The sequence below is a fragment of the Myotis myotis genome, unplaced genomic scaffold (genome assembly GCF_014108235.1).
Source record: "Myotis myotis isolate mMyoMyo1 unplaced genomic scaffold, mMyoMyo1.p scaffold_m19_p_20, whole genome shotgun sequence".
Taxonomy (NCBI): Eukaryota; Metazoa; Chordata; class Mammalia; order Chiroptera; family Vespertilionidae; genus Myotis; species Myotis myotis.
Window position 1 is genome coordinate 4719310 of NW_023416325.1, and position 50967 is coordinate 4770276.

The 50967-nt window shown below is 45.4% G+C and overlaps 4 protein-coding genes across 5 annotated transcripts; all 4 read right to left on the bottom strand.

Annotated features, from left to right (window-relative positions):
* Positions 1-2115: 2115 nt before the first annotated feature.
* On the bottom strand, positions 2116-20265 carry ZNF202 (zinc finger protein 202). 2 transcript variants are annotated; one of them, XM_036354013.1, is made up of 7 exons: positions 20132-20265; positions 8409-8907; positions 7521-7731; positions 7120-7208; positions 6063-6192; positions 5206-5325; positions 2116-4661 (listed from the first exon to the last, which is right to left on the bottom strand). In XM_036354013.1, exons 2-7 carry the CDS (start codon positions 8808-8810, stop codon positions 3568-3570), a joined length of 2046 nt encoding a protein of 681 aa, XP_036209906.1. In that variant the 5' UTR covers positions 8811-8907; positions 20132-20265; the 3' UTR covers positions 2116-3567. The 2 variants fall into 2 exon arrangements, with proteins under 2 accessions (XP_036209906.1, XP_036209907.1); XM_036354014.1 differs by lacking the exon at positions 2116-4661 and adding an exon at positions 4670-4791.
* A 2768-nt stretch (positions 20266-23033) lies between these two features.
* Positions 23034-24000, bottom strand: LOC118678628 (olfactory receptor 6X1-like). Its single transcript, XM_036354448.1, has one exon. The coding sequence runs from the start codon at positions 23986-23988 to the stop codon at positions 23047-23049; it is 942 nt and encodes a 313-aa protein (XP_036210341.1). The 5' UTR covers positions 23989-24000; the 3' UTR covers positions 23034-23046.
* Positions 24001-40328: 16328 nt separating this feature from the next.
* LOC118678509 (olfactory receptor 149-like) lies at positions 40329-41825 on the bottom strand. Its single transcript, XM_036354303.1, has one exon. The coding sequence runs from the start codon at positions 41682-41684 to the stop codon at positions 40749-40751; it is 936 nt and encodes a 311-aa protein (XP_036210196.1). The 5' UTR covers positions 41685-41825; the 3' UTR covers positions 40329-40748.
* Positions 41826-47303: 5478 nt separating this feature from the next.
* On the bottom strand, positions 47304-48239 carry LOC118678528 (olfactory receptor 149-like). Its single transcript, XM_036354334.1, has one exon. The coding sequence runs from the start codon at positions 48237-48239 to the stop codon at positions 47304-47306; it is 936 nt and encodes a 311-aa protein (XP_036210227.1).
* Positions 48240-50967: the final 2728 nt, after the last annotated feature.

Here is a 50967-nt window from a genome sequence, read left to right on the forward strand (position 1 = left end):
ACCACCGGTGGCCCTGTTCCTCTCACCCACTTCCCAGAGGAGCCATCACCCCACATGGCATGTCTTGCACAGTCATGTGTGAGAGAGACACGCTCGTAGAGAAGAACCCGGGCAACTCAAACGTGTGTGAGGTGAAGTTCTGCAGCTGCAGCTAAACATGCTCGGCTCTTCCCCTTAGTGAGCATCAGACTGCAGGACACAGCCTTGCCTCGTTCTGTTCAACAAATGCAGCTTGGCGCTCCGCAGAAAACCCATCTCCAACCCGCCCGTTTTTCCAATTCCACCTCGTGTAGCTCCCCCCGCCCCCCTCCGTGAGTCTTGTTCTAGTGCCAGTACCAGGCTGTTTTGATTACGGTGGCTTTGTAGTATAACTTGATATCTGAGATTGTGATTCCTCCAAGTTACACTACAAAGCCACTGTAATCAAAACAGCCTGGTACTGGCACTAGAACAGACATACAGATCAATGGAACAGAAGAGAACCCAGAAATCGGCCCAAGCCATTAAGCTCAATTAATGTTTGACAAAGGAGGCAAGAGCATGCAATGGAGTCAAGAGAGTTTCTTCAATAAATGGTGTTGGGAAAATTGGACAGATACTTGCAAAAAAATGAAACTAGACCACCAACTTACACCATACATAAGAATAAACTCAAAATGGATAAAAGACTTAAATCTAAGTCATGAAACCATAAAAATCCTAGAAGAAACCATAGGCAGCAAAATCTTAGATATCTCTCGTAGCAATAACTGGATCTGTAAACACAGATCCATCTCCTAAGGCAAAGGAAACTAAGGAGAAAAGAAACAAATGGGACATCAAAATACAAATCTGCTGCACAGCAAGAGAAACCATCAACAAAACGAAGAGAGCCCACTGCATGGGAGAACATATTTGGCAATGATACTTCTGATAAATGGTTAATATCCAAAATATACAAGGAACTCATACAACTTAACAAAAGGAAGACAAACAGTTAATATCCAAAATATACAAAGAACTCATACAACTTAAAAGGAAGACAAACAATCCAATTAAAAAATGGGCAAAGGACACTTCTCCAAAGAGGACATACAGAAGGCCAAGAGACATATGAAGAAATGCTCAAAGTCACTAATCCGGGAGATGCAAATCAAAACGACAATGAGGTACCATCTCACACCTGTCAGAATGGCTACCATCAACAAATCAACAAATGACAAGTGCTGGCGAGGATGTGGAGAAAAGGGAACCCTAGCCCTAGCTGGTCTGGCTCTGGATAGAGCGTTGGCCCACAAACTGGAGAGTCCCAGGTTAGATTCCAGTTAAGGGCACATGCCTGGTTGCAGGCTTGATCCCCAGTAGGGGGCATGTAGGAGGCAGCCAATCAATGATTTTCATCATTGATGTTTTTCTCTCTCCCTCTCTGAAATAAAAAATATATTTTTTAAAAAGCGGGGTGGGGGGTGGGGGGTGCGGGGGGACCCTAGTACACTGCTGGTGGGAATGCAGAATGCAGACTGGTACAACCATTATGGAAAACAGTATGGAGTTTCCTCAAAAAATTAAATATGGAACTGCCATTTGACCCAGTGATCCCACTTCCAGGAATATATCCTAAGAAACCCAAAGCACCAATCAGAAAGAATGTATGCATCCCTATGTTCATAGCAGCACAATTTACAATAGCTAAGATCTGGAAACAGCCCACGTGCCATCAGTAGACAAGTGGATAAAAAAGCCCATTTATACCATGGACTACTATGCAGCAATAAAAAAGAAGACTCGCTTACCTTTTGAGACAGCGTGCAGGGACCTGGAGAGTATTATGCTAAGTGAAATAAGTCAGTCAGAGAAAACAAGTATCACATGATTATACTCATTTGTGGAATCTAAGTAACAAAATAAACCAATGAGTGGAGTGGATCCAAAGACATGGAAGCATGGACGAGTGCAGAATCTCGGAGGGAAGTGGGGGGTGGAGGGGGGAGGTAATAAACCGAAGACCTTGTATGCATATATGCATGTACCCATGGACACAGACAATAAGGTGCTGAAGGCCTGGGGGAGGGGCAGGGAGGGCAGGAGGCAGTCAATGGGGGAAATAAGAGAAGAAAAAAACCCAGGGAACTTGACTGCCAGTGTTACTTTCATTTATTTCCATGTGCGTATTTCCAAAGGACAATGGCAGACTGGTACTAAAACCAAACCAGTCAACTGCAATATCATTACTGACCAAAACGAGAATTTCCTGGTTGAGCTGTTAGGGTTGGGCCTTGTTCTTATGCCCATATTCCGCTGGTGTACACTGCATTGAAAAACAGACCGGAAGAAACCAGGCACAGATGTCTCCCTCTTCTCATGCTTTAATCCCATACCCTGTGCTCCATGTACGGAGGACAGTCTCCCCAGTCCTTGCCATTCCCACAATCAAAGCAGGTGAGGTTCATAGTTATTCAACCTCATTTCCACAGAACCTTTATCAGGCAAGAGAGACCCTTGGGCCATGAGATACTATGACTTAGTTCTTAATTACATGAAAATGAAACCACAGAGAAGCAGACAATGCAAACACATGAAAGCCATTTACTTTTAGTAAATTCTTCCGGGTCCCAGGTGCTGGGGTTCCTTATGTTCCCTGATACCACAGAACCAGGGCAGGGATGATGGGGGCTAGGTGTCAGGAGGATAGTCTTGATAGCCTTGGCCAGCAGCAACAGCTTTTTCTTAATTGTTCCACAATCTGATCTCAGATCTCCAGTTTTATGTAAGTGATGTGACCCAGTGCCTTTGTAAGGTGACACTGTTCCAAAAGGCCCTCCCAAACCCCTGGGAAGTGGGTGGGGTGGGTGGGCAGGCTTGTACCTATGTGGGAATGTAAATGTTTTCATTATGATTTAATTATGCTTTGCAAATCCCGTGGCACCCAAATGCCACATCCCACTGATAGTAGAAAAAGTGCTGGGGACAAAACCAAGAAATTGGTCAAACAGTAGGAAGGCGAACAGCATGAGAACTCTAAAAGGAGGGGAAGAAAAACCCACAAGGAAAGAGGCTTCGGACAAGGTCCTCCTTTTCAGCAGTGTCTGGCACTGGCATCACTTTGTCAATGGGAATGGAGCACCCTGACAAGGTCCACGTGAAGCAGCTTTGAGGTTTTCGCCCATCAGACACTTCTCCAATCTCTCCCCGGTATCACGGACAGTGCCCGGCGAGGAAGTGATCAGTGAGATGTATAGTTATCCTGTGAATGGTTAGCAAAGCAATCTGGATGCAAATATCTGGCCATGAGTTCAGGGCTGTGTGCTTTAAGATCTGAGCCCTTACCAAACCTAAGGAATTGTCCTGGACAACTTTAACTTGAGGCTGCTTGGTCTTTAGGTATCTAACAGCCTATTTCTGGGAAAATATAATAACCACAACTCGTAAGACTTCTAATTCTCCTACCTCATACTGATGGCGCAGAGGCAGGGACACTCCAGTCAAGAAGCCTCAACTCAGGTTGTACTTTGGGCAAAATAGCTCCTTAAGGATAAGTTGAGAGGAGCATTTACCTAATTGTGGGAAGGTTATGTCCATCTAGGCAAGTCAGGGAGACTCCCTGGAAAAGGTCTCCCCAGGATGACCAGAGGGCTTCTCCTCGCCTACCCCGGGGTCAGGGCTGAATGCGGACCTCCTATCATGAGGTCCCAGCTGGGAGGTGGTTCCTGAGTGGGTCCTCTGATGCCTGATTAAGTGATAGCCTCTGCTGAAGCTCTTCCCACAGGCAGGGCACGTGAATGGTTTCTCGCCAGTGTGTGTTCTTTGATGCCTGACGAGGTGGTCCCTTCGACTGAAGCTTTTCCCACATTCATTGCATTGGCAGGACCTCACTGCAGCGTGTCCTCTCAGGTGCTTGGCAAATGCAGCCCTGTGGCTGAAGCTCCGCCCACACTGGCCACAGAGATAGAGCTGCTCAGTATCATGTGCCTTCCGGTGTGTCAGGTACTGCCTGTGGTCGCTGAAGTACTCTCCACACTCTCCACACATGTAGGGCTTGTCTCCATGCTGGATTCTTTGGTGTGTTGTTAGCACGGATTTCTGGCTGAAGTTTTTGCCACAAATAGTACAAAAGAAAGGTTTTTCTCCGGTATGTGTCCTATGATGCCTGACAAGATCTGAAGTCCAGCGGAAGTGCTTTCCACACTCATCACATCGATAGGGCTTCTCAACAGGTGTTTTCTCAGCTGGGACCAGAGGGGAGGTCTCATTCAAATTCTTCTGGTTTAGGGGGAATTTATAAGAAGTGCCGAGTACGTGAACCTTTTGATGCCTGGCAAGATGTGAGCTCCGTGTGTAGCTTTTGCCACACTCCATACATTTATAGGGTTTTTCTCCTGTGTGAGTTCTCAGGTGTCTAACGAGGTGGGAGTTACACGTGAAATTTTTTCCACATATAGGACAGCCATGAGGTTTCCCTAACAGGGCGTGGATAGGTACGGTTTCCTGAAGATTTATTGAACTATTAATTTGAGAAATATTTGTATCAAATCTTTCATCAAGTCTACCTGGGTCATCCTCAAAGACTATTTTCCAATCCGGAGTCTGGTGGATTTCTGGATCTCCTAAAACAGATGTGTGTAGAGTCTCCAAATTCAGATCTTCTTGCTCAAGAAACTCTTCCTCATCTTCACTCCTATCTCCTGAAGAGATGGTGAGAGGAGAAAATTATAGAGGTAATGATGCCTTCTACACAATGGGGGTTGGGGGGGGTATTTTAAAACAGAGTTCTGGAAGGGCCAGACCACACAGTGAGAAGCCCGTATTTCATAACTGTAGAGATAGGGGGAAAAGGAAATCGTCACATGAATGCCTGTACTATGCCAGGCACTTTGTTATCTTAAGCTGTGAATAGCCTTCATTTGGACAAATATTATAATCCTCATTTCACAAATGTGGAGGCTGAGGATCAAGTTTACGTAAACTGCTTAATAAATGGTTTAGCCACAATTCCAAAAGTCCCGATATCCCCCCACCCCCCGCCCCGTTTTGCATTACATATACCTCAAATGAATGATGGGAGGGGTAAGAGGAGGAAAAGGATAGAAGGATTTGGCGTTTAGAGGGAGACAGTAGTAATGCCTGACATACTGGAAGAACCAATGAGGGCGATGCCTCAGAGAGAGAGAGAGAAGCACCGACTAAAGGAACTGCCACTCCTTTGTGAATCCTTTGGTCTTTCCTCACCTGTGTAGGTAAAACTCAGGATGTCTGGCTCTTGAGGTTCTTGAGGCTCTATAGTATCTGGAACCAAAGGCTCTTCTTCTATAATGTGGGTGATCTCATCTAATCTGGGGATTGGAAATGCTGTCAAGAGGGGAAATAGGACATTATGATTGGTTAAACAATTCCCTGTGTAAAAGCAGATCAGCCAAGTCAGTCATTCAAATCTTTGGCCTTTTTAGCTTGAGTACCTCCAACTAAATACTACATACTTTTTGTCTTTTATCTATAACTCAGTAATTACACACTGTAAATGCTACCCTCTTTTCCCATATTTAAATAAGTAGATTATCTCCAACTTTTATTGTTTCAAAACTCATGTTTACCTCAAATATATTAAAGTGATCTCTCTCTAGATATACATATAAAAGCCTAATATGCAAATTGTCCCCTCGGGAGTTCAACTGGGAGTTCAATTGCTCGCTATGATGTGTGCTGACCACCAGGGGGTGGCGTGGAATGAAGGCCCCAGCCAGCAGCCGGGGAAAGAAGACCATGGCCAGCAACTGGAAGGAAGGTCTTGATTGGCCCTCCATTGCCGGCCAGGTCTAGGGACCCTGCCTGTGCACAAATTTCGTGCACCGGGCCTCTAGTAACATAACTTTAATTTCTTATTAGAAGTTTTCAACCATTTTCTAAGCATTTCTCTTCCCTTTAACTTAGAAGGATATCATTTTACTCAGCTAACCCTTCAATCTCATTGGTGGGGAAGGCATAAGAGAAGTCTAGAACATACAGGCTAAGCTCTAAGCCCCCATAATTTCCAACAGGAGAAAGATCTCTGTGTTCACAACACTGTAGAAACACTTGAACTTCCTTACACAAGGAGACCACAATTCCACAGTCTTCTTCCAAGACATATTCTCCATAGAACTCTTTCTGTGTTGGATCCAGATCATTCCACTGCTCCTGGGAGAAGCATACAGCCACATCCTTGAACGTTACCAATCCCTGAAACAACAGCAGGATTCAATTAAAATGCGAAGCCTCATGGAGCTTCCCATCCTGTTCCTGGAAAGAAGGTCTCTGGAATAGGCAGAATGCACCCAGCACACAGAAGGGACTCCAATGGGATACTTGGCTCCCTCAGGAAGCCTGTGTTTCACCATGTCACTGCTTCCCTACTGGCACGTTCACACTGGCCTGCTCCTGCTACCTCGTCTTACTTCCTTTCAGAAGAACTATGTTCTTCCTCTTGAAATATTGTTTAATTACAAAAAAAAGCTCTTAAAAGCCATCATTCAATTCCCTAGTTGATGCTTTAATGCTACTTACATTTGTGTAAAAAGTCACCTTTTCTAGGAAGTTTTCCCTGACTGACCTTCTCTAATCACTCTTATCACTTACAAAGTCTACACAGCATAAACAGGACTTTTTTCTTCAGCTCCATTAGTCTAAAAGCACCGATAAATTCTATTCCTTTGCCCCCCAGCCACATAGCTTCGCTTCTGGGCTCTGCCTAAGATCAGTCTTCATAATGCTGTGGCCTGACTGAATGCAGCCCTTGCAGGAGCACCATGCAAGTTCAGAAGTCACTTCTGCAGCAGTCAGTCATCCTTACCAATGACTGTCAAGTTTATTCCTAAAACCAAAACAAACCCCCATTCAACAACGTCAAAGTTGCAGTGGAGAGTTACAAAATTATCCCATTCTGTTAGTCCCCCTGGTCAGTGGCAAATAAAGGGGTTTTGGAGCCTGCAGATCCAACTGGGACTACTATAATTTATCTCATTAGATGCAACTCCCTTTCCCCAGCCCCGACAAGTGAAGAACAGAATTTAAACTGACAAAAGAAGAGTGGAAACTGGTGTCCTGTCTGACCCATTGAGTATATGGCTCTTCTAATTCTCTATGGAATAGAGGGACATGAGGGTGCACCTGTGACAGAGCAGTAAGAAGGGCGACCATCTCTGAGTTTCCAGTGTTCCTCTCCTCAGGAAGGCCTGGGTCCTGGGGCACTGGAGCCTCTACGAAGAAAAGAGGGCAGAGGTCAGCAATAGGCAATGCACCCCTGAAACTAACAAAGAGCTGGGCAACCCCCATCATCTTCGGGAATCAGGGGCAGCTCCAATAACCCAAACACAATCTACAACACTAACGGATGCTAAGGGAATGACCAAGAGCACTGCTAAGCTCAGCCCTAGTCACGGGGACTCTAGCTAGTACTATCTCTTCTCAACACCCTGTCCTGTGAGTTACTCCTATTCCAATTTCCCCAGCTTCGCTGGTACAGAAGTCCACCCCACCCTCCACCCCCACACTCTGCTGGGGCTTCCCACCGCTCTCGTGCAAGGGCTGCAGCTCCAGTTCATGGCACAGGCTCTGCTCTGCTGGTTCCCCCGGATCTGGGCTCAGTGTGATCTCCGCATGGGGCTCCTCTGGGGTCAGGGTCTGCACAGGATCCTGCAGCTCACTAGGTGACTCAGGCTCTGCTCCTGGGTGCACTGGCTCCTCTGACAGGACTTCCTGGCCATGAACATGGGCAGTCACCTGGGAATAATTCCAACTTCCAGTCACCATGGAATCAGGAGGAAAGTCTTGGTTGTCATCAGGGCTCATTTTAGGAGAAGCTGCCAATAGAAAAAAACTCCCAGAGGGACCCAGATGAAGAGGGGAATCCCCAGTACCATTGGGGCACGCAAGGAAGCTGTTATCCTCGCCAGATCAACGCAGGAACGATCAGACACTGCACTGCTTTCTCGCCTCCCTCAACCGTGTCCCTGCCCACCAGGACCTCAGTCCTGGCCTTCCCATCACTCCCTGTCCCACCCGCAGCAACCCTCAGTGTTTGCTTCCATGTGCTGTTGACCTGGGCAGAAATCTGTGACTGAGGGTTTATGAGAACCTTTGAGGAAGTAACAAAATCTTCCTCCCCAGAAATTGGAGATTCAACATTTAAGAAGGGAAAATGAAAGCCACGTGACCCTGGGGTGATGAAGGCCCTTAAGGTAGTCCCTAGGTGGGTGTTTCAAAAACCAGAAAGTCACACTCACACACACAGACACCGCCTCTGCCCCATGGGGCTTATGGATCTGGGCACAACCCAAGGGCAGAGCCAATTAAATTTAAAGGTGATTTATGGGGCCCCGTCAGCCCTACTCCCAAATCCGTCCTTCCAGCAAATGGTCCCCCTCCACATCACACAGGTCAGGACTCCCCCTCCTCACCCACCGCCTTGGTGTCCTGGGTTGGTTTTGCAAACCCTCCACCAGTGTCACCGCTTCCTCGCCACTCTCTGGCCGCTGGCCCCGCACCCAGCTCTGCAGCTCTCCGGGCAGCACGGTAAGGAACTGTTCCAGCACGAGCAGCTCTAGGATCTGCTCCTTTGTGCGCCTCTCTGGCCTCAGCCACTGACGACAAAGTTCTCGGAGTCGAATGAGAGCTTCCCGAGGGCTTGCTGCCTCCTGGTAGCGAAAGCGCCGGAAGTTCTGGTGTGAGGTCTCAAGCACGGGGTCATCCCTCTGCAAGACAGATTCTGGCCTACAGGTGAAATCATCTTCCAATTTCACCAGTAGAATCCCCTCTTCTTCCCAAAGATCCTGGTCCTCTGGTTCCAAGGCTGTAGCCATTTTCTGGCTCTGGGCTGGTCTCACACCATCTAGAGCTCACACTGCCATTACCCCCCAGTCTCAGCCTGGGCACCTCGAGGAGTTTCTCCCAAGGGACCTGGGGTAGAGAAGTAGAGACAAACAGTGTAAGCACAGAATTATGCACAGCGATAGCAGTTCTGAGTTTAATCATAATCTTGCACATATAACACTTCCTCAAGCTATTCAGTCCCCTTTCCCCGAATCTGCATAGCCCATAAACAAATCTAGTTGGACCAGATGACGTAGGTTGAACACGGAAGTTCCCCACCTCTTTTCCTGGGCAGGGTTCACACCCCATAGAAAAACACTGCATTTCTACTTCACGAGACTTGTGAACCTAAACGCTAAGTGGCTAGCAGCAAGGACGCTCAGAATTACCCGCTAAAAACCGTGGTACTGACCAAGGTGTGTCCTGTACAAAGACATTTATATATATACTAGAATGTATATTCTCAGAAGAGACACATCGACAGGACTGAAATAGAGAGAGAAGGTCTTATCAAAGTTCAACCTGAACTGAATCATATCCATTATTCATTTCTTCTGTAAAATGGAAACTCTCAGAGATTTGAGGGGAGGATCCCCTTCACAGTTAACAGTGAAGAAAGCCACGCATAGTGGCTGGCACACAGGCACCCCCAAAAGCAACTTTTCTCTTGTAAGACATCTTTAGTTGGAAGACCTACAGGCACTCACACCCAAGCGTTCAAAATGAAGTTCACGCATCTTGGTCTTACTCCCAACCCTCCCTCCTCCTGGAATCCTGTCTAGGCTGGATCATTCTAGTTAAGATTAAACTTTGTGATCCCTGGGTTTAATGCTGATTCTTCCCATTGCTTACAGCTCATTAAACTGATTCTGCCTCCTACCCTCTGAACCTGTTTCCTCCTCTTCTTTCCCAGACAGCTATAGTTCGGGCCCTCACCTCTTGCCTGCTCCACTGCCGTAACCTAACTGGGTGCCGGCCGCACTCAACTGGGAGCAAAGGGCAACAGAATGATCCACGAAGCTTTTGCAAAACAGTATCAAACGTCATTTTTCTGGATATTCTGATTCAGTCAATCTAAGCAACTGTATCTTTTTTTTTTTTTTAAATATATATTTTATTGATTTTTTACAGAGAGGAAGGGAGAGAGATAGAGAGTCAGAAACATCGATGAGAGAGAAACATCGATTAGCTGCCTCCTGCACATCTCCTACTGGGGATGTGCCCGCAACCCAGGTACATGCCCTCGACCGGAATCGAACCTGGGACCCTTCAGTCCGCAGGCCGACGCTCTATCCGCTGAGCCAAACCGGTTTCGGCTAAGCAACTGTATCTTTAAAGAGCTAGGTTTGGATGTGCATCTTGGTTGAAACACCAAGGGTGCGAGGGTGCGTAAGGTTAAGAATGGGAGCCTTGGAGTAGGCTGCCAGGGTGTGAATCCTGGCTCTACTGTTCCCTCGTTATGAGGCCACGGGCAAGTCTTTATCCTCCTATTGCCTGGCCCCCCATTCGTAGCACAGAGGTCACAATGGTATTCATCCAATATGAGGATCAAATGTATTAGTACCTGCGAAGTACTTAGAAGAGTGATGACATGCCAAAGTTAACTTTCTAAAAAATATTTCTAAATTTTAGTTCAAACTGCATCACTCAACATTTAAAAATAATTTCTTCCCTGGCCAGGTGGCTCAGTTGGTTGGAATGTCATCCTGTACAGTTGCAGGTTCGATTCCTGGTCAGGGTGCGTGTGGGAGGGAACCCATCGATGTTTCTCTTACGATGATGATGTTTCTCTCTCTCTCAAATCAATAAAAACCCCACATATCCTCAGATGAGGATAAATAATGATGATGATGATAATGATAATTTCTTACTAAGATCAGTTCCAAAATCCTTAGCGTATGAAGCTCGTCACAATCAGCCCTCAATTTATTTTTACGCTTCACATCCTACCCTTCGCTCTGCCTTAGCTGGTTATAACAAATGCATTGCTCATCTCCCTACAACAGGGTGTCTTTCCAGGCCTCCGTGAAGGCAGTTCCTTCTGCATGGAATACCCATACCTCCCTCATCCCCACCCCCATGCTGCATGGTGTTCCCACTCCTTCTTGACAGGTCCCTCTTCTCCATCGCCATGACCTGCAGGGTAGGTCCTTGTCAGTTCTCATCTGGATTATTGAAACTACCTCCAGATGTGAGCTACCTGCCTCCAGGCCTACCTTCAAGTTACCAGGCACAAGAATGAGTACTCTTGGCAAATCTGGTCCCTACTTAAGACCCTCAATCAATCCTGGCGTGTAAGTGAAATACAGACTTACTTCCAAGTATCATATTTTAGGATGGACCTTCATTTTATTTCCTTTGCCCTCCTCTCCAATCCTTTCAAACACATACACACGTGTGTGCATGCAAAGCACACTAAAGTCCTAAGTTCTTTGGCTTTTGAACATGCTGTTCCTTCTGAGTCTTTGTCCTTCATTAGGGTAGACTTTATCTTTCAAGACACAGCTCAGGCTTCATGTCCTCTGAGATGACTGCTTTGATCCCACTCCCCCATCCTTAGACATGGTTAGAAATCACTGTGCCTCCATAGCAACCTGCGCACATCTCTATCGCAGTACCGGTCAGATCAAATAGCCATTTTTAAAATATATTTTATTGACTTTTTACAGAGAGGAAGGGAGAGGGGTAGAGTTAGAAACAGCAATGAGAGAGAAACATCGACCAGCTGCCTCCTGCACACCCCCACTGAGGATGTGCCCGCAACCAAGGTACATGCCCTTGACCGGAATCGAACCTGGGACCCTTCAGTCAGCAGGCTGATGCTTTATCCACTGAGCCAAACCGATTAGGGCTCAAATAGCCATTTTTTTTATCTTTTCTGTGAACCGCCTTAAAGTTAGGGGCTAAGCTTTTCATCAATGTCCAATACCTATAATAAAGTGCACAATAAAAATGCATTTAAATGAATACACTTCCATTTTGAAGTTTTCTTCCCACTTTAACAGGAAGAATCAGTCTTTTTTTCTCCATTGTTTCTACTCTCTTTATTCACCCAATCTTGTTAATCCTACCTTTACACTTGTTTCAAATTCATCCATCTCACCTCCACTGCCAGTCCCCTGGTGAAGCCCACTAAAAGGCAGTAATAGAATCCTTTAAAAAAATGACATTACCAGCTCCTCCACCTCACTGGCACGTGACAGGCACGTTGAACAACTTGGTTCAAGTTTTACCATTGGTCTTCCTGGCCTTGTCCCCTCCAGACCAAGTTTCAGTCCCCACATATAACTGGAGAAATTCTTCATTTTTAAATCTTTTTGTGCTTCAAACGAACTGCCTCAGATCCACCTTCAAAATTATCAATTCACCCTTAACAGCTGTGTCTATGTGCTATTGCCCATCAAATGAGTTCAATTTCAATAATAAAAATGATATTATTCATTTTTATTATCTATATCACATTGCTCTTCATGCTTACTTACCCATTATCCTAAAATATCTACTATATACTTTGTTTGTTTTAGAGTCCCATATCTCGATGTTCATATGCTAATTTGCCTACTTATTCAATCTGCAATCTCTACCTCACGATTTATTTTCTCAGGCGGTTTGTAATGCTTAAAATGCTATGCCCATCCTCAATGATTGAATTTTATATGTTGGGAGTTGGGAGAGCCCTAGGTTATAAAAGTGAGCTCTTTGAATAGAATTTCATTTGCTTCTACCTAAAACCTAATGATTTCAATGATCTTGGATCAGTTTTTATGTTAATTTCTCAGTGTTCCTGACTTAAGCTGGTATTATTTGGGCCAATGCCTGTGACTTTTGTCCTACCGAAGGTTATGGAGGCCTACTTCCTTGCCCTTTTGACTTATCACTCGACAGATTTCCAGGAAGGGGCAGCTCTTCAAGGCTCCAGGGTGAGAGGTTCAATTCCATGGACTTCCCCCACCCCACCAGTTCCCCAGTTCATGTCTTCTTGTTGGAGCACTGATTTTAGAACCCCAAACTCCAGAAGCCTTATTTTGGTTTCAAATGTCCTTGGGCAGTGGCGGAGTCAGCTTGTACTTACTACTCTAGTTTTTATTTCTAGAACCTATACATTTACCTTTAGGTTTTTTTATTTGTTTTTTGTGGGTGGGGGCAAATGGGTGCAGGAATGTAATGGACAAGAGCCCCCTCGACATTAGCTGCACCTGCAATATTGCAGGAAGGTCTGAGTGGTGAACTTTCTAACATAAAAAATCAGCCGATGGCTTCACATTGTCCACAGAATAAAATTTAAACTTATGATTTGATTCTCAAAGCCCTTCACGACCTGGCCCCTACCTACCTCTTTGCCCACCATCACCACTCCCACTGAATGCCACTGCTTCACAGTAGAGTCCCTTTCCTATGCCCTCACTAGGATTTCACGATGCTGTTCACTCCTCCTGAAAGCCCTTTCCTACCCCTGTGGTTAACTCTACTCATCCGTCAGCTGCAGTTTTCCCAGGATGCCTCCCTGCCCCGCCCAGGCCGCTCCCACAGGAACTTGCACTGCCCCCACCACAGCACACTTATCCACTTTGTGTGGTGAGAACTGTTCATCTTGCTGCTGAACTCACCAGACTGTAAAGCTCTGAGGACAGGGACAGAGACACCCAGCTCACTGCCCATCACGCAACAGGCACTCACACACAGAACACGTAGGTCTTTTAAGTCTTTGTCTGGAAGGACGGACAATGTCTTATTAATTCTTATTCATGTATCCGGCAAACCATGTGCTGGACAAGAAATGAATACGGAAGACCGTTTACTGCTTGGACTGTGAGTAAACCGACTCTTAGTGGTTCCTAACTCGACAGAACCGTAGCTCATTGCGAGGAGTCTTCAGACTGCCCTGGGACAATCCAAATGCAAGTCACACAAAGCTGTGCATCCGGAAAAAAAGCATTTTACTTTGAGGATTTAAATAAACTTTAATAAGCACAAAAGTAGACATCCAGTAATTTAATGAAGCTACAATAATGACTACTGATCCAGACAAAACTTCCAAACTCCCTCTTCCCCCCAATCTTGCAAGGTAGAACTCATGCCCAGTGAAGCCGAAGGAAGCCTCATTGTTTTCATGTTGTACTAACTACAAGACAGTCCCTACTATGGAAAGGGCTCTGTTCTCACAGGACTTGGCTTTCCAAAGGAAAAGAATATAACAGCACCTCATAAAAGTTGCCATTTTTAGCCCGGCCAGTGGGGCTCCGTGGTTGAGTGTCAACGTATGAACCAGAAGGTCATGGTTCGATTCTGGGTCAGGTCATATGCCTGGGGTTTTGGGCTGGATCCCCAATAGGGGGCATGCAGGAGGCAGCCAATCAATGTTTCTCTCTCATTATTGATGTTTCTATCTTTCCCTCCCTCTCTGAAATCAATTAAAAAAATATAAATTAAAAACTGCCATTTTAAAATGCCCTTCAGAATCATGAAATGAGATTTCCAATGCCTGTTTGTATTTATGTTGGCAGCCCGAGAAACTGAGATGAAGGCAAATGGATCCCCAGCAGCAGAATGAAGGGAGGAAGGGAGTCCTTGGTGGGGCAAGAGATGAGAAGGAGCAGTAGGCGGCAGTGCTGTGGACTAGGTACCCAAAGATGGAAGGCCCAGGAGGGTTTCATGGGATAACACACAAGGGCCCTTGTAAAGGGTAAAGCCCCCTGCAGATAACTGCTCTCCTCACACACAAGATTAGCTGAGATCTGGGTGAGTTTATGATCTAAAATGTGCTTGCAACTGTCAGGTATCGGTATCAGAGGTAGAAAATGGACACTGTTTTATTCTTTAATTCACAGGTGTACTACACTGTGAGTCTCTCTTGCAAACTGGTTGTCCTTGCTATTCCAACACCTTTCCATTCAATGTCTATTCTTGGAAGGGTTCCACGATGACAGCTAAAAACTGAACAAAAGGATGACACAGAGAGAATGTGAAGCCAGGCCAGGAAGAGTGAAAGACTTGGTTCCAGAAGGTTCTGAAATGATGTGTGCAGACGTGTTTCACAAGCCTAGGTCCCATAGCTAGTCAAGAGTGTGTATTTCTATGAGGCAGAACTGGGGAGAGATGTGGAAAAGGTAAGACCTTTCTCCAATCCTGGTCCAGCTGTCTCTGCTTCTTACTGAAGTGTCACAGCCCGTGAAGACCCTACAGAATCCTACTGACAAGAACGGGAAACTGCAGGCAATGGAAGGGTACCTGCTTCTCTACCTTAAAGTATTGCTATTTGCGGGGGTCATTCTGGAGCCTAAATGACAAGGTCTGTAGTGATATCTGTCTCAAGGACAGATAGTAACCTATTTAGTAGCAAATAATTTTCAGAAGAAAACAGTGATCAGAAAGGTTCAAATGATTCTATTTAGCAGACATCGCTATCCCTTCCAGTCTCCATTCTTGTCTTACACTAATTCAGATCCATAACCTAAAAATTTGAGTATGACTGCTTACTGGGTCATTGCAACAAATCTTCTTTCTCATTTGCTCTAGAATAGAAATCAACTAATAACAATTGTTAGCTGCCCTTTTCCAACGCTGTACTGTTCTTTAAAACTAAAGATTAGCCGAAACCGGTTTGGCTCAGTGGATACAGCATCGGCCTGCGGACTGAAAGGTCCCGAGTTCGATTCCGGTCAAGGGCATGTACCTGGGTTGCGGGCACATCCCCAGCAGGAGATGTGCAGGAGGCAGCTGATCGATGTTTCTCTCTCATTGATGTTTCTAGCTCTCTATCTCTCTCCCTTCCTCTCTGTAATAAATCAATAAAATATATTTAAAACAAAACAAAACAAAACAAAACAAAAAACCAAAGATTAGCCCAGTATGGTCCCGCTACTGGAAGATTCTTTTGTTGTGTTAACTGTCATATACACAAAATGCTTCTCCATGCTTCCCATATACGGGTTAGGGCTTTGGAGCACTTTGCTGGACCCCTCTCCTCACTTACTAGCCATGTGACACTCCCTAAGTCTCATCTTCAAAATGTGGCTCATACCACCTCAGGTGGCTGTCCCAAACATACAGAACCACTCAGCATACAGCCTGGCATAGGGCAGATGCCCAATATATTTTGTTCTCTTTTTTCCAACTTTTGGGAAGAAGGCAAGATTTAAATGTTAAGCATACAGTCTGTTATTTCATCAAAATTACAAAAAGATTAAAATGTAAAGGAAAAATCTTGGTCTGTTCACTGTTACATCAAAAGTGAAGTGTTAAACCAGAGGAGTCCTGCGTTGACAGCACTAATAAACTAGTATCAAACAGGACCCTTTTCCAAGGGTGGAAACTGACAGGCAGGACTGAAATCAACTCTAATAAGCAGTTACATGCAATCTTCCCCAGTCATATTAGCAATGTTTCTACGGATCAATATCATAGTCCCCTTCCCTCCCTGTAACTGGGAGGGGGCGACATGAGGTGAGCGGGTAGTATACCCAAGAAGTCCCTCAAAACTTAACTCAAAAGGCAAAAGAAATAAAAGGAAATGAATTCACTGACTTTTGAACACATCAAGCTCAAACTATGTTTAAAAGCTATTTTGCCACTTAAAATGTTTTCCTTCTTCATTAGATTCAACATAAAATATCTGAGTAGCACGGAGAGAAGTGGCTCAAAGTTACAATAGGTTTCAGAGAAACAGAATAAGGTGTAGAAAAGGGGAAGATTAGGAAGAATAAAGAAGTCAGATGGGCGGTGGCAGTACAGCGAAGTCAGGGAGGCTGAGATATAAATACTTTCAACCCTGAATTTGTAGACTTTGTGGTTAGGATCAAAGTGTACAATGGGCATAAAAATGTCACTGAGAGTAAATGCAAACATGAAAAATGTAAAATAAAGCTCTAAAATCATTATAATTCACTTCATTTTTTACTTGAAATGTGTCCTATAGATATGTACCAAAGGCCCAGGAGGCTCAACAGTGGACAGTTCTGCCTTTGGAGTTAGATGACCTGCATTCTACCTCCTAAAGGTGTGTCACCTTGGACAAGTCACATCAACTCATCCTGAAGATGGGGATGACTCTCTCCCTAAAGGCAGAGAGATGGGTCATCTTTTGAGAGACTGTCCGGCTCTTTGCTGGTGATAAGGGAGGTGTTTTGAGAGGAACAAGGATACTATATGGTTTAATTGAGTACTTGGGACCTAATGTATTAGCTTAGGATGGCGAAAGGAATTCATTACAGACTTGAGGCAGGCTAGAGGCCAAATATAGATTTTAAGAGTCCAAAATTAAATATTGGCCATCATGATATTTGTTAGTCTCCAACACGAAGATTAACCTTAGGTAAGGTTTATATCCCAGAGATGGTTAACGGCCTACGTAATGCAGCATCTATACGCCCCAGGTAAAAACAGAACCCAGACTAATCTGAAGTAGGGAAAGGGCAGTCAGCAAACCTGACTCCCATCCTGCTAACAGCAGAGTTTTCGTTTGGCAGCCAGAGTTACACTAGCTGTATCCAATGAATGACTACAACAAACACGGTCAATGCCAATCACACAACATGACTTAATAAAAGATAACAGGATATTATAAATACAGCCTGACCTGAGGTGTAAATATGGATAATTCAGAACAGTCAATTCAGACGTCATTAACTAGGTTTTTAGTTTTGTAATTAATATTCTAGTCCGGGCGCTCCCTGCTCTGTCCCCAGATGTCCTCCTGGCTTTCCCGGGGCTCCCCTGCATATGAGATGCTCAAGGAGGGGACCCATGCTTGCTGGACCAGAGGAATTGGAGCAGCGTCAGGTTTCCACTGCAGACTCAATCATGGTCCAAAGAAGAAGTAATCCCAGGAAGCCTTTCTTGCTGTGGGCAGTTTAGCATCTTTATCTCCCACTGTGAGCCCTGCCCCTGAGAGCAAAGACCTCCTTATTCACTTTCATATTTCCAGAGCCTAACATTTTGCCAAATATTTGGAAGAAAAGGTGCTCAATAAATGTGTGTTGAATTTAATTAAGCTATTTTCTCTTCCAACTTGAGTACAGAAACACATTAAGAATCAGCGGAGGCCAGCGATTCTGGGTATAAAGCACTCACAGGGACAATTACATTGGGCATAAGCATTTATTCCAATCTTGCAGGGGAATCAGCTACAGTAGCCATATAGTGTTTTACTATGTGGCACAGAATTAGGAGAGAAAAACTTCTTCAAGGGGGTAGGAGGGCTGGGGGTGAGCTCATTCCAAATATCTCACCCCACAAGATGCTAGGTAGAGAAAGATGAAAAAAAGCATAGGTTCTGACCTTACAGAATTTAATATATATATAGTTAAGAAATATCAGGGGCTTTACATACTGGAGATTCACAGCAAAAACCTAGTTTATGAGTATAAGCTATATGATCAAAAGAGAAGCGCCTATCAAGAGAAATAAGAAAATTAAGGGGAAAACTTTTAAATATTTCATTTTCAATTTGGTATAAGATAATGTAGCCTTCAGAGCTTGCTTGTTTTTAAAGTGCAGTTTCTTAATTCTACAAATGAAAGAATTCAGACCCACGTGGTTCAATTACCCACACAAGCTCTTATTACTAGCTTCCGGCACAGAAGTACTCTACACACAGGTCTTTTGACCCCCAAACCACTGCCAGGTTTATGTGAAGAAGTCTGGCCAAAGGCAGCGGTTCTCAGCGTCAGGAACCTAGACCAGCAGCACCAGCACCTGCGGACTTGTTAGACCCTGGAATTATCAGGGCCAGCCCAGGCCTATTACCAGCAACTGGGGGGCTGGCCCCAGCCATCTGTTTCACACGCCCTTCAAGTACTCCAGACGCATGCATTTGGGAACCAGTGCCTGCGGCAAAGGAGGTACACCCGAGGCTCCAGCAGAAAGGATCCAACGTTTCCAGTGCAGGCCAAATTTAAAGGGGGAGGGGGTGCAAAGGTAGAAAGAGTCTAGGACCGTTCTGTCTTACGCTGGTGCCACATTAAATGGGAAAACTACCTGTGTCGTTCGTGATGCCTATGAGTCGCTCACATCCTAGTAAAAGCCTTGCTGCGCCCTTGAAACGTCTACTGCGATATAATATACATGCAAAGGGAGCAAAAGGGGTACAGCCGGAGGAGACAGGGGTGAAGGTCAGGAGTCCCAGGTGTTTGGTCCTAGGAGGAAAAATTCCCTTCCGTCTTCCAAACCCGCCCCTCCTTCCGCTACCTGGTAACAGCAGAAAGTTACTCGAGACTCATGGCCACACACCCTCACTGCTCTGCTGTCCCCCGCGTCCCAGCAACAAGCCTCCCAGCCCCCCCCCCCACACACAACCTTTCTGGATCCAGGCTCATGCGTGGGGGTGGTTTGGCAGAGACATGGGGAGGGGGGGATCTTCAATAGCTTTCCTTGTGGCTTCTGAGGGGGGCTGCCCTGGGTATCACCTGCAGAGTGCGGATGGAGAAAAAGCACCAGCCTCTACGCCTAGCCTCCAAGAGGGACCCTGGAGGGGTGGGGAGGGGGGTGGCACTGCTCCCCAGGACCACGGTGCTGGAAGAGCTGGGGCAAAGAGCTGGAACCAAGGCAGACAGACGGGTTATCCGAGCGCCTAGGCGACAACAGCATCCGACGCCCAGAAAAATGAAAAGTGCCACCTTTGCGCGAGAACACAGCATAACCACGGCACGCTCCAAACTTTTAAGTTCAAGCAGACAAAAAGCAGAGGCCCGCACCCTCCTGCCCAGGGCAAGAGGGGCGGTAAGAGGTGCCGATCGGGCCCTCGGGAGCGGGGCGGGGCAGCTGCCGGTGACGGTGGGGTTAGCTCGGGGGCCAGCCACGGAGACAGCCGGGAAGCGCGAGCCAGCCCGGCCCCGGGGCCTACTGTGGTCACCCGTGGGTATCCCTGCGTGTGTGCCGGGGTGGGGGTGGGGGGAGTGGTGGAAAGAGATGGGGTCTGTCCAGGCCGGGAGGAGGCGGGGGAGGATTCCTGAGCCACCGGCGAGGCGAGGCGGGGCGAGAAAACGCTGGGAGAAACCCCCGGGCCCAGACCACTCCCCCCTCGGCCCGGCGGGGGCCGCGCGGAAGCCCTGGGAGCAGCTTTCCCGCAGGCCTCGGGGGCGGGGGGCTGCAAGAAGGACGCCGGGAGCGCCCCCCGCGGGCCGCGGGTTCCAGCTCCGGCCGCCAGGACGCGCGGGGCCACGACGCCTCCCGCGGCCCCTCGCGACACTGCCGCCGCCCTCTCCCCAGGACCGCACCGGCTCCCAGGGTCGGGGGCGGGGCCTGCGACCTCTCCCTCGTCCCCGCCCTGCGCTGCCCCGCTCGGCCCGGTCCGGCCCAGCCCGCCAGCACTCACGGCTCCGACAGCTCCCGGGGCTCCTCCCCTGCCCAGCCGGCTTCTCCCCCACCCACTCCCGGCCCGCGCGGCCGCCACCGGATCCGAGTCGCGCGGGGCCAGGAGGGTCGGAACACGTGGGGCCTTTGCACCGGAACCGGAAGCTGCCGTCGCCCCGCCTCCTCGCGGCGCTGAAGCCGTTCTAGGCCCTGGGAGGTGTGGTCCTCTCGATGTGCCCCGCGCCCCGGGATGCTCCCAGCCCGGGGATCCTCATCCAAAAGGGCTCGCCCGACGCCCGTCTCCGATTTCCTTTTGTTTTTCTGTTTTTGATCTTTATTTCTTTGTTTTGATTGGGATCAATATCTTTATTGTTTTTCTTTTCTTTTTTCCCCCCTTTGAATTGTCTGTCGAGCACGATAGAAGAGAGCAGCTGGGGTTTGAAGACTGGCCCTTGCATTTTTTTTTAATTAAAAATATTTTAATATTGACATTATTGCAGCTGTCCCTCTTTTTCTCCCCTTTGCCCACCTCCTCCCGTACCCACCCTCTCCCTTGGCCTTCACCAAACGATTGTCCCTGTCCATGTTGTATGCATATATGTTCTTTAGCTAATTCCTTCTTCATTCAGTCACCCCCAACCCCTCCCGTCGGGCACCACCCAGTTTCTTCCATATATCCTTGCTTCCGGTTCCATTTTGTTCCGCATTTTATTTTGTTCGTTAGATTCTACATGTTAGTGAGATAATATGATAACGTCTTTCTCTGACTGGCTTATTTTGCTTAAAATAATACTCCCCATAGGTATGAAATTAAACTTGGTTTTCTCCTGCTAACCTGTCTCATGCCAATTTAATTCTTATACCATGCAGAAGAACCTAGGAGGCTAGAGGAGAAATATTTCCTCCTCATCAAAACCATTCTTTTGATGACAGGGTTCTTGATGATATTCATGTCCTTAGTGTCTCTTTCTTTGCCTTCAAATGAGTGATTCCCATGCCCCGCTCTAAGACAGCTCTTCCCTAAGATAAATTGGGTATGACAGTGAGATAACATTTTTACCTCATTGCACTTTTGAATTTTCAATTTTCAACTCAGTACTAAAAAACCGCACAATAATCCTTTTTTTAAAAAAAATCATAGTTTTAATGGGGTTTTAATGATAACATTTCTTTGCTGTTGGAAGAGGGACATATAGAATACTAATGATTACAAACTGACTCATCTGCGTCATCATGGTGTAAGAACCTTTCATGCGAGATGTCTTGTCTGAGAACAAGGTTATACCAATAGATCTGTCACCTGCCTTGAGGGACTTTACATGTGAGTCATACACGCCAGCTCTGAACTTAGTGTAACCTTGGGGCTGAGTTTTCCAGCAGGAATGCCTTCATAGTTATGTTGGCTCTGAGATTTTTATTGGTTTCCTAGGCACATGGCCTATCAACGTTGAAGTACAGCAACTGGCATAATCCGATAGGAAATTTCCATATGATATCCTCAGCTTTGGGTATTATCTGGGAATAAACAGCATTAGGTTTAATTAAAAATGTGTTTTATGTCAGGATGGACATCCAGCCCTAGCTGGTTTGGCTCAATGGATAGAGCGTTGGCCTGTGGACTGAAGGGTCCCAGGTTCGATTCCCGTCAAGGGTGCATGCCCAAGTTGTGGGCTCGATCCCCAGTAGGGGGAGAGGGTGCAGGAGGCAGCCAAGCAATGATTCTCATCATTGATGTTTCTCTCTCTCTCTCTCTCTCCACTCTCCCTCCCTCTTGGATATCAATAAAAATATATATTTTTAAAAACCCAACCTCTTTATTTTTTTTTTAAAAAAAAAGATGGACATCCACTTATTGAGACATTATCAGATAAAAACCTAATGTGTTGTCGAAACTGGTTTGGCTCAGTGGATAGAGCGTCGGCCTGCGGACTGAAAGGTCTCAGGTTAGATTCCAGTCAAGGGCATGTACCTGGGTTGCGGGCACATCCCCAGTGGGGAGTGTGCAGGAGGCAGCTGGTTGATGTTTCTCTCTCATCGATGTTTCTAACTCTCTATCTCTCTCCTTTCCTCTCTGTAAAAACTCAATAAAATATATTAAAAAAAAAAACACACCTAATGTGTTTCAAGAATTTTTGAAAGACCCTTTGAATCGATTAGGAGATTTTAGGGAACTTCTATTATGAAGAAAATAAATACTAAGAAAATGAGGTGTGGGATGCCTTATACCTTTGACAAGGAGATGAGGCAAAGGGATTGATTATAAACAGAGCAAGACAGGATTTGTTTTTTTAAAAATTGATTTTTACAGAGAGGAAGGGCGATGGATAGAGAGTTAGAAACATCAATGAGAGAGAAACATCGATCAGCTGCCTTCTGCACGTCCCCTACTGGGGATCGAGCCTGCAACCAAGGTACATGCCCTTGACCAGAATCGAACCCGGGACCCTTCCGTCTGTGGGCCGACGCTCTATCCACTGAGCCAAACCAGTTAGGGCAGGATTTCTTATATTTTAAAAGTATGTTACTGACGGTTGTCCTTGACTTGAGTGGTTTCCGCTTTCGGAGTATAATTGAGCAAGTCCTCAGTTCTGTCTCATGCACCTGAGGGCACTCGGCGGTTTCCTTGTTAGACAATTAGGTCACATCTCCTCTTTAAGGAGGATTTTTGATTCATTTATATGTAAGGAATGCTTGTAGGAAACCCTAACGATCATAGTTCGCTTTCACACCCTCACCTCCTCCACAATCCTCTCTCGCATTTAATTTGGTATCTGCATTAAGTTTATTTTTTTATCTTTAATTTCTTTATTGGTTAAGGTATTACAAATGTGTCCTCATCCCCCCATTAACCCCCAAACTCCCCCGCCCCCCACTCATGCTCTCATCCCCCTGTTGTCTGTGTCCATGAATTAGGTTGATGTTGATGTGTCGCCTGTTTTACTCTGCATGACGACGAGTCTTTGGAAAAGCCATTGCTTTCCTCAGGGCTTCTTTTACCTCCTTGTTTCTAATGGTGTAAATGAACGGGTTCAGAAGGGGCGTGAGGATAGTATTCAGCACCGACACCACCTTATTCATCTTAAAGGAGGAGTGTGCGGTGGGTCTCAGGTACATGAACACGACGGCTCCATAAAACAGAGAGACCACTGTCAGGTGAGAGGCACAGGTAGAGAAAGCCTTCCGGCGGCCAGGGGCGGAAGGAATCTTCAGGATGGTAGACAGAATGGACGCATAAGAAATCACAGTGAAGAGCAGCGACCCTGGGATCACCAGGACGGTTGCCAAGAGACCTAGAAGCTCCAAAGTGCTTGTGTCTCCACAGGCTGCTTTCAAGATGGGACCCACGTCACAGTAGAAATGATTGATGACATTGTCGCCGCAGAACGGCAACTGGATGAGCAGCATCGTCTGGCAAAACACAATGGCAAAGCCCACCGCCCAGGAGCTGAGGGCCAGTTGCAGGCAGAGGCTGCTGGTCATGATGGCAGGGTAGCGAAGGGGCTTGCAGATGGCCAGGTAACGGTCAAAGGACATGCTGGTGAGGATGAAGAACTCAGTGGTGCCCAGGAAGAAGTGGAAGAAGGACTGCAGCAGGCAGCACGGGGTGCAGATCGCTGTTCTTGCCACCACAAGGGTTTCCAGCAGTTTAGGGATGACCGTGGTCATGTACCAGATCTCTAGGAAGGACAAGTTGCAGAGGAAGAAGTACATTGGAGTTTGCAGTCTGGGCTCAGCCCAGACAAGAACAATAATGAGCCCATTGCCTGCCAGGGTGAGTATGTAGATGAAAAAGATCACGGTGAAGACAGGGACTTGGAGCCCGTGGATCCCAGGAAAGCCGAGGAGAATGAACTCTGTGATGGCTGTGCCATTTCTCATGTCCCTTGATATTCTAGAAAAATAGGCAAAAAAAAAAAAAATAGCACCTCAGATCCTCACACTCAAATACAGTTTAAACTAAACTAAACAAACAGAATGAGAATGAGAATGAGAAGGAGGAGGAGGAGGAGGAGGGGGAGAAGGTGAGGAGGAGGAGGAGGAAGGGGAGGAGGAGAAGAAGGGAAAAATTCTGATTCTATTTAAGGTTCTTCAGAACACATGCACACAAAGTACTCCTTTCTTCCTTGTGATTTGGCTTGTTCCTTTACCAGCTCTTAATGGATTCTGAAAGTACTAAGCACCCTTTATGGGTGTAAAAGTACTTTTTCACCCTACACAGCGATGAGCATGATCACTGTAATGTGGTGGTTTATCTGTCAATAATCCATAAGATTATTGAAAATAAACAGTGTATACTATGGCATACATGACATAAGCCCAGGTGTGGGTTCAGAAGAAGTTAATCCACGCTGTCATATTATATTCTGAAAGAAAATTCTTGACGTACATCACAGGTATGTTTAAGAAAGTTGACTTTACACACCCATGCGTGTATATCACTAAAAATCATTTCTGTGACCTATTAGCAAGGGGACACAGTTCAGATAAGAGAACAGGTGTTTTTCCAAAGACTCCAATTCCCAATGCAAATTCGACTCATTTGCTAAAGTGGACTAAAAACATTCAAAACTGAATGGATAAAATTGCTTAGCAAGTAGGGAAACGCACACTAAACTTTAATTCACAATTCCAAGACCACCTGAATCAGGACCTGCTATAGAGAAGCACCTAACACATTTATATCGGATAAAGAGCTGCAGGCACTAACCTAAAAACGTGGAAAAGGTTTCAAATGCTAAGGAAAACAAACTGGGAATCCTGGAAAGAACATTCTTAGCCAAACCTTCCTTTGGGACTATCTGTGCCATTTTTCCTATTTAGATATGCAGACGGGCAGGCTGAGAACTTCCTGTTCCATTAAAATTCACTGGAAAATAGCAAAACGACCTCCTCTCTCATTGAGAGTAACCTCCCCTCTGGTTCTTCTTTGCAACAGGCAAGATCAATGACTATGAAACCAACTGCACCATTTTCAAAGGAGGCTCACAGTTCATCGACATGTTGCTTAACCCCATTCTCTGAGAACGTAGGGTAGAGAAATACTTTCATCCCTTCCCACTCTTTTCTAGATCAGGAAAGAATCTCTCTTTTTAAAACAATGTCATGAGATCCAGTTCTTTTCCGTGAAACGAGAAGAGACAGACATATTTGAGTTTGTACAAAAGGGTCATTCGCCACCAGCCCAGTCACTCTATATAGGGTAGATATGGGCTTATCTTCATTCCCCATACGGAGGAGCGTGGCAGTCTCTGATGGTCAAAATGTCTAAGGGCCAGAGAGTTTGCCATTTAGAATGAGACCTATTTAGTCCACCAGCATTGGCTGAGGGCTGACTATGTTCCAAGTCCTGCTAGGCAATGAGGGAGCTTATCATTTAGATACGGAGAGAGAGTGTACACCGTAAAGACAACAGCCCAGGGAGTGCACGGATTGTTTCTGCAAAGACCTCAAAGGGTCCCCTTACCAGCCTGGGAAGGTGTTCACGAAGGCTTTCCCAGAGAAGGAGGTGCCTAGGCTGGGTCCTGGAGGAGTTCCATAGAAGGGGGGGAGGGGGTGGGATAGGGAGGGCAAATGCCTTCCAGACAAAGACCCAGTGTTTGAAAAATAGAACGAGGGCAGGGAATCTAAGTTGAGCAGAAGCTGGGAGTTCAGGCACGGCTGTTAAACTAACAGGTCTCCTGTGAGTTAGCTATGTGATGGGATTCACGAGTTTGGAGGGGAAGAATCTTGAGTCAGGGAGTTTGCTAACATGGTGTGTGTGTGTGTGTGTGTGTGTGTGTGTGTGTGTGTGTGTGTGTGTGTGTGATAGGTATAGTGTCCGACCTTAGAGCAGGGGCACCCAGATGACACATCTATACACTCTACAAAGGGAAGTGTATCAAGAGCCACTGCTGGGGGACTATGCTAAACTGGAATGCTGGTAGAGACAGCCAGTCTGAAACTCATCCCAGGAGTGGTCGTTCTGGGTAAGACGCGGTGAATTAACACCGCTTTCTTTTAGGAAGGCCCAAGTCCAAGTCATGCTTATGACTTTCTCTACAGGAGGTTGGAATTCATTCATTGGACTTTATTTCAAAGCATCAAAGCTAGCTGTATCTATGCCTTCTGGAGCAGAGAAAACTTTACCCGAAAGAGTGTTGCTTCCTTCTCTGTGGCAAAGTAATACTAGTACTCACAGCACTGATGACTCCCGGGGAAGTACTTCCAGTCCCGAGGCATGTCCTTGTCCGTGCGGGGGCCGAGAGAAGAGGCTGTTTAAAAATGATCTACCTGCAGCAGAACAATTTCCTTCCCCTTTTGTGCTAGGAAAATGAACCTACCTTTCTAGAATTTAAGGCAAGGGCCACCAGCATTGCTGAATTCTGTTCACGAAGCTTTCAAGAAATGGCAAGATTTTGTAAGCATTCAGGAGAATTGCACTGAAAGTGATGAATCGACCGGTTCACGCTAGGTTAATATTTCTTCTCTCAAAATAACGATTTGTTGGTGGGGAATTTCACGGCTTCCTCTGGGACACCATTCTCCACGGATGTGCTCCAGAGACTCCTAAGGAGCAAAGGAAAGTTTCACTCAAAGTTTATCCCTGGCGACAGCGGGCTCCGGGCTAAGGGTGAGGCCCATTATCAGGGCTCAGCCTGGGACAGCAGTCTCGGGCCTTGCTCACACAGGTTAGGAAATGAGACAAGACCCGCTGTCCCTCTTGAAACTGGGGCTCCCCTGGGCCCACCCCACTTCTCTGACAAGCCAGCCACTTCCTGGGTGATTTTGGCTGGGTCCTGGGCCTGAGCCCCACTGCCGTGCCCTGGAAACACCCTGCGCGTGTTGTGTCACCGAGGTCTCACTCCACTCCCTGTGTAACACGTGTCTGAGAAAGACAAGAACGTCCCCCCACAAGCCAAGTAAACATGCTGGCCGTAACCGGTTTGGCTCAGTGGATAGAGCGTCGGCCTGCGGACTGAAGGGTCCCGGGTTCGATTCTGGTCAAGGACATGTACCTTGGTTGCGGGCACATCTCCAGTGGGAGGTGTGCAGGAGGCAGCTGATCGATGTTTCTCTCTCATCAATGTTTCTAGCTCTCTATCTCTCTCCCTTCCTCTCTGTAAAAAATCAATAAAATATATTAAAACAAAAACAAAAACAAAAACATGCTGGACACACAAACACACAGCTCAGTGCAAAAAGAAAGCGGCGTTAAGCTCCCTGCCAGAAACTGCCCTGCAACCGGCACTCACCTCTGTAGTGGGTGAGACTTCCAAAGTGTCCCCTTTCCGTTAGTGCGGCAGTTGTTTTAAAAAATATTCTTATTGATCTCAGAGAGGAAGGGCGAGGGAGATAGAAACATCAGTGATGAGAGAGGATCATTGATCGGCTGCCTCCTGCACTCCCCCTACTGGGAACCGAGCCCGCAACCTAGGCATGTGCCCTTGACAGGAATCGAACCTGGGACCCTTCAGTCCGCAGGCTGATGCTCTATCCACTGAGCCAAACCAGGTAGGAAAGCGTCAGTCAACACCAACGGAGAGGAATGTGACCATATCTAACACACCCGCATGGACATGAACCCTTTACACGACCATCCAAAATCTTTCCATCTATCCCACACAGCGAAGGGCCCAAAATACAAAAAGACTCCTTCACCAAGCCATTGACTGCAGTGGTAGGAAACTTAGAACATACTTGTAAACTCAAATGTCTATAAAATCATAATTAAAGCCAGACCATGGTAATAAGTGATGTTAGTAATTGTGCACAATTTTTTTTTTTCCATGCATGAAGCGGACGAAGTCCGTTCACAGATATTATAAATAAACAGCCAATTCAACAGTGAGTTGGGAAGAAAGGATATTTTGTGCATTTTAATATGTTTTTTAAATGCCCTTGACCAGAATTGAACTAGGACCCTTCAGTCCCAGGGCCGATGCTCTATCCACTGAGCCAACCCGGGTAGGGCTGCATTTTAACATGAAGGAACCCCCACAGGAAGAAAGAATTGATTACCTGATGGGGAGCAGCAAAAACCTAATAGAGGCTCCTGAAGTCTAGGGAGAATGAGTTATTGATCTCTCAAAACCCAAGTTATCTTGTTCTTTTTGTGTGGAGAATAAAAACAAAAAGAATTTACTAGACTGCCAACAAAAGGCCAGCAGTGCTCCGTGCTCACCTGAGACAGAGGTGGGGGCTGGGAGAAGAGAAAGGCAGACATGTGGGCAGGAGCCTGAGGCTCAATGAACCCCATTAAAGCTGTACCAACCTCCTGCAGCCTCTCAGGAACTGAATGTGAGAAACCCTGGGAATCTGAGTGCAGCCCCTAGAACACAGGGAGGAGTCAATGAACACCACCTCCTGTTCATAAACGTTATGGCATCAGACGTCAGACCCCGGGACTCCCCAGCCCCTTCGCGGCAGTTCTCTATTGTCACGTGTAGAATAAAATCTAGAGTCCTGTGGGGGCCGAGACGGACCTGTATGACCTCCCCTCCCACTACCTTTACGACCTTGTGTCCTACCACTGCCCCACTTGCTGCACAGGGGCCACCCTCCCCTCTTGCTGTCCTCACACGCCCACGGGTGACTTATTGCTCCTCCCACGGAGCCCTGGGGCTCCCTCCACACTTCCTCAGGGCTCTGCTCAGATGCCATCTCTTCAAGGAGGACTCCGTGAGGGCCTGTGCTCCTGAGCCACCATCCTGCTCTCCTTTCATTTCCATCCGAGTGTGGCAACTGGAATCAGTTGTCTATCTTACGCACAAAGACGTACAGAAGATGAAGTGGGGAAGAGAAGACATCCCATAACAGAGGGAGAGAAAAGGGAAGGGCCATTGAGTTATCACTGACACTGACAGGTGTTGTGCCGACCCTCAGATGTCTATGAAGGAGACCCCTGCAGTGGAGGCCTCCTGAACCCCAGGCCAGCCCTTCTCCAGCATAGACCCTGAGGGCTCACTGTTCCCACTCTTACAGCTTCCGTCCACCGTCCAGATCTGGGCAAGGGGCGACCTTGGAATCTCCCAGCCACAAGGGTTTAATTTCCTAAAAGGATCATCACGGTCACCCCCAAATCACAATCTTACAGACAGGCGGTCAGTGTGCCCGGACCATCTTTCACCGAACACCCAGCAGTGCCCAAGGAAGAGTGGTCTTCACAAGCACTGCCCTTCTGGGGTGCCCTGAGGTGTCCTACCTGGGTGCCCCGCTGACCCCACTCTGAGAGCACCGAGGAGAACAGGAGGTTCTGGGGTAAGAGGAGAGCAGCAGGACTCCTGTTTGCATTCCGCCCGTGTTAAAGGATCATCATTTGTTGCCCTAGCTGGTTTGGCTCAGTGGATAGAGCATCAGCCTGTGGACTGAAAGGTCCCAGGTTCAATTCCGGTCAAGGGCATGTACCTTGGTTGCGGGCGCATCCCCAGTAGGAGGTGTGCAGGAGGCAGCTGATCAATGTTTCTCTCTCATCGATATTTCTAACTCTCTCTCTCTCTCCCTTCCTCTCTGTAAAAAAATAATAAAATATATATTTTTAAAAAAGAATCATCATTTGTTAATTTGATAAAGGACCACCCAGAACACTACCCTTATTATTCTCTAAAGATTCTTTTCTCATCCTTTTCCACAGACCACGATTGAGAAAGGCTTTGAGAAGAATTGCATTCTCTGGGGCGCAGTTTTCCGTTAAGTGTAGACACTCATTTCTGTAGTCGTTTCCTGTTGGGTGACCATCTGCACATTCTTTCCTTCGGCAAGTGACGCTGCAACAGTATTTTCCCGCTAAAGCGCCCAGTTGAGAAAAACCTTGTGTGGACTCGGTGGAACCTAATGAGTTTCTCCCCAAATAATCAGCAGCAGCGATTAGCTAATTAAGCTTCGACTTCCTTCATTCTTCATCAGAAAGAACCAGGATGATTTTTTAAGAACAGTTTCAACACAAGAGCTTCCTCTCAGCTGATGCCCAAGTTAATGTACTTGAAGCAACATGACTTGAAGGCAGTGACATTTGTTGCGATTTTATTTTATTTTTTAAATATATTTTATTGATTTTTTACAGAGAGGAAGGGAGAGCAGAGGAATAGAGAGCTAGAAACATCGATGAGAGAGAAACATCGATCAGCTGCTTCCTACACACTCCCTAGTGGGGCTGTGCCCGCAACGAAGGTACATGCCCTCGACCGGAATGGAACCTGGGACCCTTCAGTCCGCAGGCTGGCGCTCTATCCACTGAGCCAAACCGGTCAGGGCATGTTGCGATTTTAAACGTGCCTCGGAGTGACAAGGCAGTGACAGTGTACCTCAGAAGATCGCCTCGGTCCATGACGTCACCAAACTGCCACCCCAGCTCACTTCACTCCTATTTGCTCAGTTTGGGCTCAGCCTCTAAAGTCCTCTTGTTGATTCTCAGACTTTCTTAAATCCAAACCCTTCAGCAAAACAGGACACACACAGACCCAAACACCTGCAAGAGTCATGCAGGGGCATAAAAGTTCTAAGTGAACAGAGCATCAGATGGGCCAGAATTCCTGCCTCTGAACCTCTGTGTGACCTGCTCCTTCCCCCTGAAGTTCTGTTTCTATGTTCATAAGCAATGAGTTCCGGCCTGGCTGGTTTGGCTCAGCAGATTGAGCATCAGCCTGTGGACCCAAGGGTCCTAAATTCAATTCTGGTCAAGGGCGTATGTCCGGGTTCCGGAGGCATGCAGGAGGCAGCCTATCAATGATTGTCTCTCATCTTGATGTTTCTATCTTTCCCTCTCCCTCTCCCTTCTTCTCTGAAATCAATTAAAAAATATGTATTAAATAAAAAAAGAAATGAGTTCCTAACTCATAAAAGTTTCACCGCCTGTTACAAACACTCCCCAGAATGTAAACATGAAGGAGGGAGCTACAGGGATCAGACTTGCCTGTGTAAGGAACATGGGCAGCAGCTCAGGTGACCACACACGAGGCAGGAGGCCTTCACCTGAAACGTGTCCTGGCTCGAGAGGCAGCTCCGCACAGTAACCTACCAGGAAACACAACACAGCATGAGACAACCGGAGGGCGATTTCAGAGAAGGCGACTCTCTCCTTGTCGAGTCTCTCCTCGGCGAGTTCTATGTTACATAAATGTTGTTATGGACCCTGAGCATACGTGACATCATTGCTCATTACTCACACGCACAGCAGGAATGGCTTTAGTGACCATGAAACGTCCCAGGACATCCAGGAGAGACATTGAGATGTGATGCTGGCAAAGAACAGGTAGTTCATGCCATAGAGGCCCCCAGGACAGTCACTGGCAGCCAGAGAGTCCCCTGCTTCATAGATGAGCTCTGGCATCATGTGAATGAGGCCAAGCACAGCCTAATAATTGCACCCTGAGCACCACCCCCTGCAAAAGAAAAAAATAAAAGCACACTTTTAGAAAATGGGAGAAATTTATTCCGTTAAGTCACAGCATTCCCTGGGCCCCCATGGACATACCTCCACAATATGAGGCGAGGTTCCCATCCCAAGATTTGTGGCCACACAACTAGCACCTTCTCCTGCTAAACCCTGAGCACAGAGACTGGCAGTCAGGACCAGGCACCAGCTGGATGTCACCCAGGACCATTGTGACAGAGCGTCCCAGGGCCTCCAGCGTGACGTCACAGTGCACCTGTGGGCCCAACTGCTGCGGTTCAGAGCCGGTGTTCCACGTACTGAAGGCCAGAGGCACCCATCCTTCCTCTCCGTCTTTGAGGACAAAATGGATTAAAAAAATGACCTGCCCCCGAAATCGTGAGAATTTCAAGTTGAGACAAATAAAGCAGACACACTCATTCTCCCACGTGAGTCTCAGGTACTTCTTATTCTCAAGATAGCTAAAGATCCCACTCCCAGCAGCCAGTGGGGCAAAGGACCCCCCCCTCCCGCCCTGCCCCGCCACTTTGTCTTCGTCCGATAACAGTAGTTTCACAAAGACCAACGACTTTTAATCTTTTATCTCAGAGAACGGCCAGTTCTGTCTCCTCTGTTTCCTGTCGCCCAAACTGATTCCCCAAGACTCCAAGGCCGCCCTGACCCTGTGCTTCCCTCTCAGGCTGTCACCCTGTTGTGTAAGAAGGACCCTCTCCCCGCTGCGGCTGCCTAAACCACTCACATGGTGAACAGGCCCTTGCTGAGGGCTTGCTATATGCCAGGCGGGTTTTCAGGTGCAAGAATAATTACAGGTGCGAGATAAAAAGCCCAATTACGTTTAATGGACTTTGAAAATTATTTGGCCAGTGTGTTACTTTACTTGCAACATTTGAAGTGACCTTTAAGCTTGCATCTCATTTCAAGGGGCACAGCAAACCAGCCCTGGTCTGTGGCTGACTCCCAGGGTCCTCTCTAGGACTCCATGGAAACCAAATGCTCTCCTTTCTCCCTACGTTGAGAGTTCTGCTCTCCAACAGAGATCTGAAGCCCAAGTAGCTTTCCTCCTATTTTAATGAACTGATGAATTAATTTAGCAAAAATTTATTGAGGAGCCAGTGAGTCACTTAGCTAAGGGTTATGGAGAATAAAAAATGAATCAGATGGAGGTATTTATGTCATTAACTAGGAAACACCTTATATATTACTTGTCACAAGAACATTATAGTTAAAATATAAAGTGAGTTCAATGAAAGAGGCTAATTTGATCTGGGAGTATCAAGGTGATCCTGAAGGGGAAGATAACATAGGAACTGAGTTTAATTGACTGATTGGATTTGAAAATTTGGGAATGAAGGTGGAATTAGAGGGAAAATCGAGGAGAGGTTAAGGTATCGAAATAGCAAGAATATAAGAAATAGCAAGAATATAAGAAAAATGGCATTCATTTTTTTATTAACCAAAGAACTTATATGCATCTATGCCTTGCCCAAGGACACAGGCAATAAGTTGGTGAAGACCTGGGGTGGGGCAGGACCTGGGTGGAAGGGAGTCAATGGGGAAAAAGAGGGGGGACAACTGTGATACTCTAACCAATAAAGATAAAAATTCAGGCCCCGGTACTGAACCTCTGCAGGGAAAAGGGAGATGGGGTTAGTACTAGAACATATCTGCATACACAGCTCCTGTTCTCAGGGAATTTGCCATTTGTGAGGTGGATAAGACAAGTACCAAGATAATTCTAGAACCTTATTCTCAAGCAAAAAAGAATAGAACATTTAAATCCTACATCAGACACCAACCCATTATTGTTTGTTGTTGTTGATCTTTTATTTTTATTAACTGTATTGAGGTTGATCTTGGTTAATAAGATTATATAGGTTTGGCCGAAACCGGTTTGGCTCAGTGGATAGAGCGTCGGCTTGCGGACTGAAAGGTCCCAGGTTCGATTCCGGTCAAGGGCATGTACCTGGGTTGTGGGCACATCCCCAGTGGGGAGTGTGCAGGAGGCAGCTGATCGATGTTTCTCTCTCATCAATGTTTCTAACTCTCTATCTCTCTCCCTTCCTCTCTGTAAAAATCAATAAACCATATAAAAAAAAAAACTTATAAAAAAAAAAGATTATATAGGTTTGAAGTGTACATTTCTATGATACATAGTCATATATTGGATTGGGTGCCCACCCTTCAAAATCAGATTATCTTCCATGACCATGTATTCGGCCCCCTTTACACTTGACTGGTACCTTGTACCTCACTTTGTTCTTGCTTGTTTTATATTATTGTGTGTATGCTGTTTGGCCTCTCTCTGTCTCATTGCTTCATCGTCTATAAAAATTTCTTTATACGTTATTTAAGGTCTCATTCATCTCTATTTTCTTATTCTAAAAGAAAATAAGAAATTATGTCTTTATTCTGATACATTTTATTCTATCAGCGTGTTACCAAAATGATTGCTCTTCCATTGATTAGACTGTGTGTGTGCGTGTGTGTGTGTTCCTTTGTGTGCATTTAAGGATTAAATATTTCTAGGTGTCCCCCAAATAATGAATAATGTAAAACCACTTCTGAATTTTGGATTTCAAATTTAGGGGCGTGTAACATGAGATCTAAATCTCCACAGAGTGCACTGATGGGAAGGACCAGCAAGATTCGGATTCACTGAAGCCCTGAGAGCTGTCCGTAGTTGGTAAATGGAGCTTCCTGCATTTCCTCTCGAAATTTACTGCGTCTCAAATTGCTTGCCCTGTTCCTGCTGCTCAGTCTAACGGCCTTATTTTAATTCTGCTGGACAAAGCCAGCTCTGTGCGCTGAAGAATGGGAGACGGATTCCACAGATGCTCCTCTGAGAGTGAGAAGATCCCACACCCAGAATATGGAGCCACTGAAGCCGTGACATGAACAACTCCGTGTCCTCACTGCCAGGAGTATTTAATTTCATCGCACTGACAAGTGACATTTTTATCACTGGTTCTCATAAGAAAGGTAATGTTATAGGATCTCTCTCTGCCATGATTTAGGAAAAATAAAACTGATGTGAAGGAAATTGCTCATAAGTGTGTGTGTGTGTGTGTGTGTGTGTGTGTGTGTGTGTGTGTACAGGAGGCCGAATGTCCGTATGGGTGTGTGTATGCATGCCCACATACATGTGTGTTACAGTCACCCTTAGTTTTCCCTTGGAATAATAGTTGCAGAGAGAACCCCAAACCATAAACACTTTAACAAGCCTTCTTGTACTTCCTAAGCCAATTCCCAGCTTTATTAATCCAATTTGCCCCATTACACAACTCACAAGTGGCGACCGAGTGTTATAGAGCAACAGAAGCCAGAGTCATAATGAGCATGAGCAGCATCTCTTAGAAATGAGTGCCTTTGAGATTAATTAACGAAAAAGTTTTCTTCTCAATGATTTCCTTGGAGGAATCTTACAGGTTGATGTAAGTGGTAAGAAAAGTTATGTAGCCCTGGTTGGTGTGGCTCAGTGAGTTGGAGCATCATCCCATACACATGATCAGGGCATATACCTGGGTTGTGGGTTCGATCCCCAGTGAGGGTGGATGCGTCAGGCAGCTAATCAATGTTTCACTCTCAAAACAATTTTTTTAAAGTTATGTAAATGCGTGTCTTATCTGAAGCTTTCTAATGTCTACTTTGAGAAGCAAGGTGTTCATAGCAAAGTACATAGAAAGTGCAGGCTGTTACCAGTAGCACAGACCATGCATTGCATGTGAGAGGCGTCAGAGCAGACCATGGGTGTGGCAGTGTGTCAGCGAGAACACATAGAACAATCGTGACACCACCAACCAGGTGACTTGAACAACAGGCACCTATTTTCTCACAGTTCTGGAAGCCATAAGGCTGAGGTCAAGGTGTCAAAAAGGTTGGTTTGTGCTAAAGGGACAAGGGAAGGACCTGCTTCAGCTTCTTGGCTTGTACGTGGCCACCTCTTGTTGCCTCCTCATATGGCCAATCCCCTGCAGGCATATCTCTGGCATCACTTCGTGTGCCCAGATTTCCTCTGCTTTAAGGACACCCGTTACATCACCCCAAGAGCCTCTGGTAATGTAGTCGCCTCCATCAAGACCCAATTTCCAAACAGTCACATTCTGAGCCTCTGGGGGTGAGGGCTTAACATATAAATTTTGGGGATGCTGTTCAGCCCATAACAGAGAGGAAGACACATTCAGGACTAAATGCTAGCGAGAGCATGCACGACATCTATGATTTTGAGCAAGTTATCCAAGCTCTCAATCACATTTTTCTAAACTGCGAAATAAGGAAACAATAGTAAGCCTTTATCTCATAGGGTTATCATGACAATCAAATGAGGTAGGAATGCAAAGGACCTAGCACGGTGATTAACATGTGGCAAATGCTCTGTAAAATCTCAGGAAATCACAACATAATTTTAGATTTTTTTTTACCATTTCCTGATAGTAGTGTTAGTGTGTCCTTTTTCACCTACCGTTATCTATACTAATACTAGGTGTATCGGTTAATAATGTGGATTTTTTTTTCAATAGATGGAGTTACACGTATGTCGACATATATGCGATTTGATGTGTATGCTATTTGTTGTGTTGACAACAAGCTTCAAAACTTCATATGTCAAATTTTCTGAAGGTGTTAACATCATAGATATTTTTATGCTTAAAAATGTCGAATTTCATGCCAAAAAAAGAGCATTTGTGGGAAATGTTAATTCCTTACTTTATTTTGAAGAAAAGTACTGCTGAAAGTTTTCGGATACTTCGGGAAGCTTATGGTGAACATGCTCCATCTCAAGATACCTGTGAATGCTGGTTTAAGTGCTTTAAAAGTGATGATTTCAATGTGAAAGACAAAGAACGTCCAGGTCAACAGAAAAAGTTTGAGGGCCAACAATTACAAGCATTATTGGATGAAGATGCGTGTCAAACTCAAAACCAACTTGCAGAAAGATTAAACAAACGTTGCTCAGCAAACAATTTCCAATTGTTTACAAGCAATGGGAAAGGTCTTAAAGGAAGGAAAATGGGTGCCACATAAACTGAACGAAAGACAAATGGAAAACCGAAAAGTCATCAGTAAAATGTTGCTTCAATGGCACGAAAGTCTTTTTTTGCATCGAATTGTGACTGGCGATGAAAAGCGGATTTATTTTGAGAATCCCAAACGCACAAAATCATGGGTTGATCCAGGTCAACCATCAACATCGACTGCAAGGGCAGATCGCTTCGGAAAGAAGACAATGCTCTGCGTTTGGTGGGATCAGGAAGGTGTGGTATATTATGAGCTTCTAAAACCAGGTGAAACCATCACTGATTGATCCTGAAAACAAATAATCAATTTGAACCACGCTTTGATCATAAAATGGCCAGAATGGGCCAGAAGACATGACAAAATAATTTTGCTTCATGATGACGCACCATCACACACTTCAAAACCAGTTAAAGACTCATTAAAAGATCTTGCCTGGGAAGTATTAACCCACCCGCCGTACTCACCAGACCTTGCTCCTTCAGGTGACCACTTGTTCCAATCGATGGCACACGCGCTTTCTGAGCAGCACTTCAAAACGTACAAAGAAGTGGAAAACTGGGCCTCTGAATGGTCTGCCTGAAAACAAGGAGAGTTCTATTGGGACGGTATCCACAAATTACCTGAAAGGTGGGGGAAATGTGTAGCTAGCGATGGACATTACTTTGAATAAAGCACTTTTGATGTTTCTCTTGAAATTATCATGTTTTCTTTGATTACAAAATCTGAATCTTTAACCGGTTAATAGTTAATCCGCAAACAGTTAAAAATGCTGCAATGAACATAGGGGTGCATTTAACTTTGTGAATAAATGTTTTCAGATGGATACTCAGAAGAAGGGTTGCTGAGTCATTCTCTTAGCTTTGAGTAATTATTTCTTGGGGGAAGGCGAAGTCCATATTCTTGAACAAAAAAATTGCAAACTTGCCGAAACCGCTTTGGCTCAGTGGATAGAGCATCAGCCTATGGACTGAAAGGTCCCAGGTTCGATTCCGGTCAAGGGCATGTACCTTGGTTGCGGGCACATCCCCAGTGGGGAGTGTGCAGGAGGCAGCTGGTCGATGTTTCTCTCTCATCGATGTTTCTAACTATCTCTCTCCTTTCCTCTCTGTAAAAACTCAATAAAATATATATATATAAAAAATTGCAAACCAAGCAACTAAAAACATTTATTCTGACTAGTGTGTCCATTCATTTCAATTAATTTGATTTAGAACAAATCAGCAGTGTGCCAGAGAGCGCAAGGAATAAACAGAAATGGCGTCTACAGTGAACACTCCTTTGAAAACTCCCATTCACTCTCCCTCAATGCCGTGTGGGGGCCTTTATCTCAGCTACACTTTCTGTGTCCAGGCACAGGTTTCCACCTGAGATGCCCACATCATAGTTTCTCTCTCTGGGGGCTGTAGGTAAAACAAAATGCAGAGGTGACATTCAGAACAGGCATTGGTTATGTAACAAACACAGGGAGGGGCAGAAAGAAAGGGACCAGAGACTGCAAGGGTATGTTGCAGAAGGCGTTGGAGTAAACAGGGAAGCCTTTTAAGGAAACTAGACTCCCCCGGGGTCAGGTATCTTATTCAGATGCACTCCGAGACCAGGTTTGAATCCAGTGTCTCAGGGATTGCTGCCACTCCAGCCCACTCTGCTCAGAACATACTCTGAATCTCGGCTTCAATATGTTTGCACGTCTCTGTCACCTCCCAACCCCAGGCTTGGGCCTTGAGCCCCTGACTATGTTAAGGCCTGTGGATTAAACATGCTGCTAGATGATCTACCTGGTTTGGGATTATGCCCGTTGATTTTTCTCCCCCGAATTTTTCTGATATTGTCCCTTTATGTCCACAACACAGAAAAGTTTCCTTCCACCATTAAACCCCACCGAGGCATCCAAACCCAAGGCTACGCCTGACAATCAGGGCTCATACTTAGGCGGAAAGGGAGCTCAGACACTATCTGAAGACAGGAATGCTCCCCACATCTCTCAGAAACCCCCAAATGAGCAGAGAAGTCAATTTGTTTAAGAAGACAGAGATAGAGTCATTTTGTGCAAGGCATATCTACAATTCAGGGACACACTGCCACGCGGAAGGAAGAACTCTGAAAACAGGTCCAATTAATTTAAAAAATACATTTTTATTGACTTCAGAGAGGAAGGGAGAAGGAGAGTAAGACAGAAACATCAATGATGAGAGAGATTCATTGATTGGTTGCCCCTGCACGCCCCCTACTGGGGTTCAGCCCATAACCCAGGCATGTGCCCTTGACCAGAATTGAAAATGGGACCCTTCAGGACACAGGCTGACACACTGTCCACTGAGTCAAACTGACGAGAGCCAGGTCAAATTAATTTTATTTTTCTTACAAGAATGTTCACTCACAGATGGCACATAGTAGAGATACTCACTCAAGGAATTATGTCGCATCCCCACCACCCCAACAAACAAAAGACTGAGATGCTTCTCCCTATAAAACATTTCTCCCTCTAAAAGCCATTCTTCATGGGGTATGTGTGTGTGGGGAACCAGAATAAACAAAAGCCTTTAACTCTCAACACCTCTTTTGTGAGGTCCCTCCACAGCCCAGAAAAATATGCTCCATATTTCCTGCCATATTTCACGTCTTTATCATGGGATGTCAGCTGCACATTTGTGTCTTTTCTCTGGCAGACTATGACTCACTCTGCTAGGATCACCTCTTCTTCATCTTTGCATTCCCCACCCATAGCACAAAGTTTCTCACCAAATGACCTCTGTCTGAGTGAAAATGAAAAGGAATTGGATCGCATCTTTTATTCTTAAAAAACTGTTCTATTTGGACCATCTGAGCAGCTCCCACCAGGAAATTAAGGAATGGGAGGAGATCTTCAGGTGGACTTAGGCTCCAGCAGGGACCCACGACATGGGAAATAACTGCAGATGCATTGCCACTTCCTTCTCCAAGCTCTTGTTTCCTGAGAAACAAGGAGAATCAGGCTGAGAAGGCTTGGAGGCATGTAAGACAAGGGGCAGGAGGGAGTCTGTGTCCCCTGCAGGAGCATGTGCTGGCTTCCCACACTGGCTGGAGGCACAGGCACAGCAGTGCTGGTAGGCCTGGCAGGTTCCTGGGTTGCTCTCTGATGCTGAGAAGGAGAGACAAACTGGTCTCCACCCCTGTCCCTTCCTTTCCCATCATCCTCTTCTCAGTTTCCTTCCCTCTCAACTTCACTATGAGAATAAATTGCAATAGTTTATTCCACATGCCTCAAGTGTGCTAGGATTCTCAATGAATTCCAGTCATAAACACAATAGCGCACTGCATTGGAACAGCGCATTATTGTTCTTCTTAGCGTATTTCAGGCAAAAGAGAGAGAGAGAGAGAGAGAGAGAGAGAGAGAGAGAGAGAGAGAGAGAGAGAGAGAAAGAGAGAGAGAGAAAGAGAGAGACATGTGAAGGAATGGGGAACAATGTCACACCTTTTCACTGAAACGGAAACCAGACACAAACAATGACCGCTTGAACCCAGAATGGGCCCCTGGTTGGACTGAGAAACGCAAAGCCAAGTCCGGATTTTCTAATGTGGCATCAGATCACAGTCACCATCCCACGAATTTCCCCACCTGCCCTTCCCACATTCTCATTGCCATGCTGCACCTCTACATGTAAATAAACTTGATACAGCCAGGGCCTGCTTCCAGGTCAAAACCCAACACATAGAGTTTCTGGGTGACAGCAGGCCACCAGTGCCTTTGCTTCACTCAGAAGAAACTTGCCTCAGGCCCCTGCTACAAGTCATTCTCTTTCCACAACTCCATTTTTTTACAACAATGTGTAGACCAATACAATGAGTGTTTATTCAGTTCAGGCATTTGAGGAGACAATAACGCAGCCAGGATAGAGTGTCAGGGTGAGGAGGACAAAGAAGAGGACAAAAGGGTGCAGGTGGACAAAGAAAATAAAGCTTGAGAAGCAGAAGGTGCAGGTTGTTCTGCCCGCTGTGGCAGGCTCCTTTCCACCTCATCAGCAATATGATGTCCTCGAGAAAGCACAGGCCCCAGACTCAGAAAGCCAGCCAAGAGGTAGAAGTCATTCTCCCATAACTCCTTACATATGCTTCACCTTCAACCCACTTGAACTCTTTGAATCCTAGTGCCCATATTGTACAATGGAGGCAAATCCTAATATCTGGACTCTCCCATTTAAAGAGATATTTGTGAGATGCATATAAAAATAGTTTATAACTTGTAATTGTACTTCAATTGTTGGCTACTGTTCTTTCACTACAAGTGCTCAGGAAGAAAGCCCAGTTGATGCAGGACTTTCCTCAGAGATGATTTTACCTCCTTGTTCCTGAGGCTATAGATCAAGGGGTTCAGCATGGGGGTGACCAGGTTATTCAGGACCTGAACCGTTGCATCCAGCAAGGGGCTTGGCGTTGGCCTTAAGTAGATGAGGACCACTGGCATATAGAAAAGTAGGATGGCAGTGAGGTGGGCGCTGCAGGTGGAGAAGGCATGGCGTTGGCCCTCGGCGGAGCGGATCTGCAGGATGGAGTAGACAATGCGGCTGTAGGAGGTGAGGATGAGAAGAAAGCAGCTGAGGGGCATGAGGCCCACACTGATGAACCCCACCATCTCCAGGGCTGCGGTGTCCGCACAAGCCAGCTTCAGCATCACGGGGATGTCACAGAAGAAGTAGTCCACCTCATTGGGGCCACAGTAGGGTAACTGGAAGGTGAGAGTGCTTAGAAAGGTGGCCTGAACACAGCCAAAAAACGAGGTCCCCGAGGCCAGGATGGCACACACCCTGGGGCTCATGATCACCTGGTAGCGTAGAGGGTGACAGATGGCCACAAAGCGGTCATAGGCCATCACCGTGTACAGGAAGCACTCGGTGCAGCCCAGGAAATGGTAAAAGAAGAGCTGGGACACGCAGCCGGCATAGGAGATGGCTCGGCTGTACCCTGAGAGGTAGAAGAGCATCTTGGGGGAGCTCACAGAAGGGAAAAATATGTCACACACAGACAGCTCACACAAGAAGAAATACATGGGGGTGTGCAGTCGAGCAGAGGAGGCAATGGCCAGCAGGATGAGCAGGTTTCCCACAAGAGTGAAGACGTAGAAGGTCAAAAACAGGACAAAGAGCACGGTCTCCAGATCCTCTGTGTGTGGGATGCCCAGCAGGATGAACTCGGTCACCACTGAGGCATTCCTCATGGCTCTGGCCAGACCTTGGAAAGGAACTTGAGACACCAAAGTCTGAACACCAATAGCATATTACCAAGCTGCTTGCTGAGGAGAGCTTTGGCTGTGTTTTTAACAAGCAGAACCCAGCCCCGCTAGGAATGGCAATGTCTGTATAAAACTTCAAGTTAGTAAGAGATGCTTATGTTAGAGCCACAGTCTATCCAACCCCTTGAAGGAATGTGTGTGTGGAGTCTGGTGGCTGTCTTGGATGACAAGGCCAGGAGTTAAAGTATATTCAGAACATTCTCTTGTGAAGCGGGAAAACTTTTTACAGTTCTTTAATTCATGGATTTACTCACTTTAGACATATTTCTATTTGGAACTGTCACAATATCTCTGAGCAACAAACTCGTACTCTTTAATACCTGCTGAAAAATATCAGGAAAAGAAATGGCATTAGAAATCAGAACACTTCATTTAAACCCTGGTTTTGCCACTTATTAGCTGTACTCCTTTAAATAAGCCATACAATGTTTTTAGAGACATAGTTCTATTGCCTATAAAATAAAAATCATAATGATCATAAACAACAAAAATACCCTAGCACAAAAATAAAGTTTCTAAAATGTCTGTGAAAATACTTGGCAAAAAAAAAAAAAATCCAAATGAAAAGATTTCCTTTCTTTTACCTTAAAATTTATTTCTTTACGTGCTTTTCTTTAATGTTGGTAGTGTATAATTATTTGCAAATAGGTGCCTTATTAAACAACACTATTGAATAACCTTAGATCATATCATTTCCAGATTATATCCTCCCCGGAACTGGGAGATTTAATATTTCCAAATCTATCAGGAGATGCTGCTCTGGTTTTTCTGGTCCTTTTAACATTTTCTAAGAGCATTTGAGGCAAATTTGAGATGCTATGTAAAAGAAATAGTAGCAGCAAGGAAGGCACCGAATTCATGTTCCTGTGATGAAGAAAGAAATACTGGGACCATAGGTAGAAGGTCAAAGAACAGCTCTACTGAGGAAGATGCAGCAAGTCAAGAGCAGGACATAGGGTCTGGCAGCATGGAGATCTCCTCCTCTGATAACACATACCAATACGAATACGAATACGAATACGAATACCAATACGAATACCAATACCAATACCAATACCAATGCCAATACCAATACTTATGCTACATAGGTGCATGCAATGATTTGTATGTTATTTAATGACTATTTGCTGTGTACCAAGGACTGGGATTAACACTTTAAAAATATGACAGGTTTTAAAAATAAACCTGTAAGAAGAAACTATGACTACTATTGCCATCTACCAATCAGGAAACAAAACCTACAAAAAGCAAGTTGCCTACAATGACAAAGCAAGCTCATGGCACAGCTAAGACAAATCTTTTTCATGCTATTGTCCACGCCCTTCACCACCAGGAACACTGCCTTCTGTTTGCCTGTCTTTTTAAGGACAGCCTGTCCCATCGTTAGGCAAGGATACCCTTCTAGATGGGTTGGCATCGTCATTTCATACTTAGGTAGGAAAGGGATCCCATTTGACTTCTTCCTGGTCATTTCCAGGCTTGACATTAGAGCACAGCCAGTTAACATCTAATTTAGTTTTTAAAATCACACAACGGGCTTATGTCTTACCTTTGACACTATACCTGAATATCAACCCCAATGTGGGAACTTGGAAGTTAAAGAGACACATTCACCATGCGGATTCCAATCATAACCTGTGGCAGGTGCCACTTCAACACATATCTAAATAGAATGGCCACGCCAAAATGAGTAACTCACCTATCGCCCTAGAACTGAGCAAAACCCAAGATGGAAAAAAGAGAGAAACAGTGGCATTATGGAGGGGAAATGCTGCTGACCACGGCCTTCTTGTTCCTACTTCTAGCCACATGAGCACTATCTCTGAGCCGTGCAAATTTCTGTTCAATCTGGATCATCAGTTCCAGATCAGCAAAGGCTGTCCGAGGCCTATGATCAGACATCTTGACACTGGATGATGCTATAAGAAGGCCTTTCTAGGAAAAAGAAGTCTGCAAGGACCAGGAAGGACCCTCTGTGTGGAGCTGGAGCTCATTGTCATATAAGAGCTGCAGTGTGGACGCTCTCACCATCTACCTGAGAGCACAGTCAAGTTTTCCAGTGTGGTTATGAGACCTGACAGTTACTGCTTCTCGGCAGAGCACAGAGTGCTCCAGCTAAAGGCGTGTCAGGTCTCCTTCTATAAAGAATCGAGTCTCATAGGGTTTGCACCATCAAGACCTGCACGTACTCTCCCTGGATTGCTTCCTTGGAAGTTTTTTCAGACCCCACTTAAGCCCTATTTTGGACTCAATGATGGCTCTGAGGGAGCAATTAGCGTTTGAAACTAATGCATCATCTAGTTGTAATAGTAATGAGATCATCAGAAAGCGTGCAGTCAAGTGGGCAATATCTCTATCTCTCCAAGATAGTTTGCATGGTAGGAGCACCAGTGCTAACATTTGATCACCTGTAGAGCTACCCCCTTTTTGTGTGTTTTCTTTCATACCTTCAAGCCTTTGGTTGTGATGTCATGTGTCTCATCGGTCTGGGAATTATGTATATATCCAGATGACTCCACACTTACCTCTCCTAAGTATCACTATTCAAGACAGAAATCTAATTAGTGAATAGCTACTCATCATGTGTCAACTATTATGTGTGCTTTAAGTCATTTTTAAAGAGAAATAGTCACATACTAGGCACATTCATAGGTGAAAGGGGGTGTAAATGATCTCAAAAGGAAAATTATGGACAAAATAGCCCATATTCCATTAATTATTTATTGATCAGCACTTATCATGTGCTAAGTATTATGCTAAATTTTAAAAGTAGTTGTTACATTGAACCTCCAAAATAAACTTTATAACGTAGGTGGTATTATTCTACAAAAAATCTGAGAAACAGAATAAATAACTTCATATGACATAACTAGAAACTGACTGGCGCTTTATTTTCAAAGTCATATTGTTTTTAGGCAATATCTTATCAATTCCCAGGGATTTGGGTTTGCAGTCAAAGAGCAGCAGAGATAGAGTATGGTCTCCAAATGCCTGAAGGGCTGGCGGAAACTGGAAAAGCACTATTCTATGTGGAGACTCAGGAACTGTGGGAAGACCTGGTAGTAACACATTGATTTTCAATGTAGATAGAAAATATTTAATTATTAGATGCACATCTACATGTACATCAGTGAAGTAAGCAACCTTGTGAGGTAGCTAGCTCTTGGAAGGTGTAGAGAGAATCATCCTTCTGGTATGTAATTAAGGATATTCTCACTTTAAATAAATATGTTTAAAATTCTTACTAATTCTGAAATTTTATAATTTCATCTATACTGTAAAAGTTTTCAATGACACTGACCTAACATAACAAGAGGATAATTTAATTTCATGATGATAATTCAATTAAACCTTATTAACAATAGATCATGTACCAGTATATGACCATAGTGGTTACAATGGTAGCCATTAAAATCCAAAAACTTTATGAACACTTTAAAAAAATTTTTTTAATTTATTTTTATTGATTTCAGGGAGGAAGGGATTAGAGAGAGATAGAAACATCAATGATGAGAGAGATTGGTTGCCTCCTACACGTGCCCCCTGCTGGAATCAAGAACACAACCCAGGCCTGTGTCCTTGACCTGAGTCAAACCTAGGACCTTTAGTCCTCAGGCTGATACTCTATCCACAGAGCCAAACCAGCCAGAGCCAGGTGAAATTAATTTTATTATTCTTACAAGAATGTTCACTCACAGATGGTAAATAGTTGAGATACCCACTCAAGGAATTATGTCTCATTCCCACAAACCCAACAAAAAAAATATTGAGATGCTTCTCCCTATAAAACATTTCTCCCTATAAAAGCCATTCTATATGGGGTATGTATGTGGGGGGAAGACAGAACAAACAAAAGCATTTAACCCTCAACACCTCTTTTGTGAGGTCCCTCCACAGCCCAGAAAAAAATATTCCATATTCCCTGCCATATATCACATCTTTATCATGGGATGTCAGCTGCACATTTGTGTCTTTTCTCAGGCAGACTATGACTCACTCTGCTAGGATCACCTCTTCTTCATCTTTGCATTCCCGACCCATAGCACAAAGTTTCTCACCAAATGACCTCTGTCTGAGTGAAAATGAAAAGGAACTGGATCGCATCTTTTATTCTTAAAAAACTGTTCTATTTGGACCATCTGAGCAGCTCCCACCAGGAAATTAAGGAATGGGAGGAGATCTTCAGGTGGACTTAGGCTCCAGCAGGGACCCACGACATGTGAAATAACTAGAGATGCATTGCCACCTCCTTCTCCAAGCTCTTGTTTCCTGAGAAACAAGGAGAATCAGGCTGAGAAGGCTTGGAGGCATGTAAGACAAGGGGCAGGAGGGAGTCTGTCTCCCCTGCAGGAGCATGTGCTGGCTCCCCACACTGGTTGGAGGCACAGGTACAGCAGTGCTGGTAGGCCTGGCAGATTCCTGGGTTGCTCTCTGATGCTGAGAAGGACAGACAAACTGGTCTCCACCCCTGTCCCTTCCTTTCCCATCATCCTCTTCTCAGTTTCCTTCCCTCTCAACTTCACTATGAGAATAAATTGCAATAGTTTATTCCACATGCCTCAAGTGTGCTAGGATTCTCAATGAATTCCAGTCATAAACACAATAGCGCACTGCATTGGAACAGCGCATTATTGTTCTTCTTAGCGTATTTCAGGCAAAAGAGAGAGAGAGAGAGAGAGAGAGAGAGAGAGAGAGAGAGAGAGAGAGAGAGAGATGAAGGAATGGGGAACAATGTCACACCTTTTCACTGAAACGGAAACCAGACACAAACAATGACCGCTTGAACCCAGAATGGCCCCCTGGTTGGACTGAGAAATGCAAAGCCAAGTCCGGATTTTCTAATGTGGCATCAGATCACAGTCACCATCCCACGAATTTCCCCACCTGCCCTTCCCACATTCTCATTGCCATGCTGCACCTCTACATGTAAATAAACTTGATACAGCCAGGGCCTGCTTCCAGGTCAAAACCCAACACATAGAGTTTCTGGGTGACAGCAGGCCACCAGTGCCTTTGCTTCACTCAGAAGAAACTTGCCTCAGGCCCCTGCTACAAGTCATTCTCTTTCCACAACTCCATTTTTTTACAACAATGTGTAGACCAATACAATGAGGGTTTATTCAGTTCAGGCATTTGAGGAGACAATAACGCAGCCAGGATAGAGTGTCAGGGTGAGGAGGACAAAGAAGAGGACAAAAGGGTGCAGGTGGACAAAGAAAATAAAGCTTGAGAAGCAGAAGGTGCAGGTTATTCTGCCTGCTGTGGCAGGCTCCTTTCCACCTCATCAGCAATATGATGTCCTGGAGAAAGCACAGGCCCCAGACTCAGAAAGCCAGCCAAGAGGTAGAAGTCATTCTGCCATCAGTCCTTACATATGCTTCACGTTCAACCCACTTGAACTCTTTGAATCCTAGTGCCCATATTGTACAATGGAGGCAAATCCTAATATCTGGACTCTCCCATTTAAAGAGATATTTGTGAGAAGCATATTAAAATAGTTTATAACTTGTAATTGTACTTCAATTGTTGGCTACTGTTCTTTCACTACAAGTGCTCAGGAAGAAAGCCCAGTTGATGCAGGACTTTCCTCAGAGATGATTTTACCTCCTTGTTCCTGAGGCTGTAGATCAAGGGGTTCAGCATAGGGGTGACCAGGTTATTCAGAACCTGAACCGTTGCATCCAGCCAGGGATCTGGTGTTGGTCTTAAGTAGATGAGGACCACTGGCATGAAGGAAAGTAGGATGGCAGTGAGGTGGGCGCTGCAGGTGGAGAAGGCTCGCTGTTGGCCCTCAGCGGAGCGGATCTGCAGGATGGAGTAGACAATGCGGCTGTAGGAGGCGAGGATGAGAAGAAAGCAGCTGAGGGGCATGAGGCCCACACTGATGAACCCCACCATCTCCAGGGCTGCGGTGTCCGCACAAGCCAGCTTCAGCATCACGGGGATGTCACAGAAGAAGTAGTCCACCTCATTGGGGCCACAGTAGGGTAACTGGAAGGTGAGAGTGCTTAGAAAGGTGGCCTGAACACAGCCAAAAAACGAGGTCCCCGAGGCCAGGATGGCACACACCCTGGGGCTCATGATCACCTGGTAGCGTAGAGGGTGACAGATGGCCACGAAGCGGTCATAGGCCATCACCGTGTACAGGAAGCACTCGGTGCAGCCCAGGAAATGGTAAAAGAAGAGCTGGGACACGCACCCGGCATAGGAGATGGCTCGGCTGTACCCTGAGAGGTAGAAGAGCATCTTGGGGGAGCTCACAGAAGGGAAAAATATGTCACACACAGACAGCTCACACAAGAAGAAATACATGGGGGTGTGCAGTCGAGCGGAGGAGGCAATGGCCAGCAGGATGAGCAGGTTTCCCACAAGAGTGAAGACGTAGAAGGTCAAAAACAGGACAAAGAGCACGGTCTCCAGATCCTCTGTGTGTGGGATGCCCAGCAGGATGAACTCGGTCACCACTGAGGCATTCCTCATGGCTCAGGTCAGGCCTTTGAAAGGGACTCGAGACACCAAAGTCTGAACACCAATAGCATATTACCAAGCTGCTTGCTGAGGAGAGCTTTGGCTGTGTTTTTAACAAGCAGAACCCAGCCCCGCTAGGAATGGCAATGTCTGTATAAAACTTCGAGTTAGTAAGACATGCTTATGATAGAGCCACAGTCTATCCAACCCCTGGAAGGAATGTGTGTGTGGAGTCTGGTGGCTGTCTTGGATGACAAGGCCAGGAGTTAAAGTATATTCAGAACATTCTCTTGTGAAGCGGGAAACCTTTTTACAGTTCTTTAATTCATGGATTTACTCCCTTCAGGCATATTTCTATTTGGAACTGTCACAATATCTCTGAGCAACAAACTCGTACTCTTTAATACCCGCTGAAAAATATCAGGAAAAGAAATGGCATTAGAAATCAGAACACTTCATTTAAACCCTGGTTTTGCCACTTATTAGCTGTACTCCTTTAAATAAGTCATACAATGTTTTTAGAGACATAGTTCTATTACCTATAAAATAAAAATCATAATGATCATAAAACAACAAAAATACCCTAGCACAATAATAAAGTGTCTAAAATGTCTGTGAAAATACTTGGCAAAAAAAAAAAAAAATCCAAATGAAAAGATTTCCTTTCTTTTATCTTAAAATTTCTTTATGTGCTTTTCTTTAATGTTGGTAGTGTATAATTATTTGCAAATAGGTGCCTTATTAAACAACACTATTGAATAACCTTAGATCATATCATTTCCAGATTATATCCTCCCCGGAACTGGGAGATTTAATATTTCCAAATATATCAGGAGATGCTGCTCTGGTTTTTCTAGTCCTTTTAACATTTTCTAAGAGCATTTGAGGAAAATTTGAGATGCTATGTAAAAGAAATAGTAGCAGCAAGGAAGGCACCGAATTCATGTTCCTGTGATGAAGAAAGAAATACTGGGACCATAGGTAGAAGGTCAAAGAACAGCTCTACTGAGGAAGATGCAGCAAGTCAAGAGCAGGACATAGGGTCTGGCAGCATGGAGATCTCCTCCTCTGATAACACATACCAATACGAATACGAATACGAATACGAATACCAATACCAAAACCAATACCAATACCAATACCAATACCAATACTTATGCTACATAGGTGCATGCAATGATTTGTATGTTATTTAATGACTATTTGCTGTGTACCACGGACTGGGCTTAACACTTTAAAAATATGACAGGTTTTAAAAATAAACCTGTAAGAAGAAACTATGACTACTATTGCCATCTACCAATCAGGAAACAAAACCTACAAAAAGCAAGTTGCCTACAATGACAAAGAAGGTCATGGCACAGCTAAGACAAATCTTTTTCATGCTATTGTCCACGCCCTTCACCACCAGGAACACTGCCTTCTGTTTGCCTGTCTTTTTAAGGACAGCCTGTCCCATCGTTAGGCAAGGATACCCTTCTAGATGGGTTGGTATCATCATTTCATACTAAGGTAGGAAAGGGATCCCATTTGACTTCTTCCTGGTCATTTCCAGGCTTGACATTAGAGCACATCCAGTTAACATCTAATTTAGTTTTTAAAATCACACAACGGGCTTATGTCTTACCTTTGACACTATACCTGAATATCAACCCCAATGTGGGAACTTGGAAGTTAAAGAGACACATTCACCATGCGGATTCCAATCATAACCTGTGGCAGGTGCCACTTCAACACATATCTAAATAGAATGGCCACGCCAAAATGAGTAACTCACCTATCGCCCTAGAACTGAGCAAAACCCAAGATGGCAAAGAGAGAAACAGTGGCATTATGGAGGGGAAATGCTGCTGACCACGGCCTTCTTGTTCCTACTTCTAGCCACATGAGCACTATCTCTGAGCCGTGCAAATTTCTGTTCAATCTGGATCATCAGTTCCAGATCAGCAAAGGCTGTCCGAGGCCTATGATCAGACATCTTGACACTGGATGATGCTATAAGAAGGCCTTTCTAGGAAAAAGAAGTCTGCAAGGACCAGGAAGGACCCTCTGTGTGGAGCTGGAGCTCATTGTCATATAAGAGCTGCAGTGTGGACGCTCTCACCATCTACCTGAGAGCACAGTCAAGTTTTCCAGTGTGGTTATGAGACCTGACAGTTACTGCTTCTCGGCAGAGCACAGAGTGCTCCAGCTAAAGGCGTGTCAGGTCTCCTTCTATAAAGAATCGAGTCTCATAGGGTTTGCACCATCAAGACCTGCACGTACTCTCCCTGGATTGCTTCCTTGGAAGTTTTTTCAGACCCCACTTAAGCCCTATTTTGGACTCAATGATGGCTCTGAGGGAGCAATTAGCGTTTGAAACTAATGCATCATCTAGTTATAAGATAATAGTAATGAGATTATCAGATAGGGTGCAGTCAAGTGGGCAATATCTCTATCTCTCCAAGATAGTTTCCATGGTAGAAGGAGCGCCTATGCTAACCTTTGATCACCTGTAGTGCTACCCCCTTTTTGTGTGTTTTCTTTCATACCTTCAAGCCTTTGCTTGTGATGTCATGTGTCTCATCGGTCTGGGATTTATGTATATATCCAGATGACTCCACACTTACCTCTCCTAAGTATCACTATTCAAGACAGAAATCTAATTAGTGAATAGCTACTCATCATGTGTCAACTATTATGTGTGCTTTAAGTCATTTTTAAAGAGAAATAGTCACATAGTAGGCCACATTCATAGGTG

Coding starts and splice junctions, on each gene's coding strand:
- LOC118678628 (XM_036354448.1), bottom strand. CDS start 23,988: ATGAGAAATGGCACAGCCATCACAGAGTTCATTCTCCTCGGCTTTCCT.
- LOC118678509 (XM_036354303.1), bottom strand. CDS start 41,684: ATGAGGAATGCCTCAGTGGTGACCGAGTTCATCCTGCTGGGCATCCCA.
- LOC118678528 (XM_036354334.1), bottom strand. CDS start 48,239: ATGAGGAATGCCTCAGTGGTGACCGAGTTCATCCTGCTGGGCATCCCA.
- ZNF202 (XM_036354013.1), bottom strand. CDS start 8,810: ATGGCTACAGCCTTGGAACCAGAGGACCAGGATCTTTGGGAAGAAGAG. Junction 7,732..8,408: donor CCAGGACACCAAGGCGGTGG/GTGAGGAGGGGG, acceptor AATTATTCCCAG/GTGACTGCCCATGTTCATGG. Junction 5,326..6,062: donor TGGAATTGTGGTCTCCTTGT/GTAAGGAAGTTC, acceptor CCCTCTTGACAG/CATTTCCAATCCCCAGATTA.